Consider the following 72,089-nt stretch of genomic DNA (forward strand, 5'->3'; position numbering starts at 1 on the left):
TTTCTCACAACAACCATAATCCCCTATATTCACGCCCATAATTCCTCCCTCACATTCTTGAGGTCATATTAACCACATATCAATGAATATTTGATGCTTTCATTTTATTATGTAGAAATATTATGCATGCCAAAACCATGTGGGCCACTACAATAACTATGTTTTCTTTCTTCTACAGGTTTTTGTTTTCATTAAAGGTAATCTTTGTCTTATTATTATTATTTTTTTTACTTAGTTTTCTATGGCACTTTCAATGTGATCAAGCATACTCGGAAATCTAATAATCTTCAAGTATTCATCAGTGGAATAGTCCTTCTTCTGTACAGTCTGGACTAGACACTTTATAAGAGTTATCTCAGGATAATGTTATTCCAAGACATAGGATCTTTGAGATTGCAGCTTCCTTTTTTCCTGTTTCCTCTGTTTCTTTGATTTCATGATTTCCTCTTTACTCCCTGGTTTTCTTGAAGTTTGTCCTTCACTAGCTCTCTATGATGCCTGGGAGGTAGTATTTTTAAAGGACTACATGTTCACTTACTATTGTTAAAATTATTACATTAGATGGATATAACATTTCCCCCTTCCCTCTACCCCAGCCATCCTACTATCTGTTTCTATGAGTTCTTTTTAAAAAAAATTATTTTAATTAATTAAATAATTTATTTATTATTATCATTATTATTATTATTTTTAGATTCCACATGTAAGTGTTTTGTTTTTGCCTGGTTTATTTCATTTAACACAATGTCCTCTGGGCTCATCCATGTTGTTGCGAAAGACAGATTTCCTTCTTTTTAAAGGCTGAATAATATTCCATTGTGTGTGTTGTGCATGTGTGTGTGTGTCTATATAATAGTGTGTATACACATGCACACACAGACCCCACATTTTCTTAATCCATTCATCAAAGGATACTTTGGTTATTTCCATACTTTGGCCATTGTGAATAATGTTGCAATGAATATGGGAGTACACTTCTTTTCAAGATACTGATTCCCTTTCCTTTGGATATATAAAGTAGAATTGCTGGATCATATGGTATTTCTATTTTCAATTTTTTGAGGCACCTCCATACTGTTTTCTGTAGTGGCTATACCAAATTACATTCCTACCAGCAGTATTCAAGGGCTGTCTTTTCTCCTCATCCTTGCCAGCTCTTGTTATGCTTGTCTTTTTGACAGCGGACATTCCAATATACATGCATTGATATCTTATTGTGATTTTGATATGCATTTCCCTGACAATTAATGATGGTGAGCATTTTTTTCAGTATCTGTTGGCTATTTGCATACTTTTTGGAAAAATGTCTATTCAGGTCCTTTGCCCATTTTTAACCAGGTTATTTGTGTTTATTACTATTGAGCTGTATGGTTTCCTTATATATTTTGCATATTAACTCCTTATATGTGGTTTGAAAATATATTTTCCCATTCCACAGGTTGCCTTTCTATTTTGCTGATGGTTTCCTTTGATGCAAAATATTTTTAGTTTGATATATTTTCTTCTAGAAGTTTTATGATCTCAGGTCTTGCATTCAAGTATTTGATCCATTTTGAGTTGATTTTGTGTATGGTATAATGTAAGTTTCCAGTTTCATTCTTGTCCATGTGGTTGTCTAGTTTTCTGAACACCATTTATTAAAGACACTCTCCTTTCCCCATTGTATAATTTTGGCATCTTTTTCAAAGATGAATTGGGCATATATGTATGGATTTAATTCTGGGATTTCTGTTTTATTTATCTATATGTCTGTTATTACACCAATACCATACAAATTTGATTACTATGGTTTTGTGATATAGTTTGAAATCAGGAAGTGCATTGGCCCAGACTAGCTCTTTTTCTCTTTGACCTTCATTGAGATATAATTATATCTCAGCTTCATTGAGATATAATTAACATATAACATATAAAATTTAAGGTGTACAATGTGATGATTTGATACATATATGTATTACAAAATGATTACCACAGTAAGGTTAGTTAATACCTCCATTTCCTTCCATAATCACTGTGTTGAGAACCTTTACGATACATTTTCTTAGCTACATTCAAGTATATAATACAGTATGGTTAACTGTAGTCACCATGCTAGATCTTGGATCTCCAGAACTTATTTGTCTTATAAGTGGAAGTTTATACCCTTAAACTAGCATCTTCCCATTTCCCCCATTTCCCAGCCCCTGACAACAGCCACTTATCTTTATTACTATGAGTTGGGCCTTTTTAGATTCCATACATAAGAGAACATACAGTATTTGTCTTTCACTCTGTGAGTGTCTTTCACTTAGCATAATGTCCTCAAGGTACACGCATATTATTGCAAAAGGTAGCATTTGCTTGTTTGTTTTTTAAATGTGTGAATGGTATTCATGTGTGTGTGTGTGTGTGTGTGTGTGTGTGTGTGTGTGTGTGTGTTTGTGTATGTATACATACCACATTTTCTTTATTCATTCTTCTATCCATGGACATTTAGATTGTATCCTTGTCTTAGATATTGCAAATAATGCTGCAATCAATATGGGGGCATAGATACCTCTTCAAGATAGTGATTTCATTTTTTTTTTTTTTGACATATACTCAGAATTGCCGGGTGGTTAATGGCTCATATGGTAACTCTATTTTCAATTTTCTAAGGAGACTCCATATTGTTTTCTATAATGACTATAAATTTATTTCCATTTTAATTTCATTTTTCTGAATGGTATAAGATAGGGGCCAATTTCATTCTTTTGCATGTGAATATCCAGACCTCCCAGACTATTCTTTTCAGACAGTCCAAAAAGACTGTCTTTTTCTCATTGAATATTCTTGGCTTTCTTGTCCAATATTTGCTGACTGTAATTGTATAAGTTAATTTCTGGGCTCTCAGTTCTGTTTCATTGGTCTGTGTGTCTATTTATATGCCAGTACCATCCTATTTTGATTACTATAGCTTTGTAATAAAGTTTTAAATCAGGAAATGTAATGCCTCCAGCTTTCTTCTTCTTTCACAAGATTGGTGGCTATTCAGGGTCTTTTGGGGTTCTGTATGAAATTTAGGATTTTTTTTATATCTTTGAAAAATACCTCTGAAATTTTGATAGGGATTGCACTGAATCTATAGACAACTTTGGGTAGAAGGAATGTTTATCAAATTAATTCTTATCCATGAATATAGGGTAACTTCCCAATTTTGGGTCTTCTTTAATTTCTTTCATCATTCTCTTATAATTTTCAGTGTATACATCTTTCTCCACCTTAGTATTTTATTATTCTGTTGTCCTCATGAATGGGATTGTTTTCATTATTTCCATAGTTATTAGTATATAGAAATGCAAGTTACTTCTATATGCAACTTTACTCAATTTTTATTAGTTCTAACAGTGTGTATGTGTGTGTGGGGGTCTTTAGGGTTTTAGGGTTTTCAGTATATAAAATCATATCATCTGCAATCAGAGACAATTTTACCTTTTCCTTTCTGATTTGGATGACCTACTAGTCTAATTTCTTCTTGACCTACTAGTCTAATTTCTTCTTGTAGTTCTGGCTACAATTTTCAGTACTATATTGAACTAGAAGTGGTTAGAGTGGACACCTTTTCTTCATGGGAAATTCCTCAACTTGTTGCTATTGAGTATGACAAATGTGAGTTTGTTGTATGTGGACTTTATTATATTGAGACACATTACATCTATATATAACATTTTGGTAGTTTTTTTAAAAAAATGTTGAATCTTGTCAAATACTTTTCTTACATCTATTGAGAAGATCATACAATTTTTATCCTTCCTTTGGTTAATGAGTATCACATTGATTTGCAGACGTTGAGGCGTCATTACATCCTAAGAATAAATCTCAGCTGATGATGGTATATGATTTTTTTAAAATGTTGTTGAGTTTGGTTTGTTAATACGTTGTTGAGGATTTTTGCATCTGTGTTCATCAGGGATATTGGCCTGTGATTTTCTTTTTAAAATTTTTTAATTTAATTTCTTTTCAGTGTAACAGAATTCATTGTTTATGCACCCCACCCAGTGCTCCATGCAATATGTGCCCTCCATAATACCCACCACCAGGCTCTCCCAACCCCCCACCCCCGCTTCAAGACCCTCAGATTGTTTTTCAGAGTCCATAGTCTCTCATGGTTCATCTTCCCCTCCAATTTCCCTCAACTGCCTTCTCCTCTCCATCTACCCATGTCCTCCATGTTATTTCTTATGCTCCACAAATAAGTGAAACCATATGATAATTGACTCTTTCTGCTTGACTTATTAATTCACTCAGCATAATCTCTTCCAGTCCCATCCATGTTGATACAAAAGTTGGGTATTCATCCTTTCTGATGGAGGCATAATACTCCATAATGTATATGGACCACATCTTCCTTATCCATTCATCCGCTGAAGGACATTTTGGTTTTTCCACAGTTTGGGGACTGTGGCCATTACTGCTATGAACATTGTGGTACGGATGGCCCTTCTTTTCACTACATCTGTATCTTTTGGGGTAAATACCCAATAGTGCAATTGCAAGGTCATAGGGAAGCTCTATTTTTAATTTCTTAAGGAATCTCCACACTGTTCTCCAGATTGGTTGCACCAACTTGTATTCCCACCAACAGTGAAAGATTGTTCCCCTTTCTCCACGTCCTCTCCAACACACGTTGTTTCCTGTCTCGTTAATTTTTCTTTTCTTGTAGTTTTCTTATCTGGCTTTGGTATTAGGATAATGCTGGTCTTGTAAAATGAGTTTAGAAGTATTCCCCCCTTTGTCTTTTTTGTTTGTTTTTGTTTTTTGAAAAGTTTAAGAAAGATTGGTTTTACTTCTTTAAATGTTTGTTAGAATTCATCAGTGAGGCCATCTGGTTCTGGATCTTTTTTTTATTTTTTGTTGAGAGGTTTATGATGACTAATTAAATCTTCTTATTTCGTAATTGATCTGTTCAGATATTCTGTTTCTCCATGATTCAGTCTTTATAGATTGCATGTTTTTAGGAATTTATCCATTTCTTCTAGGTTTTATGATTTGTTGGTATATAATTGTAGTAGTTGCATATGTTCATAAGTATTTCTGTGTTATTAGTTATAGTCTCTTCTTTCATTTCTGATTTTGTTGAGCTTGTCATCCTAGTGATTCTTAAATTTACTGTGATGTTTCTTTAAATCAACAGTGAGTTTTCCATCCCTCTCCATCCCCCCAACCCCCTTATTCCCTGGCTTTTACCTAATACAGCAAGAACCCTGGAAGTGAGCAACGTGGTACAGACAGAGAAAGCTCCAGGAGAAGCCTGGCTTGAGGAGCTAAAAAAAGAATTTAAACCCTCAGAGTAAGGACCCAACCTCCTACCTTTCTCATATTTTTTCCTCTTCTGTACTAATCCTAGGCAATTGTATCCAGTTTCTTTTAAAGATTTCAGATAATAATATAGTACATGACCTATATATGACCTAGGGGACTTAAAACAGCCTCCTTAATCAAACATGAATTTTCACATTAAGAGGGATGACTAAAGACTGTAATTAATTTTACACATTTTAAGTCACTTTGGTAGCAAATTAGTTCAGATAATGTCAAGTTTTGCTGCTAATTGAGTTTTTACTTTTTTTTCCATTTTATTTATTTTTTCAGCATAACAGTATTCATTCTTTTTGCACAACACCCAGTGCTCCATGCAAAACGTGCCCTCCCCATTACCCACCACCTGTTCCCCCAACCTCCCACCCCTGACCCTTCAAAACCCTCAGGTTGTTTTTCAGAGTCCATAGTCTCTTATGGTTCGCCTCCCCCTTCGTGCTGTGAAGTGTGTAAACCTGGCGATTCACAGACCTGTACCCCTGGGGATAAAAATACATTATATGTTTATTAATTGAGTTTTTAAAAAATTCTACTTTTCAGAATTTTGTGAATTTGGAGTACAGATAAAGTATTATTGAATCTTTACCTCTCACCTGGCCTTTGAGGATAAGTAGCACCTTCAACTCCTTAGCTTTTCTGGGTTTTTTAGGTATGAATCCATATGCAAACAATTCACTTCTTGCTTTGCCAACTGAGGGTTGTCTTTCCAAACTCTGTTAAGTCAGTCATCACTTGTCCACCTGCTTTCTAGCTTTTAGAATTTGGTTGATATATCTCTTCTGCTTAGGTATCTTCTATTGCAATCTTTGACTTTGTATCTTTTACTTGTTTTTATTTCATAACTGTCTTCTTTGTGGAGTTTCAGGAATAAGCCAAGATCATTGGTTGTATCTAATCTGTCATATTTATTCAAAATCCACATGTTGTCAAGATTAACTACAACTCTGAAATTTAGATAAAAATAGTTTGGTACTGATAGAATTCTTCAGTTCTGTAACAACATTCAAGTTAAGAGAAGTGAGTTGCAGTAATTTCTTAGGCTTGTATTACCTGAAGCCCCATAGAGATGGATTATCTATATTAGAGGTATCCACAAGCTAATTAACACCGTCTGACTGTAGTGGGCTACATAATGCTCACTCCCTGTGCTTCCTCTTCACCCCCTCCCATCCTCCTTCCCTCACCCTCTGAGTATATCTACAATCTAGTCTCCAGAGTCTGTGAATATTACCTTATATGGCAAAAGATGTAATGAAGTTAAGGATTTTGAAAGGAGGATTTATTCAGAATTATCTGGATGGTCTGTAACAGAAGTTTACAGTTAGACCACCTGGAGAAGGTGACTAAAGAGGGAGCAGGGAGAGAAAAAGCCACAAACCAAGGGATGCTGATAGCTACCAGAAGCTGGAAGATGCAAGAAATGAATGTTCCCTTAGAGCTCCCGGGGATGAAGCTTTGCTTACAGCTTGATATGGACTTCTGGCTCCAGAACCAGGAGAAAATACATTCAGTTATTTTAAGCAAACCAGTTTGTGGTGATAATCTGTTATGGCAGCTCTAAGACATGAATACACTGGCAGTGAAATGTTGTGTTGTCCTCCAGGAGTGAGAGCAAGTTCTCTGTGTGAGACAACCATGCTTGTGCATTATTTTATTTATAGTTTTAGGCAAATTGGTTCTATTCTAGGGACCTCAGTTTTAAAACTGGAAAATAGGGTTCATTGTCAGTGAATTGAAATGTCTTAAATTCCTACAATACTTTTGAATTGTGCCAATCCTAATATGGTGGTGAAGAAATTGATCTATTTGCATCATTCATACAATGAATATGTAAATAAATCTCAAATGGAAAGAATAACATTATTGCTACATTGGGATGTATTTAAAAAGTAAGAATATTTCTTCTTTTTCTCTTGAAATTGCTATTTAGATGTGCTTGTATATGAATGCAATGGTAAATCTTATACAGATAACTTGCTTGATTTGTTAGAAATAACTAATCTAAGCTTAATTTTTAATATAAAATTTGATGTATGTAGACTGGTCTACAGGCATTTATATTCTTATACAGAAATTATGTGAAAATTAAATTAATAGTATTTTAAAAAATCCCTCTTATAGTGTCTAGATGGCTGTCTATCTTCTATATAAGGCTTTTTCTTAATTTAAAATTTAATGAATGACTGATTTAATCACATAATTATTTAGATGTTCATGAAGATCACATTTAACCATTGCCATAATCTGAGGACTTTTTTTCTTCTTGTATATAATCTATAACCATAATAGCCTTGGCTCTTATTCCCTTTCATGCTCCTTGGTTTTTATTATTTTTTTCTTCTTAAAAGCTATTATCAAATGAACTTTCTCATCCTTTAATAATACCTCAGAACCTAGACACTATTTTTCAATATTTCCTTCTCACATGTTTAAGTGCCAATTAAGGTATTAAAACGAAAACTCACTAAGCACTAACTGCTTCCAAATTCACACACTCCCCCAAATTCATCACTTTTATTCTTGTGAGGTAGGTACATTATTACTGTCCCCACTTTATAGATAAGAAAATGGAGGCACTGAGAGGTTAAATAATTTCCATAGTCACATAACTATTGAGTAGGAAAGATCTAGGGTTTCAAATCTGGCAGTATGGATGCAAAACCATGTTCTGAACCACTAACCCTCTTTCACTGGTTCAAGGGTTGTCTAAATTTAATGGATATTGACCTGCTGTTTTCATGTCATACACCATCAAGGCTTGAAAGTCTTTGCAGGGTTCCACTGCATGAGAGACTTGTTAAAAATTTGCTGATTGAATAACTATGCTTTCTATATATGCTAAACGTAGTATGCTCAACTTAGTTGTCCGACAACATGGAAATTCTTTTTTCTAACATGGAAATTTTTAAACAAATTAAGCACCCAAATTCTCTAGTCAAGTTCACTGATAAGATGTTTACCTGCCCTACCACTCAACCTTAAACTATGGGGTGCCCAAGGCTGTATGTGTCTTACCTGAATGCTTCCAGATCTCTATGGAGGTTCAGGTCAAGAATAGTCCATTTTTTTTTTTCATCTTTCCAGATTGCACCTTGACTGAGAGCATATGAAGTGCTATCCCCAGTACAGAGAAGAGCCTTCTTGCATGTGACATTCCCAGGGAGAGAGGTGTTTCATAGCCTGCTTAACACAGGCTGCTCTGCAGCCAGTCACCCATACAGGAAAGCACATTTTTTGCTAATGCTCTAAGTGTTTTGCTAATGGTGATTTTCAGGCTTTGGATCGTGATCATTTCGCTCTGCACTATTCAGCCGTTGCAGTCTGTTGCTTGAGCGAAGCCAGAAGCACAGTGATCCCTCCTTTGTTTACTGACCTCCTCCCACAGACTTTCTAGTTCCACATAGCGGGATAGAAAGGGATCTAAATCACAAGATGTTTCCGTGTTCCAAGTGAGAGAAACCAAGCAAAGGAGAGGTAACTAATGCAGGCAACGTTGGGATCTTACATTTTTTTTTTGTGAGACTTCTCTTTGGGGCTGAATGAAGGGGAGTGGAGGGTAATCAAGACAACCATGATCTAAGAATCATATTACTGAATCTTTCACACATTTTCTTGGCTCCTGAATCTTCCCAATGGAGATAAAAAATGAGAATGTGGACACAGCTGTAACAATGCAGTATTTAATAGTACTGGTGCTTTCCCCATGTTGATCAGAAATTCATTTCATCATTAATTAGGCTTTCATTTTCACAGCATGCCAAAACCCTCCATTATTCCTTTAGCAGTCAATCGCGTGATGACATTTGTTGAATACCTACTCTGAACACACCCCTGAATGGGACTAATAGTTTTCCATCATATCATGTTGCTCTCCAACTATGATAAACTGTCTCAGGCTAATGAGAATTTTTACATTCTTAAATATGTCTAAAATATATCTAATTTCACTTTCTTAAATATGCCTAAAATTCTAAATATGCCTAAAATTCTAAATGTGTCTAAAATTCTTAAATATGTGTTTCCTTGTGGCATTTACTCTTATCAATTTAATAAGTAAAATGAGATACACAAGTAATAAGATATGGTATAATCAATCTTGTAGCATTGTGTAGGGTGTTAAATATTTGTTTTGTACTTCATTACTTAAAGTTTCCAAGGACTAAGAAATATTCATGCTAAGGAAAACATAGACACTAGACACTTAAGGGATATTTTTTCAAAAATTCAAATTAAGAAGCAATTTCCTGGTACCCCCTGTCTACCAAAGATCATGCTAGGTTTTATACAAACACAAATGAATATGTCTCTCCCTCACAGAGTTCACCATCTAACAAAGCTTATAGGTTAGTTTTATATGAACTAATGCTAACATAATTATAGTGTTGTTATTAAAAGATATGGGTCTTATGCAAAGTTAGGGATATTATTGTACAACAATAATGAATAAAATTAAAATAAGGGGATACAAAAGTGATTGAATTCTAATCAGTTTCCCTGTGGTGTCTGCCATCTTGCTGACTCTTCTTTTGGTTGGCATGGACAGTTGACTTGTCAGCCTCCTCCTTTCACTTCCTTATGTGAGTTCCTTGCAGCTGTGCTCTTAGAGACGTTGCCCTCTGCATAGATACTGACGTTGAAAGAGAACCTTGTAAAGAGCTGCATTCCCTGATAGTGCCTCTTAACAAGCTCAAGGTCTATTTATGGAGAACAGAGAGTCCTCACTGTTACAAGTCTTACAAATGATATGGTGTTTTTTTAAATGACCACTAAAAAGCTAGATGTTCTTTAGTAGTCCTTGGTGATCCTGTAGCATTCCCTTTACTAATTTTACTCTCTTTAGTACTTTACTCTCCTATGGTAGTGAAGGAATTGGGTGATATTTACCATCTAATGTTGTTCCAAGGTTACTTCAGAGTCATACCTAGGCATGGGCCATAACCAGTTAGTTGGAACTGCAATTCTTATTCATTAAGGCAAGATCCAGAGCTCAAACCCCCTTGATGATATGTGGTGGAAAGTCAATTTACCACAGAAAATTCAGATACACACTATGTACTCTCAAATTAATAAAATGTAAAAGGGGCTACCAAGCTTCCAGAGAGGACAGTCTATGAAGGTTCCAAGTATTGAGTATCGCAGGAAAATCTATATGAATGATTGGGACAATCATGTATACATAAGCAGAAAACAATATTCTTTTGAATATACCATGAAATAACTTTGGTTTTAAGATTTGGGAGTGGCAGATGCTGTGAATAGGAAGCTGATGTATTTCAAGATACTTATTGCAAAACACGCATTAGAATTAACATTCCAGCCTTGGATTCACTGTTTATAAGCGCTCAGGTGCATTTTGCTTTTGGTGTTTAAAAGTTGGTTAAAAATTACATTGTCAAGTAGAGGTGAAATTTTATACATTTGGACTATTTTAGGACTGGCTTTTATCACAGTGTTAGTGTTAATAAGCTCCTTTAGTGTGGTAGAAATACAATTAATCCCAGAACTTTACACTTTCATTATCAAAGAAAAATTTCCTGAACTCTGCTAGTTGAAAGTACCTTGTATAGCTCCATGCATCAGAGCTTCTTCAATTACACAGCTGTAGCAGATTACACCTTAGTTCTCTGGAGATGCTCAAATACAGGTTTTGCTATACAAACAGACTTGCCACAGAGACTGCAATTACCCTGCGTTTTGAGATTTATGGCATATGGCTCAGTTTTAAGAAATACAACAAGCAATTTTCAAATGTTTAAAATATTTGTTATTTCGCATGCAATTTATAACCATGGTATCTTTACCTTAATCAAATTACAGCTTCCAGTATCATTTTCAAAGAGGGAGATTTTGTGTCTTTGTAGCTTAAGAGCAAAGGCTAGGGTGCAAGATTCTGGAATTTTATAGTAGAGTATCTCTAGCCTGCTTTACACCTTGAGTCAAGTTTCAGTTTCTTTTATTTATATAATTCATGCATTTCATCGTGACCCACTTTATATTTTTGTCCTTTTAGGTGGTAGTGTTATAACTAAGGATAATACAAAGGCCAGATTCTCTGCCCCTTTGCCTACCTGGCTGGCTGCCACTTTGTGGAAGCACATAATATTCTTACCGTTCCTAGACCTATGAAGACTCTGATACAGTTTTTCTCTTTGGGGACCCCATTGCTCTTTTCTATTAACCTCTAGGAACATCTGGCAGTGGCATGATGAATGTAATATATTCTTACAGATGGGCCCATCTTCTGGGGGGGTGATCTGTAATAAACCTAATGTTAGACTATTTATGACTTTGAAATAGAGTCAAAATTGTCTTTTCTTTATCTCTATTTGGAAATATATTGTGGACCTTTCATAAATACATATGAAATTCTCATTGCCCAAAAGACACAATTTTAATAGTCTTGCCTCTCCCATCCCTCCATCTCCCCATTTTAAAGGTATATGAAACTTGTAATGGATTCATATTCATTTTTAAGTCTTCCAGTCAAAATCATTCACATTTATGTTTCATGAGTGTTGGAACAAGCTAGGCCTGAGAGATAGTATCCTCATCATTTCAAGTTCTGAATATTACATGTAGGTTATAGATAAAGTCAGAAGGGCAAATTATGGCCATCCATCATTACCACATGTATTTACAGGATTTTCTATTGCATGGAATTAAATTTAAGTTTATGTACTTACTATAAATAAGAAAAGGGTAATAGCTAACATTTACATGGCATTTCCCAAACATTAATTAATTCAACAGCAAAATAGGTTTTATGCTTTGTGACAGAGAGCTGCCTAAATTTTATAACTAAATTACTTATTACTTAAGAAATGCTTTAGTAGCATGGTGATTAGATTAGCAGGATAAAGAAAGACTACATCACAAAGTGTTCTCATCTTTCATGTTTGTATGGGGATAACTCGATGGGCCTGACCGTTCACAGGGAGTAACTTACTACAGAGGAAGTCACACAGCTGTGGGCATAGAGTAACCAGGTCATAAATACTTTACATAAATACATAATAGATCACAAATGGCAAATAGTTAAGAAAAGTATAATGTGTAGTTAGAAGTAAACATATGTGGAATGTAGATCTGAGACCAGTGATCTGCTAAGGAAGGATAAATGCTAACTGTATATTTTTCTTCTTGCTGCTGTAATTAATTGCCACAAATTTAGTGGCTTTAAATACAAATGTATTATCTTCTAGTTCTGGATGTCAGAAGTCAGAAATGGGTCTCCCTGGGATAAAATCAAGGCATCAACCAGGCTGCATTCCTTTTTGGAAGTTCTAGAAGAAAATATGTTTTCTTGCCCTTTCCAGCTTCCATAGCTATCAGCATATCTTGGCTCCTGGCCCCCTTCCATCTCCAGAGTCAGCAATGGCTGTTAAATTTTTCTCATGTTGTGTTACTCTGGCACTGACTCTTCTTCCCTCCTCTTCCACGTTTAAGGACCCTTATGATTATATTGGGCCGATTTGGGTGATCCTGGATAATCTACCCATTTTAAGTTCAGCTGGTTAGCAACTTAATTTCACATGCAACCCTTATTCCCCTTTGCTATAGAACCTGAAATGTTCTAAGTTTAGAATACAAACGTTTGGGGGTAGGGGATCTTATTCTGTCTACACAGTAAGGTGATATGATATAGTCCTATAATACAGTGGAATGCCCACCCAGGACTGGCTGTACTTTGACAACTGTTAAGAGTCACCTTCACGCAAGCCTCAGCTCATGTCTCTGAGGTCTCTACTATAATACAGTTAGAATTACCCATGTCAGAAACCTGAGTATCATTCTCAAACAGCCTCTCTTTCCTACAACTTATGTCCATTTTTGTCATTAAGCTCTATTAATTTTTGGCTCTTAAATATCTCCTGAATTTCTTCCCCTAGTTGTATTCTTACCTTACCTTAGCTCAGATTACCATTGTCTTCCACCTGAACAATTGCATTTATCTTCCAGTAAGTTTAAAGCTAGCTAATCCTTCTTTGAGCTAGTCCTTCTTTGTTTCCCATTCAGGCACCAGGGTAGCCAGATGTCAGGCTTGATCCCATGACCTGAGCTGAAGGCAGATGCTTAAATGACTGAACCACCCAAGCGCCCCTCCAGACTTCTGTTTAAACATCCGGCTACATGTAAGGAGAAATGCTACTGATAGGTGTTGTGCATGTGGACAATGTAGAGGCAGAAGAAGGATGAAAACCCCTTTCCTCTAGGTCTTTGGTGTCCAATGCAATAGCCATAGCTACACATGAATTTAAAATTAAGATATGCAAAATAATATTGGGCTCCTGGGTGGCTTAGTGGGTTAAAGCCTCTGCCTTTGGCTCAGGTCATGACCGGAGGGTCCTGGGATGGAGCCCTGCACTGGGCTCTCTGCTCAGCAGGGAGCCTGCTTCCCCCTCTTTCTCTCTGCCTGTCTCTCTGCCTACCTGTGATCTCTGTCTGTCAAATAAATAAATAAAATCTTAAAAAAAAGATATTTAAAATAAAATTAAAACAAAATTAAATTAAAACTAAATTCCTCAGTGGCATTTGTCACATTTCAAGTACTCAGGAGCTACAGGTGCTAGTGGTTGCCACATTGCATAACACAGATAAAGAATATTTGCCTCAATGCAGGAAGTTCTGTTGGGCAGCATTGCTCTCCATTGTGTGCAAGTATATTAGAGAACATGCCAGGCCCTTCCTTCTCCTGGCCAGATCATCATCATTTTTTAGCTCACACCCTCATCCAGGCATATAGAAAAATGTGCTATTTGTATTTTGCCCCAATTGCTCTCTCTTCTTTCTTCATTTTGCTTGGTTTCTTATTCCACTGAAGTGCTTTTTACACTATGAAATTTTCTTTATTTCCAGGAAGATTGGGATATTTCCCTTGGATCTCACAAGCTTTATCTATATTTCTACTCTAACACTTATTTATTATCACATTAAATTGTTAGTGTTCATGTCTTTTCACTGGATTCTGAATTTCTTAAAGACAGAGACTGTTGCTGATATGAATGTACGGCACCTATCACGGTATCTACCATGAAGAAGACAATCATATTTTTAAATGGCTTAGTGGCAAAGATCCTCACTAGATTAAGTATACTGGATCTATCTGCACCTGGATCAACCAAGAATTTATTTATTTTTATTAACAAAAATGTGTTATTTGTTTCAGGGGTACAGGTCTGGGATTCATCAGTCTTACATACTTCACAGCACTCACCATAGCACATACCCTCCCCGGTGTCCATCACCCAGCCCCCCATCCCCACCACCCCACCCCCCAGCAGCCCTCAGTTTGTTTCCTGAGATTGAGAGTCTCTTATGGTTTTTCTTAATACAATTACTTGTAAGGTCTATGATTCTTTTTATATAATTTATGTTTTTATTTTTTAAATTCTTTCATGTAATTTAATTCATAACCTAGTGTAATGGGCTGCATTGCGTCTCCCCAAAATCCATACGTTGCAACCTTAAATCTCAGGACCTCAGAATGTGACTGTATTTGTACCTAGTTAAGTACAAAAAACTAGGGCCCACCCTAGTTTTAGGGTGGGCCCCCACCCAAAATGACTGGTGTTCTTGTAAGAAGAAGAAATTTGGACATGTAAAGAGACACCAATGATGTACACACACAGAGAAAATGTCATGTGAGGGCATAGTGAAAAGGTGGCCATCTGCAAGCCAAGGAGAAAGGCCTCAAAAGAAATAAGCCCACTGACAGCTGCAACTTCTAATACTCAGAATTATGAGGAAATGAACTTATGTCACCCAGTCTGTGGCATTTTATGGCAGACCTAGCAAATACATGTACTAGAAAGACATTCAATACATTGAAGTAATTTTTCATGGTATTACTATATATATTGGTATGTATTATTAGGAAAGAATGATTTTCTTTTTCGAAGTAGGCTCCATGCTCAGTATAAAGCCCAACATGGGTCATGAACTCACGATCCTCAGATCAAGACTCAGATGTTCAACAGACTGATCTACCCAAGTGCCCCTAGGATAGAATGATTTTAAGAAATTGGCAGTAAGTTTATGCTCAAGCTTGGGAGTATTCGACTCTACTCCTGGCATTCTGGTTTTGTTTCTCTAGATGGATGATAGTTTTGGTTTTTTTTAAAGATGCACTTTGTCAATATCATGAAAGCTTGTGCTGTTTTCCTACATTACATGTCTCCAGCTTTACATTATCTCATGTAGTGATTTTGTATTGACCTAGAATATATGCCTCCATTCTTTTAATCCCTAAGTAATACTAGATGGGTCAAACTATGATGATGCAGGAAGTAAAAAGTTTCAGGGGGCAGGATGTCAGGAGGCCAAATTCTCCTTTGTTCAGCTTGCATCTATATTTAGAAATTAGATTTGAAAAACCTCAGAGACAAGCCAACAAATCAAGTAATAAAATATGTAGAATAATAAAGCCAGACAATGATATTCCTGAATAAAAAACTTGATTTGGACAAGATTTCAGAAAGACATTTAGATCTGAGAGATGAGCCACTGATAGTAGCTAGAATGATTGAATGAATGTGTTTATTTCAGCTTTATTGATATACAGTTTATATATAAAGTCAATTTTATATATAAGATTATAGATTTAGTAGGCTTAATTTAGATTTAAGATCTAAGGTGTACAATGTAGTGATTTTATATATGTATACATTGCAAAATGATTATTGCAATAAAGGTAGTTAAAACATCTATGACTCTACGTATTTGATTTTTTTTATTTTCGTGGTAAGAACTTTTAAAATCTTTCTTAGTGGGGCATCTGGGTGGCTCAATCAGTTAAACATCTGCCTTCAGGTCAGGTTATGATCCTGGAGTCCTGGGATAGAGCCCTGCGTTGTCGGGTTCCCCACTCAGCAGGGAGTCTCTTTCTCCCTCTCCCTCTGCCCCTTCCCCTCTATCATGCTCTCTCTCTCTCTAAATATAAATAAAATCTTAAAAAAGTCTGTGAAAAGAACCAAGATGACCTTCAATGGACAAATGGATAAGGAAGATGTGGTCCGTATACACTATGGAGTATCATGCTGCCATCAGAAAGGATGAATACCCAACTTTTGTATCAACATGGATGGGACTGGAAGAGATTACGCTGAGTGAAATAAGTCAAGCAGAGAGAGTCAAGTATCATATGGTTTCACTTATTTGTGGAGCATAAGAAATAACACGGAGGACATGGGGAGATGGAGAGAAGGGAGTTGAGGGAAATTGGAGGGGGAGATGAACCATGAGAGACTATGGACTCTGAAAAACAATCTGAGGGTCTTGAAGGGGGGGTGGGGGGTTGGGGGATCCTGGTGGTGGGTATTATGGCAGGCACGTATTGCATGGCACGTATTGCACACTAGGTGTGGTGCATAAACAATGAATTCTGTTACACAGAACAGAAATTAAATAAAAAAAATCACACAGTAAAAAAAATATGTAATTATAAAAAAAGTCTTTCTTAGAAACTTTCGAATATATAATACAGTATTATTAACTATAGTCACTGTGCTGTAGGTTAAACCCCGAGAATTTATTAATCTTAAAACTTACAAGTTATAATTTATAGTATGTACCCTTTGATCACTTTCACCCATATTTCCCACTTCCATCCACTGCTCCTGACAACTACCAATCTGTTCTTAGTTTTTATGACTTTTTTTTTAAGATTCCACATATATATGAAATCATACATTATTTTTCTTTCTCTGTCTGACTTATTCAACTTAGAATAATGCTCTCGAAGTTCATCCTTGAGGTCGCAAATGGAAGGATTTCTTTCTTTTCTTTCTTTCTTTTTTTTTTTTTAAGATTTTATTTATTTATTTGACAGAGATCACAAGTAGGCGGAGAGGCAGGCAGAGAGAGAGGAGGAAGCAGGCTCCCTGCTGAGCAGAGAGCTCGATGTGGAGCTTGATCCCAGGACCCTGGGGTCTTGACCTGAGCCAAAGGCAGAGGTTTTAACCCACTGAGTCACTCAGGCACCGCTCTTTCTTTTTTTAATGGCTGAATAATATTCGTGTGTGTATGTGCATGTGTGTAAAATTCATGGCAGTTGAGAAATCCTAGCCTATTTAGGATTCCTGGTTGAGTTTCTTCAGGACCATAAAGAGATTAAGTGCTAAGGCAGATCATGACTCTGAATTTCTATTTTTCTTTTGAACCAATCTGAGCCAGTATCTATATAGCTTATACATTTAATACACTAGACTTGAACAGTAATATTATTTTTATGGATACAGCTAATTTCAAGCATGTTGTATATTTCAGTTGTTCTTCTAACTTCTAGTGAAAAACTATTTCAATCTTTCTAAAATTTTGATTCCCCCTATTTCCAACTTCTTGGTGCAAAACCCACCACTATTAGAAAGAGTTCTTCGGTTATCTAGTTCAGGTGAGTATGGTGAAACTTCTAAAAGTCCCAGAAACCTGTGTGTGTGTGTGTGTGTGTGTGTGTGTGTGTGTATTTAAATAAACATATGCCATAAAATGCTATTTTACTTTTTATATTTTTTAGCTAACAGACAAAAGTAAGTTTATAGGCTACAGACTCAAGCTCACAGAAAAATGGGGAGAGTTGCCATGCACCTAAGTTCATGGTCTCACTCCAAATCTCACAGGGTCTTTATGAAGTAGATAGTGAATGTCATCATTTTCCCAGATCCAAGGTCATTATAAATAAGGTTGACTGCTATTGAAACCATTCTCTGTGGTTTAACACAGTAAAGGTTAATTTTTTTTTTTTTTTTAGATTTTATTTATTTATTTGACAGAAAGAGAGCACAGATAGGCAGAGCAGCATGCAGAGGGAGAGGGAGAAGAAGGCTCCTGGCTGAGCAGGGAACCAGAAGCGGATTTTGATCCCAGAACCCTGGGATCATGACCTGAGCCAAAGCCAGATGCTCAACTGACAGAACCACCCAGGGGCTTTAATTCTTATCTGCAATACTGATACAGAGGTTCCTGGTTGGGTGACTTTAATCAAAGTAGCTACTGAGGGGTCTAAGTCTTCTTATTGTGTGACTTCACTGAGTCTGAGACATTCACTTCTAGATTCACAGACTGGGGACAGTGAGTTTGGAAAATTGCTCAGAATATTTTAGGAGCTTTGCCTTACATTACTTCTGTCTACATTTTATTTGTGATTTTAATCATCTGGTCAACCTAACTGAGGGATACTGGGAAGTAGAGAGGTGCACACTGATATTGATGAGCTCTAATAGTTTTGATACCTGTGAGGAGAACTCCAGAGACTCCAAAACCTAGATTAGAAAACATGTTTGGCAAAGTAACTTTGAAATCCTACAGGTGCTTTAGGACAATATGAAAGTATTTTCAAATTTATTTATAGGATTTTAAAAAATCAGTTAATAGATTTTAAGATATTTCCTAATTTTTCTAGGGCATCATCAAAAAGGGAATGTGACGTTGGTGGACACAAAATCTTCAAGAGACCCTGCTTTTGAAAATGACTTTTAATAATTGAGTCAATAATTGTGCTTTAATAAAATGTGGGTTTAATGACATAGAGAAATGAACACAAGAACATATTTATTGGTGCTCAAAGAAATTTTTTTATCACCACAAAATTTCTTGGTAAGATGTTTTGGGAAGTTGTGTGCACAAAGCTTCTTATTTGTTTTACTAAAGTAGGTAGGCCTCTCTAAGTTGCCACTAACAACTGAGTACATTTCTGTCTAGACCTCAAATAGCTGGCATTAGAATTCATGCTCAAAATATTGCCTTGTTTTGCCAGTGAATTCTATAAACATTTAATTATTGCAGTTGTCAGTCATAATTTAGAGAGGTGTACCATACTTCACGTAGCCAGTAACTTAAAAAATGGTGAGATTTATACAAGTGAAATATATCATATCTGTCTCACTAGGTATTTGTTGCCTAGTGGAAATCATTGGGGTTTTAATCTTGACCTGATCGTTTGGCTATGTGATCTTAGGCAAGTTATTCTAACTCTGTGAGCCCCAGTTTTTTCATCTATACAACAAAGTTAAAAAATATCTGACTTGGGGCACCTGGATGGCTCAGTGGGTTAAAGCCTCTGCCTTCAGCTCAGCTCATGATCCCAGGGTCCTGGGATCGAGCCCCGCATCGGGCTCTCTGCTTAGCTGGGAGCCTGCTTCCTTCTCTCTCTCTCTGCCTGCCTCTCTGCCTACTTGTAATCTCTATCTGTCAAATAAATAAATCTTTAAAAAAAAAATCTGACTTTACTGGGAAGGTTTATATAAGAAAATATATCTAAGCCCTTAGTACAGCAATTGACATAATGGTTCTCCAAATGTTAACTGTAATAGCAATTTAAAAAATCACCACAGATATTATTACTATTAGTCTCCATTATTTTCCTGTAAAATGGAGATAATAATACTTATACTGCACTGAGAAATAAGTGAGCTGTACATAAATGTCTGGTATGTAAGAGAGACTCAATTGAAATTCTTTCCTGACCCCTTGTAAATAAATCAGAACTTGAATTTATCTCTCCATTCAGTTGTAGGACCTTCGACAACTGTTCTGGATAAGTCCTTTAGACTCTATAAGTGTCCTTTAGATTCTGAATTTTAGGGAATAAGTATGTAAATTTTTATTGTTGAATGAGAGATACTTGGTGTTCAATATTTCTTCAACCAAGATCTTTTCTACAGTTGCTTCCATTTTTGGATTATTGAGTTGGCTGAACCAGTTAGAAATAATATCCATTGTAAGCAGTCTCAAGTATCCATCAGGTAGTATAGTCTTTATGTGCTTATATAGAGTTAGGTTTGTCTGACCCTAAAGCCCATGTTCTTTCAAGTTCTACACAGTAGTTTACTTCCTGTTCTTTATCACAGGTACATAGAACATCTGTTACCTGTTATGGGAGCTGTCCTAACAAATCAGTTCTGATTAGTTGAGATTCTTGTGTAATGTCCAATGCCATTTCCTAGAAGTATAATTAATAAGTGCTCAACTGTTTGGCAACAGTATTAGACGCCCAAGTCAAGAAGCTGGCTATCACTGTGGAAAAGAATACAGAGGTTCCTCAAAAATTTAAAAATAGAACCACCCTCCTATCCAGTAATGGCAATACTGGGTATTTAGCCAAAAAAATACAAAAACACTAATTCAAAGGCATACAAAATCCTTATCTTTATAGCAGCATTGTTTGCAATGGCCAAGATATGGAAGCAGCCTAAGTGTCCATTGATTGATGAATGGATAAAGAGTGGTATATATACATATATATGTATATACATATTTACACATATATATGTACATATATGTATATATCTATATACACATATATATGTATATATATATTATTCAGCCATTAAAAAAGAATGAAATTTTGCCATTTGAAGCAACATGGATGAAGCTAAAGAGTATAATGCTAAATAAAATAAGCCAGTCAGAGAAAGACAAACACCATATGAGTCCATTAACATATGGAATTTAACAAATGAAACAAATGAGCAAAGGAAAAAGAGAGAGACAAAGAGAGGCACAGAGAGAGAGACACAGAGAGGCAAGCCTGGAAACAGACTCTTAACTGCAGAGAACAAACTGATGGTTAACCGGGGGGGTGGGTTAAATAGGTGATGGGGATTAAGGAGTGCACTTGTTGTGAGCCCTGAGGAATGTATAGAATTGAATCACTGTATTGTACACCTGAAACTAATATAACACTGCATGTTAGTTATGTTGTATTTCAATAAAAACCTTAAAAAAACTTAATGGAAAAAGGGGCTGGCTATCAACTGAAGCAGGTCACAGTACTGCAGACAGTGACATTTCCTGTGTCAAGTCTTCATTTCAAGTTGAAGAGGGTTTTTTTTTTTTTGTTGTTGTTGTTATTGTTTTTTGAGAGCGAGAAGGAGGAGTAGAGGGAGAGGGAGAGAGAGAATCTTAAGCAGGATCCACGCCCAGCAAATAGCTTGACTGGCGCAGCTTGATCTCACAACCCTGAGATTATGACCTGAGCCAAAGTCAAGAGTTGGACACTCAATCAACTGAGCCACCCAAATGTCCCTCAAATTGAAGATTTTTAATTGACGATTTGAAGAAAGGAAGAAATAGTACCTATAGAAAATTGTATTCAGATCTTTCGAATTCAAGTTTAGTTCAATAGTAAAATGCATCATTTTTACTTCTTGAATACAAATCACCTTTCCTTCAGAATCTGGTGTTTTCTACTGAACTATTGGCTTTGCAGTACTAGATTAAATGGAAACTCTCAACTGAGCTGAAGAAAGAAGTCATAGTTCTGAGTAAATTAGCTGCATCCCTGCTTTAGTCTTGGAGTAGAGACTGTTCTTGAAAGCTATTCCTGCTGCCTTGACAATTTCCCTGTCTCTTTTGGGTTATGGAAATAGCTACTACAGCAGAGTTGTTATTCTTCTTGTTCTATATCGCAGTCTTTCTCCCCATTCGTGTTTCTTTCTCAATTAGGATTTTCTGCCATTTCGCACTACTTAAAGTTAGGTGAAAGCCATGATTCTCCAGGCTTCCAAGCAGCAACATGATTAGTAAGGCCAGCTTCTGGAAGGAAAATGAAATTATTTTTAATGTTAAACAAAGTAACTGCAGGATTCTACCTGCAGCCCAAGTCTGACTGGGAAATGATAAAAGAGGAAGTCAGGATATTACTCTTAGATCAAATGGATTGCCTTTAGACATGGTTTTAAAAAAAGAATCCCAACCCAAAAGTGACACAGCTGTAAGCACAAGATGTAGTAAAAAATGAGCCATTTGTAGGATTTGGAAATTAGCAGGTTCTCGTTAGGTACCCAGGTAGGGGAAGCCACAGCAGGACAACTGTTTTCCTGTGCATGGGCCTGAATCATCGGATGAATGCATGGTGGGGAAACACAATTTTTCCCCCTGCATTGCATTTGCCTAAGGAAGAAAGTGTCCCAAGAAACTCCAAAACACAATTTCAGGGAGTTCTAGTGTACTAAGCTTTCAAATTTGTTGTGCAAGATGTCTGACCCCTTCATATATTTTCATAGTTACGGAGAAATCCAGCTTGGACTTTTCTCGGAAGAATCTGGAGGAGTTGGGTGTTGACATAGTGAACTGGAGTTATTGCAGATGACTGAACAAAGAGGGCAACGGGTAGATGGTTTCATCAGGACTCATGTCTTTCAAGTGAGGCTAATACTTGCTCTCTTTAAATTGCTATAGTTCAGGAATCAGCATGGCTGTGCCCTTGCAAAATGAATGAAGACACACAGACCTATTAATCTTCAAAGGACTTTCATTTACTCAACATAAAGAGCAGCCTTGCTGGGCCAAAATTATAGTCTCCTAAACACATAAAGACCCGTGCTTTCCTAGTAGAGACAGTTTTAAGGAACATAGATGAAGTTTCTTGATATGTGTGTATTAGTGTGCGTTTATGCCTATGTGTATGCTGCAAAAATAGAGAGCAAGTTCCTTCAGTGCTTCCACAACCCATTTTTGGAGAGAGAGCTCTGAGTTAAGACATTTCCTTACATTCTTTTCCAACTTGGTTTAAAGATACTGCTACAACATTGTTGGTTGTGCACACACATAGACACACGCACACACACATACCCATACACACACGTCTGTGAGGAAGTCTATGGGTAATTTTGACCTGCAGTACACTTCTTTCTTTCCCTGTGGAGGTTGCCAGGTGATAATATAGCAGGAAGACAGTAGAATGTGTAATCCTTAGAGAAAAGCCACAGGATAATCATTAACCTCAGGTGAGCAGCAGGCCTGCCCCTTGAATTCTCTGCATGCAGTGCGGACAGAACAGGTGGTGTAAGGCAGTTACCAGGGTGTAGAAAGAGGGGAGCATGTCTTAAACCATGGTCTGTAATTATTTGGAGGCTGACAGTTGCTGAACACCTTCGTTAATGACACCTGACGCATGCCTTAATGTCTTACTTGGGCAGAAAGTAAACTTAAACTACTTTACAACCACCTTAAGCATTGTAAGTTGCTGCCAGCTTCCTGTTAAGTCATTCCAGGAGTGAGGTATGGGTGGAATTTTCTAGTACTCTGTATTTAGGGCTAACCATTTAAAATGTATTTAAACTCTTGAAATACGTCTGCATTTATAGGAGCAATCATTATTTTTTGGATTATGATATTTAGGGATAGAAAATGATGGGGAGTCTTAGATCCTTGAGGAGAATTCCAAGTTCCTCGGGAAACTGCCCTATAAATTCAAGGTATAATTACCTGGATTGTTGTCATTATTTCCAACTAAACAAGTTTCTAGATGTATGGTTAGAAATAAAAATAATCTTGTGGAATGTAATCCTCAGGGCCATGAGAAATGTGCACCCTGGCAAGGAAAAGCATCCTGCTGGTGAAGACTTCAGGGCTTACCAACTCATGACCTTTCAAAATGCAGAGCACGGCACAGTGGTGGCACCATCTGTTTCATTTTCCACAACTTCAGTCAGACCCTCCTTTGTCATGTATTCATGTCATTGATCGAATTCTCTGCTGTGACTACAGTAGACAATACTATCAGAAATGATCCATTAAACTTCAGTTGACAGAACAGAGAAACAAATCATGAGGAAAATTTGCATTATTTCACTCAGATTGCATATCTAACCAGAGGGAGAACATCTCATTCAGAAGAATAGCTGGATAAACCTCGAGGGATGAGGAAGGGTAAGGCAGGTGAGCATGTTCTAGTAATCAAAGGTGGTGCATAAATTGTATTCTCAGGCAGGCAGGAGCTGTTATAAGGGACTTTAGTTGGCTGATCGTCACTGGGACATGTTTGAATGTGCATGTTTTACAGTAGATGCTGAGGTGCAGTGGATTTGTTCCACATATAAAAGAATGGGAAATGATGGAGGGAAATCTGGGAGAGAGGAGAAAAGATCCCAGAGTCTAGGTGTTCTAGGAAGGAACGGAGAGGTAAACGGAGAAAAGAATCTTCCATGAAGTTTTCGCTAAAGAGGACATTAATGACAAAAATATCTGAAAGGTTTTAAGTTGTCTGAGTCTACATTGTTTACATACTTCATGTGTGTGTACGTGCATGTGTATTCTTTAGGACCACTTGGAGAAATAATGAGTTCTACATTAGGGTTTTCTCAGAAATAGCAAAAAAGTGCATGTGTTGATGAACACCAGAGCAAAAGGATTAGGAAAAAGCAAACCTAGAGTTTAAACATTTATTTTAGTTACTGAATAGAAATCAAATCAAGGCAACTTTGTGGGGGGCAAGGAGGACTCTAATTGTGTTTGAAATATCTGGCCTAAGAAAGAAAATACCAAAATGCAATTAAAACAAAGGAGCCTGAAGGAAAGGAAGGAGAGAACAAAATTATTTTAATCGTTATTATTGTAATTATTCATAATTATTTTTAAACAGAGTGATGTTGAATATTTCCATATTACTTAACTACTCCAATGTTGTTACTGTTTTATTTTTAAAGTTCTTTTGATTATCTGAATCCTTGATGTATCACAACCCAGAATTCTCCTTTTATCCCTCTAGGGATTTTATGTGAAGGTTGAAATAACAAGCTTGGTGCTGTCATGATATGCCAATTCAAACAAAATGAGAACAGATCAAATAAATGGTAGCCACGTAGGCTATGTGGAGATGTTTATTGAGCTGAATGATATTCTGGTTTTCTGTTGATGTTCTTCCCTCTGTTTGTCCTTGAAAACTAGGGGAACCCTTCTGCTCATTGTATATGGTGGCAGCCTGTGGATCATTAATTTTTCAGAACGTCCCGGTATTTACTAGATCCTTACTTGTGCTATGACAGTCTAGTAAGAGATCTAGCTTGTGCTTGAACTCTTTAGGTGTTCACAGGGGTGACAATCACATTTTCTGAACTGCTCTAATTATTTAACACATTTTATGGGAGCAATGAGATGTTCAGTGGTATTTTCCAAGTAGGAGAAGAAAACATTCTAAACCATGGAGCTAGACTTGAAGAGGGGGCGATCACAACCTGGGCCTGCCTACATTAGCCATTACCCACCCACCGGCATAGGTAGAAAAGATGGAAGTTGAAAAGACTTTAGGAAAGACATTTCTTTGGAGACCATTTTCTACATGTTGTTGGAATGGGGAAGAAGAATTAAGTACTTTCCTCCCCACTCTAACTAAGACAGTTTCAGAGATGGATCAGTTTAAGTTCCTGACATGTGTTGGTCAAGCTCCTGAGGTTTAAGACGAGTTATTCTTAAATAGTCTAATGATGAGTGGCTGGGATTGGAGTTGCTGCTATTTGGTGGAAAGGAAGAGAATCTCTGGGAATGAGCTGCCCTTGCTTCAGTTGTGTCCTTACCAACATCTGAATTTTAATTCTGCTGAAGGGAACTGACTGTAGGTCAGGTGTAAAGGGATTCTACCTAAAAACACTGACTAAGGTGACCAAATGACCTCAGATGGGACCACCAGAAGCACAGATGTGTTGTAAGCAGACAGCTGGGAAAGTGGTCTTGCTCAGGTTGAGTGACCACAATTGGAGATCCTCAGCAGAAGAGCTCTAGGGAGTCCGCAAAAACACCAGCCTCACTCAAAAAAATTGAAAAATCCAGAATACACCAGCTGTCTCTACACCTTAAAGAACTGGAGAATCAACAACAAATCAAACCAACTCCACACACAAGAAGGGAAATAATCAATATTATAACAGAGATCAATGAGGTAGAAACCAGAGATACAGTAGAACATATCAATGAAACTAGAAGCTGGTTTTTTGAAAGAATCAATAAGATCGATAAACCATTTGCCACCCTAATCCAAAAGAAAAGGGAGAAAGCCCAAATTATTACCAACAGTTATATGCCAATAAGCTAAGCAACCTAGATGAAATGGATGCATTCCTGGAAAGCTATAAACTCCCAAAATTGAACCATGAAGAAACTGACAACCTGAATAGACCGATATCTAGTAACGAGATTGAAGCAGTGATCAAAAACCTCCCAAAAAACAAGAGCCCAGGACCTGATGGATTCCCTGGGGAATTCTACCAAACTTTCAAAGAAGAAATAACACCAATTCTCCTGAAGCTGTTTCAAAAAATTGAAGCAGAAGGAAAACTTCCAGACTCTTTTAATGAAGCCAACATTACCCTGATCCCCAAATCAGGCAAAGACCCTACAAGAAGGAGAATTTCAGACCAATATCACTGATGAATATGGATGCTAAGATTCTCAACAAGATCCTAGCATACAGGATCCAACAGCACATTAAAAAGATTATCCACCATGACCAGGTGGGATTCATCCCTGGGTTACAAGGATGGTTCAACATTCGCAAATCAATCAATCTGATTCCCATTTTTAAAGTGTTTCTTCCTTGTGTGTAGTATTATTTAGAAATGTAAGTGTTCCTAAGGTATTATTTATCAGACATATAACACCTTCATGAAAATAAATTTGTGTCATTATCATATTGACCATCATGTTAGTACCAGAGAGCTAGAGAAAGAAGGCATTTTGTGGTCAGGGAAGGGCAGATAGGTGGGAGAAAATGATGCTTAGAAAAAGTAAATGTGGACAGACAGGAGTAAAAACTACTGTATCTCACTCCCAAATTTCCTCAGGTTGTTCATTTAGTCCCACAAAAGTAAATCCTGAATTTCTGGGAGTATTTGTTCCTTAGACACTGCATGTGTTTTGCAATTTCATTCAAAGCCTTGGAAAGTTTGGGATAATGGACCCCGAGCTAAGGTCAATTTGACAACTTTCATTCATAAAATGGAAATGAAGTAGAGCCTATTCGTAACATATTTTATGAGAGAATGGAGAGTCTCAAAGAGCCAGAGATTTGAGTGGGTGAAATAAGGAAGTGAGAGAATGTCTCAGCTAGGTTTTCCCAAGAAAATTTTGTAATTCCACGTATGTGTCACAGGAAATCACTGATGCTGGTCTAGCTTACAAAAAGGACTAAACAGGGATGATTGAATAAAGCATATACTAAGGGAAATGTGCACAAGTGCAGGGAAGTAAGAGGGGAAGAGGTATTATTGTGCATGAATAAAAAAATTTTTTATTAATACAATGCAGCTTTTTTGACTCTGATATAGTTTGGGCATTTGCAATTACATTACAAACTCAAATGAATATAAATAGGGACAGAAATTATAAAAGATGCTATGTGATGGAATCTTAGAAAAAGTACCCTCTCTCAAGTAGAGTTCACATAGCTCTTGGCACTTAGAAGAGGAATTTATGATCAGTGGAGCCATGATCTATGCAGTGGACAATAGTGCATGTTATAAGTTTGTGATCATGTACATTCCATAACTCAAGAATGATTACAAAGTTATCTAATTTTAGCTTTTGTAAGGGCCACTAACAGATTTCTTATAAGGAATAGATTCTACAAAAGACCATTGTCTTCATGGAGTCATGTGAAATAAAACCACTTTGCTTTTTACCTTTTATTATTTTAAGTGTGTTCAATAGTTCTTAAAACAGTTATTCCATTTCTTGGTCATTCCCATCCATTAAGTTTCTACCTTCAGTTTGTACTCTTTTTAGCTTGTTCTTGGCCATTTTTATTCTCATCTGAATTTTACCTACAAGCCAATTAGGTGAAATATGTCAAATTAACTAATTTTTTCTCTGTTTAACAAAGATCATTTGGAGGGAAAGATATTTAGGCCACAGGCTAAACTTAGTCTTCTGCAGGATCTATTGATTTCAGTTATTGTGCTTTGGGCTTACTCATGATCACACGACGTATTTCTAAGTCAGTAATACCACATGACTTTTAATAAAGATCATTTGGCTTCACCCATTGATAAAGCAACAGAGAAGGCAGAAACTTACTTTGGGCAATGTTTGCTTTTTATTTTAATATTTGAAAATGAAATTCTTGATCACAGATGTGGTTAGTAAGTCTCTGCTTTAATAAACAGAAATGTTGTTGAACTACTCTTATAGCTGTGTATTAAATATTGAGCTATTTCTGCTTCACTTGGATTGAAGTCCTAATTAATAGGTGCTAATTGTATCCATATTCCAGAAGGAAATACTGAGCGGTCTATGTGGGCTTCAAAGGAAGTGATTATTGGGTGGGAAGGAGAGGTTTTCCTCTCTTCTTAGATGTCATGAGTGGAACTCTGAAGCAAGCATTCAGAGAACTGCAAGTAAACTGAGGACTGATGCTTCTCTCATGCCTGAGAAATCCTATCAGCTTAGGGATCTGATAGAAGCAGAGTATAGGGCTTCCTTGGGAATAGTTTGTATGTATTATGAGTTGAATTGCTTTCCCTCCAAAAGCTATGTTGAAGTTCCAACCTCAATACCTGTGAGTATAATAGGGTCTTTATAGATGTAATCAGTCAACATGAAGTAATACTGAATTAGGGTGTCTTTATAAACAGAAGAGAAGAGGCAGAGACACAGAGATAAAATAGCCATGTGATGATACAGGGAGAGGTTGGAGTAGTGTATTTACAAGCCAGTAAATGCCAAGGGTTACTGGAAAATACCAGAAGGTAGAAGAGACAAGGAATGATCCTTCCCTACAGGTTTCTGAGGGAACATGGCCCAGTAAACATCCTCATTTTGTAGTTCTAGTCTCCAGAATTGTGAAACAATAAATTTCTATTGTTTTAATCCACACAGTTTGTGGTACTTTGTTATGGCAGCCCTGGAAAACTAATACAGCATGTAACTGCACTCCTGAAGGGCAACAAAGTTTAAGCAGTTGTCCTTGGACAGATTGTGAATCATCTGAGAGAAAGAGTGGTAGAAAGTCATTTAAATTTTATTCACGTGGTGTATTTGAAAGGGCAAGAAAAACTCAGAAGAAAGATGTTTGAAGTTTACAGCCAAATGTCCAAAAGCTTAGAGAAGAGAGTTCTGAGCAATTATGAAGGAGTATTTGTGTGAACTGCTAGTAAAATATTTTCTCTAATGAGGGTCTCCCAAGAACCCATGAATGCTCCCATAAAGGAAAGGGTCTGCTTGCAACTCTAACACAGCTATATTAGGGCTTGTTATATAGGAACTCTTCTGCCCCTTTTTCCTATTCTACCTCTTCTGTTTAGATCCTAAGTAGGTAACAAGTCTGTGATAGCAAGCTGAGGGAAGAGATACTGAAGCACAAAGAGAAGAAAAAGGGAAGAAGACAGGCGCTCCTCACAAAGGCCTTGGAGTTAAGTGGGGCAGATTAAGTGATAAATAAGTTAGAGAAATGAACAGATTGTCCACACCTTGACATAGAAATATTCTTCCTCTCTGTTTGGTTTCACTAATAGTTATTACAGATATTCTCTTTCCATTAGGAAACACAAGACTTTTGAAAATATTAGATTTTTTTCTTGTACTAGATATTGAAATAATCACATATGAACCAAAGAAGACAAAGGATACTTCTAGAAGATCTAAGATGTCATTAAACTTGAAGTATTTAGAGTCTGGTTGGAAGCTCTCTTTTGGACCACATATCACCATTTATCAAGATTGGAATTGTATGTTTCTGATAGTTAATTTTTTGTGTTCCCCTGAGTGAATAGGCTGCCAACGATCACAACTTTACTAAATGCAATCAGAATTTTTTGCATTATGTTTTTAATCAGCTTCGTTAACATACAATAGACTGCACATACATAAAATGTTGATAAGTTTTGACATGTGTCTTCACCTTTGATACCATAAGTACAATAAAGTTAATGAACATATCCATAAATTTCCAAAAATATCCTAATGCCCTTTGGTAATCTTTCCCTACCACCTTTCTTTATGGGAAGACTTTTATTTCAATTTTAATTTCTTTAGTATATGTAAGGCTATTCAGGCTATTTCTTTTTTTAAATTTAAATTCAAGTTAGTTAACGTATAGTGTATTATTAGTTTCAGGGTAGAATTTAGTGATTCATCCGTTGCATATAAGACCCAGTGCCCATCACACCAAGTGCCCTCCTTAAAGCCCATCACCCAGTTACCCCACCCTCCCACCCACCACCTTTCAGCAACCTCAGTTTGTTCCCTATAGTCAAGTCTCTTATGGTTTGCCTCCCTCTCTGTTTTTATCTTACTTTATTTTTCCTCCCTTCTCCTATGTTCACCAGTTTTGTTTCTTAAATTCCACATATGAGTGAAATCCTGTGGTATTTGTCTTTCTCTGCATGACTTATTTTGCTTAGCATAATACCCACTAGTTCCATCCACATCATTGCAAATGGCAAGATTTCATTCTTTATGATGGCTGAGTAATATTCCATTGTGTATATATACCACATCTTCGCTATCCATTCATCCACTGTAGGACAACTGGGCTCTTACCATATTTTGGCTATTGTGGACATTGTTGCTATAAACACAGGGATACATATGCCCCTTCAAATCACTATTTTTGTATCCTTTGAATAAATACTTAGTAGTATAATTGCTGGGTCAAAAGGTATTTCTACTATTGAAATTTTTGAGACACCCATACAGTTTTCCACAGTGGCTGGACCAGTTTGCATTCCCACCAACAGTGTAAGGGGGTTCCCCTTTCTCCACATCTTTGCCAACATTTATTGTTTCCTGAGCCATTAATTTTCAAACTATTTCTTCTTGAGTAAGTCCTGGCAGTTTGTGTCTTCAAAGAATTTGTCCATGTTATCTAAGTTGTCAAATATATTATCAAAAAGTTGTTTACAATATTGCCTTATGATTATTTTAATATCTGTAAAATCTGTACTGATACCATCTGTCCCGATTCTGCTATTGATAAATTATGTCTCCCCTGACCCAATCAGTAGGGTTAGTGATTTGCAGTGATTTAAAGATAATATAATCAGATCTTCATCTTAGCAATTGATTTTTCTCCTTTGCTTTTCTGATTTCTAGTTCATTGATTTCCACCTGATCTCTTGTTCTTTTCTCTTTTCTGAGTACTTCAGCTTTAATTTGCTCTTTTTTTCTTCATGTGGAAACTGAGACTTTCTTTTTTTCTAATATAAGCATCTTAGTACTATATGCTTAGTGCTCATGTATTTGGTTTGGCTGCACTGAATAAATTTTGATATGTGTGTTTTCATTTAGTTCAAAACACTCTCTAATTTCACTTTTGATTTTTTCTTTGATGCATGACTTGTTTAGTAGAGTGCTATTAATTTCCATATATTTGGAGATGGTCTACAGATCTGTCGTTGATTTCTAATTCAATTCTGTTGTGGTCAGAGAAATATTTTGTATGACTTGAGCTCTTTTTAGCTTGTCCTGGATTTCCTCTCCCTATGCTGTGGCCTGGAAACTCTCTTTGGGAGAGTAAGATGGGCATTGTAAGCATTATCTTACTAATTTATGATTTTGCAGGGATAGCAGTCATTTGTTGTAAAAGTAGGTAAAATTTTTCTTTTATCCTCTTAGGATCTCCAGCGGGGCCTGAGAATTAAGTGACGTAAGACATCAATGGGAGGAAAGCGTACCAGTTTTAGCTTTATGTGTAATTGTGAGTCTTCAATAGGAAAATGGAGATCAAAAAAGTGGTTGGACCTACATGCTTATATACTATAGGTTTAACAAAGAGTAGTAATTGTGAAAAAGTAACCAATATACATGGGAAGTCTACAGGAAGAGCAGGGTCATTTTAAGAATGTTTGTCTGTACAGAGTGCTCTTTGCCTTGACTTCCTGTCTCTCATGATAAGAATATTCTTTTTCTCCTGTTATAGGGAAGGCATTTTCCCCTTGGGATTTTTAGCTTTTGGGAAGAAACTGTGAGGTCAGCATGCCTTTCTTGTATCTGCTTTTTTTCATATGCCTTTAGCTCAAAATATTCACTATGCCAAACCAAGATATTTGGGGTAACATATTCCAAACCTCTTTAATTCAGACCCCCTGATGTCCAACGTCTTAATTGTTTTTATAGATTCTGTCCAGATTTTCAGTTGTTTCAGACAGCAAGATACATAAGGTCCCTGTTACTCTATCTTTTTTAAAAGTATAAGTTTATATTTGAGTTAAATATTCTTTTTATGTGCTTTCATTGAAGCTATTATATCTGAGTTCCGGATTTAACTCTGTCTCTATAGACAAAACAATGACAAAATAACAGGAAGAATCTATAGGAAGTAGACAAAATATCTGCTTGGTGTTGTCTACCTGGAAGACTTTGGAGTTTAGAAAAAAGGATCATGGGATTTACCATGTTTATAGAATCAAACCACGAAATGTTAAAGACAGAAAGGCTAATCAGACTTCTAAGGACACCATGAGTTTTACACTGTAGTTAACCATAGAGGTATAGTGTATGACAGACAAGCTGAAGCTGAAGCATAGGACCTGCAGGGTTCAGTTTTTGTGTTGCCACTGTGAGATATTGTCAAGTGACTCTTCTAAGTGTCATTAATAAAAATAATATGTTGGGTTAGAAATAGATATCTGGACAGCATTCACAGAGGTTCTGATCTAATACATTGAAGAAAGAGCCCTGAAATCTCTATTTTTATAAAGCTCTGTACAGATTAGGGTGACGCAAAAGTAATTGTGGGAACCACTAGCCTACATGATCTCTGAAATTACACTTCAGCTTAGTCTTTATCATTTAATAATGACAGTAACAGCTGTTTGCTGGACCCTTGATACACATTGTCTTGGCTACCTTACATACATATTCTCTAATCAAAGAATCTCTCATTTGGATGGAGAATTCTTATTAAGGATCTTATTACCTCATTTTGTGAAGGTTGAAATTTCTTTCTTTGGAAGGCCTACGAATTTGCCTTCTTCCTTTGCCCAAGGCCACATGTAAATTCCACCTAGAAAATTATTAAATTAGATTTTACTTGTCACCTAGTATCAAATCTGTGCTTTTTCTTTTTTATCATGGTGTCTACAAAAATACTGTAATGCATATATCTTTAATTGTTTTAATATTATTGGTTGGTTTCAGTCAAGTCAAATGTACCAAAGGTAAAATACTATTCTTTAAAAAAGTTTTACAAACTTTATAGAAGAGAAGCATGAATAGAAGTGGTCTATAGATTATGAATACAAGCGGTCAAGTAATTTTAAGTAATTTTAAGAAGCATGAATAGAAGTGGTCTATAGATGATGAATACAAGTGGTCAAGAAATTTCAATAGTGCTTTATTAAATTCTTATTTATATTAAACTAAGAGCTGTACTACATTATGTATTTTAGTGGTTTTACATATTTTATCATTTATGAGTGAAAATTTGTCCATTATTTAGTGATACTATAAATTGAATGTAAATGTATTGACTTATACCCATCACAACACCTTAAAACAATATTTTAAGTCCTTAGGTAACCTGTATGCACTTTTCCTTTCAACTCTCTTTTGCGTTCAAGTGTCTTTCATTTATGATCCCTTTATTTTAGGAGATGGGTAGATAGTCAATGACATGCAGATTTGAAGAGACTGAATGAGTATTATACAGAACAGTTATAAACAAGTAGCCTTTAACCTTGTGATTCAGGTAAAGTAGAAAATATTCGTATTTCAGAAGTTCTACCAAGGTTCTAAAGGAGGTTAAAATTAATAAACATAAGAAAAAATAAAAACTCACTTTTTTAACCCTGGCTAGATTTTAAAAAAATATGTGTCCTCTTCCTGTGTGAAGTGCTTTGAGTATTTTAGGGAAACGCTTTGAGTTGAGGTCATTAATTTAAATTCTCTCCATTCCCTTCCTTTCCTCCCCATTTGCCTTTGTTTCCCCTCTCCCTCTATTTAATTGGAGCTTATCTCAAATTTGAGCTTATTTGAATGGAGTTACGAAGTGAAATTAAGCAATTCCCTGGAAAGAAGAAGGGGTAGCAGTATTTCAGAAAAGCTTGTTAATTTCTCTTTTCACTATGCCTCCCTGCTCTGCTCTCAGGCCTCACTTGGAACCCCTGGAGAAGAGAAATTAACAAGCCCCCTGAAGCTGAACCACTACAGTCTTTCAAGGGAATTGGTTAATTTCACTTTGCTGCTCCATTTGGAGCAGCTGGGGGTGCTGGTCTTAAGGGAAATAATAGGGGCTAGTGTTTGAAATCCCTTTACATTTTTAAGTAAAATTCTACTAAGTTTGCTTATCAAAGTAAAAAATGGTATTCACTATATGTCTGCAATACTAGCACAAATTAATTATATTTTTTATTCAATTTTTGTGTTTTAAGCCAGTTTGAACTGACCTTCCAAATTCTTTTTGATTCCTAATATTACTGTATAGATTATATTTATGTAAGCAGCAATACTTTAGATGCTTCTGTTTTCTAGTGTAGTTCTGACAGGAGAGCCCTTAACCCCTTTTCCTTTAACAAATCTAAAGTACTTTTTTTGGTCCTGTTGTAGAAAATCCAGTCATGGTCTCTTAATGCTATAGCATTCCCCATCAGGCCTGTCTCTATAGGCTTCACCCAGAGGGCATAACAAAAAGGAATCAGATGACCCCTGGTATCTCTTAAAATGCTCTCTTTCCTGAATTCTCTTAATACCTTTCTAACACTAGCAAACTTTTAAATTCACAATCCATTCTTTTCCCAGGTTAATACATTCATTGAATGTTAACAGTTTTAAAGTATACTCTCGGGGCATCGCACCGCTAACCTCTTTGCATCCTGAGTCTTAGTCTTTGAACTCTTCTCAGTTCCTCTCAAAGATGTTTTAATGATGGAGCTTCCTCCTTTGCCATATGGTTACTAAATTGTTTTAGTTTCCACCTGTGAAGAAGTTCCATAAAAAATCCTGCTAAGAGTCTCAAGGGAATTTCTTTCTCTTTCTATGTAGGGCCCTTCAATTAGTTCCAAAGTAATGAGAGCAAACTTGAAATAGGCTTTCAAAAGTCAACATTCAAAAATATTGGAGTATTTAAAGTAACTTTCATATTACTCACAGGCATCCCTGACAATCAGAAGAAGGTGCTTCTTTCTGATGCTCATTTACATACATTTCTGTGATCATCAATTGCCATTGAGTGCTGTGGTGTTGTGAATGTATTAAAAAGTATTCCTTCTGAAAATCATAGAAAAGTCTAGTTTTGACACCGGAACCTCTGACAAGTAAATCTGTTCTCATTATCTCAACATCTACCTTGGCTTGTAAAAATCCCGCTGGTTTATGAAGCATCGCGGTATCCTTCGCTACTTCCTCTTGTTCTTCAACATAAAGCTGCCACTAACACTAAAACAAGCTTGATAAGATGGTCTTATAGATCCAATTCATTTAAACAGAACACTGCTGCAGACACTAATGTGCTTTTGCTGGAGCTCTTTTCTGTCTGAGTGAGGGTATTATGCTTGAGAGTTACGAGGATGAGGTACAGATGTACTATATGCACAAAATTATCATTCATTCCTAAAGGGTTAGAGCCTTAAATATCAAGATATTCATTCTAACGTGAATGGAAGAAAAATGCTGTTTTTGCACTTTCTCAAATGAGGCCATCGTCTTCAACCACCTACTATACTATCCTTACTAAGTGGACAATAAGAGGAATAATAAACCATGGTTCATTTTCGATGTTAACCCACACCCAAATACCTGAATGACCTTCTCTCAAAGCTGTTTTAAATAAATGGTGTATAAAATACACACCAGGAGAGTCATAAATGGCCAAGGTGATATTTGAGGCCTTATGGGAGGTACTCATTTCAAAAATTCCATGCTCTGTCACCTCTAATGATCTTTGGCTCTTCATTTAGCTGAGAGTTGGCTTTTTAATGAGCAAATGCCTAACCAGTCTAGATGGCATTCTTATTATGGTCATATATTTTGGAGGGGGATAGGGAAGAAAATGATAAAAGAAGAAGTTGTAAGGGAAGTAAAAGAATCTCTGGGAAATGGAGGGCATCCTTGTCCCCATCAAAGTAATGATACATTTGGTGGGATGAAGGTGCCTGTGGCAATGGCTGCCAGTTTGATGAATGAAGCTCGACATTTTGTACCCCTAAACTTTGGGGAGACTGGATTTATCTGAGTATTTGTTTGACTATAAATCTGACCTAATGGGCCCATTGTCCAGCCCATAGTCAGTGTGTGTGTATCCTTTTCTGTCAGTACCAGAAATCTGGATGTTCCCTGGGGTTATAAAACAATAATGGGGCCATCTGAGGTATTCCCGGAAGTGCTAGACCAAGTAAATGGCTTCCAGACCTTTTGGAATGTCTTGGATTCTTGCAGTCAGGGAAGGAAAGGGAAAGAATCTAAATAATTTGTCAGGTTTCCACTAGTTATCTTGGCCCAGAATGTCCCCATGGAGGCATCTTGTGGCGTCCAGGACACCTTTATTTTCCAATCTTGCCTCAGCCTCAGAAACTCTTGGACCATACTGGGATCCTGGTAAAACTTAAACATAAATAGTGCAGAAGCATCAGGGGCTTCTAAGCTAAGTAACAAGAGGGATTTTCACTATTATTGCCTCTGCTGTGATTGGCTTGAATTGTGGAGCAATGGGACCTTCATTCTCTTTGGTGATTGATAGTGACTCCTTAACAGCCGTGTTCTTTAAGAAAACATCTCTTCTTTACATTTGAAATAACAGTCTACGGCCATACCACCCTGAACGCGCCCGATCTCGTCTGATCTCGGAAGCTAAGCAGGGTCGGGCCTGGTTAGTACTTGGATGGGAGACATTTGAAACAACATATTGGGAACTAAGACTTCTAGTTTATGTTAGCAACTTTAAGCTATATTTGATAAGTCTTTGGGCTTTGAAGGTAGTTACAAACTATTTTAAAACACATTGTGCCAAATGACATGACTCTCATTACACTTGCAAGAATTACTACTTCTTTATTAACAGAGACATTTGATTTTATACTATACAATGATGCCAGACTAATCATGAAGCACAAATGGTATGTGATAATTGCTTTAGTAAAATTCCATGTGACTTATTTGTCACCTAAATACAGAGTAGATCTGCATGTATATTTTCAGTATATCAATTATACTTGTCCCCAGCATCTTTCAGAATTCTCCTTTTTAAAAATTTGTATAATGTTTTAATTTATATTAAAGGACAAGAAGTTAAAGAAAGGTAGCTTCTGGAAATTATTTTCCATGGTTAGGACCCCAGATCCAAATAGTATTTTTCAAGCTAATGTTATATATCTATTTCAGAATCCTGCCATTTTGTTGATTTATAGAAAGAAATGAATAGATAGCAAATAGCTTAGCCGCACACTTTATTTTTCATCCTGATTTGTGCTTGTAGCCCATGCTGTCAGGAAGATGAAATCAGGGGTCTGGCAAAGGTATTGGACAGGGTATCTTTAATTCACAAGTGATGAGAAGGAAAGTTAAAGGAATTTTTTGTATGCTGAATAGGGTTTTTCTGCCGAACAGCACTACATTGTCTGGAAGCAACAGCTCTTGAATACTAAAACAGAACCATTCTGTCTTGTCCTGTTTCCATGGAAGATGAGAAGGTGAATTTGGAAAAGCAAACAGGAAAAGCCTTGAAGAAATTAGATAGATTGTGTATTTGAAGGCAATTTGCCTGGTGGTATCCTTCGTTGCCCAAATTCTGTGTGTGTGTGTGTGTGTGTGTGTGTGTGTAGGAGAGGAGCAGGGCAAATAAGCCCTCTTTGCAGTGTTTTAAAGACAGATTAGAATTGTCATTGTTGTCCTTGAGACAGTGCAGGCCAGGGAGCTACGGCAGGGTGAGACTAGTATGTGACTTTGTACGCATTGGGTCTGTCCTCTCATTGGGGATTGGCTGGTACCCTGATTGCACCATCTTGGGGGTAGTGCAAGTCATCTTTTGCATTTATGTGGCCATACATTCCATTATTTTTTCCTAGGGAAGGAAATTTTTAAAAAATATCTTTTATCTCCTTGGATCAGAAATCTTTCTCTGTATTATACTCTGATAAAAAATCTCAGTAGTTTACAAAGATAACTGTTTATTTCTCACTCTGTCCACGTAGGTTCAGGAAGAGTTCTGGCTCTGCATCACTTACCTTTTTCATCTGGGGATCCAGATCAAAGCAAAAGGCCTATATTAGTCTTGTTGCGGGGGAAAGAGCAATGCAGAGTTCTGCAGTGGCACTTGAAACAGCTGCCCAGGTGTTGCATAGATTACATTTCCTTACATTGTACTGGCCATAGCAAGTTACATGGTCAAGTGTGATATAAATGAGGTGGCAGTGGACTATTTTTTTTTTTTTCCCCAAAGAGAAGCCCTGCAGGTCACATGGCAAAAATAGGGACAAATGTAATCCTCTTTCAGGAAGGGGAATGGAAATTTGTAATTGGGAAGAATAATGTCATTTTCACCAATCCTGTTCTGTTTTGGAGGCTTATGGAGGTAATATGTGATACCTTGAAGATTGTGGGTCATTCTTCTTAGGACTGGAAGAAAACAGGTAAGCAGAGATGCCCAAATTTTAGAGTTCATATGGATCACCTGGATAACTTCTTAAAAATACAGAATCTCACTATCACCTCACCTCCACTTCATCCCTACTCTCATGTCTAAAAGGTAGATTAGCCATGGGCCCCAGATATCTGCATTTTAAGAAGCACCTTATTGATCTGACACTGGCCCAGATAACATCGGTCCCTTTGTCTTCAATCATGTGTTTACTGTAAAGCGTGTGGTTATGAGGTAAGAAAAACAGTATTCTGAGAACAAAGAATTTATAGAAATTTCCAGTTCTCAGTTTTAAGTAGAAGACTTTAACCTTGCCCCCCAATACATATATTGTAACATCACTGTCTCAAGGAGGTAGGATAATTATAGAAAAGTAACATGTACCTGGTAGTTATAAGAGAAGATTAATATTATCAAGAGGAAGGTTGATTTATCTTCTTGTAGAGATTGTACTCTGAAGACTTGGAAACACTAGGAAGAAGATTCCCTCAGGACCATAGGATCATTGGGTCCACTTTGGTCATTTCAGGGTGGAAGGCTGCCAGAAAAGATAATCTTCTTGGCCTGATCAGGTTGGAGGTGTGATTGTGCAGAAAGAACAGATAAATATAAAAGGGGAAAAGAAGAAGAAAAAGATGGAGGAGAAGAAGAAAAAGGATGGAGGAGGAGAAAAACAAGGGGAGAAGGAATTCCAGGCACATTGCCCCTCCATTTCTCTTAGTATAAATATAGTCCATGATTAAAGAGTATCATATCCTTTCTCAAAATGGACCTCGTTGTTACACTATTATGGATACCAAAGGGTAGGGGGTAGGCTTAGAGACTTAGAGTGGAACATAATACTACCTTTACATTAGGAATCAGGATGGATTTTTGTCTACTATTTTGATTCTATTAATGTCAGGAACCTGGATATAACAGGAACTTGTCATGCCAGTAGTATTTTTCTTTCTCTCTGTTTAAGATTTTATTTATTTATTTGTTAGACAGAGAGAGCTGGAGTGAGCATACAAGCAGGGGAGTGGCAAGCAAAGGAAGAAGTAGGCAGAGGGAAAAGCAGCTCCCTGCCGGGTAAGGAGCCTAATGCTGGACTTGATCCCAGGACCCTGGGATCATGACATGAGCTGCAGGCAGAGGCTTAATTGACTGAGCTATCTAGGCATCCCTCTCTTTCTCTCTTTTTAAAGATTTATTTATTTACTTGGGTGGAGGGAGAAAGAGAGAGATAGAGAGAGGAAGGGCAGAGGGAGAAGAAAGAAAATCTTAAGCAGACTTCACACTGAGCACAGAGCTGGATGTGGGACTCAATCTCCCTCAATCTTACCCATATTGTAGTTCAACTACCAAAATCTGAGTATTCTCATTGCAACAGTTCTCATAGGAACATACGTTTTACTGGTTAAAGAAAGATTAAGAACTTTTCTCTCAAAGGATAAAATTTAAAATACTGGCATCCTTTGCTTTATGTATATATACATGTATGTATGAACTTTAGTTACCATGGTTTAATTAAATAACACCAATCCCTCAATAACACAATTCAAATTTCATTTGCTCCAGTATATTAACTGCCGTTGCACGAAGTACGAACTGCTGAGGGTGCTCTGGTTCAGAAATCTGTGTATGAGTAACAGACGAGCATCATGACCAGCGATTGACCACCTCAGCATGGTTACCATACAGATGTTGCTCAGTTAACACCCAGACAGCCAAGCATGTAGCAGTGTTGCCTCCTTGTCTCCTGGTGATAAAATTATGTGACATTTTACAAAAATGACTTCTTGAAAGAGGGAATTGTGTAACAGATGAAAGTGCAGCCAAGAGATGGCAGAAACTGGATGTTAGATAAGAAGAGAGGTATCATAGCAATGTTGACAGCACCGTTGTTTGAGGACCCCTAGATGAGAGATTGGGGGGACTTACTGCAACAGAACTTGTCAATAGAAATGACAGCTTTGGTGAACAGGATAGAGATATCTGGGAAAGAATTTCAGATTAAAAAAAATCTGGGAGATATTTTGCAGGTACTGAAAACACAAGGAATAAGATGTTGGAAGCTGACTGAGAAAGGAGTATGCCAATTAGCCCGTGCACAAAAGAGATGCTTCTTCCCTATCATTAGTTTTATGGCAAGAAGGCAAGCATTATTCAACACCATTATATTACTTATACTCTTGGTACCTCTTTTAAAAACAAGTAAAACACTTAAATTTTAAATGTCTTAATGTTTTTAAATCAAAATATACTAAATAAATATGTTTTATTGTTACTTTCCTATAAATTTATAAATGACAGTGGGAAATTTAATGTTTTGACAAAAAATATTTAAAGGCCAAGGTAATCATAATCTTTCCTATTGACTGTTAGGATTGCCTTGTACCATGTCAGTTTACATGGTGATCTTGTTGGTTGCACATCACTGTGCCTATTCAGAGGACTGCCGGTACCTTATTTATCAGTCGTGTAAGAATTCCAAGTGCTGTCTCATTTAATCTTCACAGCAATTTTCTGAAGTGTGCATTATTACTCCCATTTAACAGAATAAAGAGATGTGGAGACATTTAAGGTATATGTTTAAATCTACACTTATTCTTGTTGTAGCTGAGGTTCCATAGCTGCTATTTTGTGTTCTCTCCATTACAACACTGCAGAAAATTGTTCCCCTGAATGGTCTTCTGCTAGATAACACATTGCCTTACAACAGTTCCATAATTCCAGTTACATCCTCTCCCAATGCTCCTCTGTTGCTAGGTCTCCATCCGGACCTTCCCTTCTGGGATTAGTCACTCTTCTGTTTCTGTGCTATTCAGGGCTCATAATCATTATTGCTTTTCAAACATCTGACTCACTCTTTTCCAGTGAAACTGATTGTGTGTCATCCTTGAAGGCAAGATTCTTCTTGCTTTTCTAGGTGATGAGATGATTAGAAGTAATAAACTAATGGGAGAAGACTGTCTACCCCTTTCAGTGACTTGTGGTACAATTCTGAGAGTTATTCCAACTTGGTGATCAAGTTTTACCAGTTCTCTCTCCTTACGTCCTGTGTATTTGTATCTGCTTTTTTGCCACTGGAACTAGCTCTACATTTGAGCACTCGTCACCTCTACTTTATTTTACAAACCCATATAACACTATGGGCCAGACACTCTTAAGTGCTTTACAAATATTAACTCATTTAAAACCTCTTAATTCCAGGGGTGCCTGGGTGACTCAGTGGGTTAAAACCTCTTAATTCCATAAGGCAGGTGCTATACTTATCTCCATTTTATAATTGGGAAATCAAGATGCAGTGACATAAAGTAACTTTCCCAAATTCATTCAGCTAGTGTTAGAGAGAGGATTTGAAACCAGGTGGTTTAACTCCAAAATCCATGCTTTTAAGCACTATACTTACTATATTGGATCTCATCCATTTATCCAGTCATGCACTCAGCAAGCATTCATTGAGTGTGTATTATATCAAATGCTGTAGAAGAGGAAAAAGAAATGTTTTTTGAGAAGTAACCACAGAAATGTTTTATAGATTATGTGACAAGTAAGGGCTACCTTAAGGATACTTGAGGAAAAAGTGGTCACATTTAAACAAGGGAGGCGTAGGGGAAACTTAAAGGAGATGACTCTTGAACTGTGTGTGTGCAGTTATATAGTCAATAAGGAACAGAAAAGCATGGCTCAGGGAAAACATTTCAAGATAGAGTATTGATGACAGAGGCATGGAGGCATGAAACAAACTAATCCATTAGGACCAATTCTGTATGGTGAAAGCAAGGAGAGAGAGAAGGTCTAAAGCAAGACAAAAAGTTGGAAACATAGGAAAGAACTAATGGAAGGGACATGAACTTGGTTCTGTCAACCCAACTTGAGTGTACATTAGATTCTTGGGCTTCTACTGGAGCAACATGATCAGCTAATACAGAGCAGAAATCAAGGAATCTGTATTTTTTAAAAAATTACCAAGTTTATGTTTAGCTAGTTTGGGAACCACTGCTGGAAGTATGTCAGGTTCCTGTAATGTAACTTCTGTCTTAAGTGTTCGTCCGAGCAGTGAAGAGTTTCACCTCTCCCATTAAAAAGTCAAGTCCGTCCTTATTCATATCTCCATTGTAAAAGCCCATCCTGATTATGCAACTCCATCTTAAATTCCTCCTTGAGACAGAGTTATCTCTCGGCTTACTCATTATAATTTCACAGTGGCAGACAACCTGAGTCATTGGTGAAGAAAGAGAGATTTAACTTTTAGAAGGTAATATGTAATAATCCACAATTCCTTCCACATCTCATTATAAGTATATACCAGGATCTTTTAAAATTTTTTGCATAAAAGATCTTAAATAATGTGCCAACCTTAAAGCTGGCTGAGTACACCTGCATTTATGAATGGGAGTTAGGGCTACTACTACTTAATGCCCAGGTCACGTCTTCTGACTATTGGCTCAGTGCAATTTTCCACCACCCATGTTTCTTCTCACTCCAGGTAAATTCCAGAGTTGCTCCTATGACGCAGTACTTTTGGTGACTCTAAACAGTCACATACACTTTTTTCTTTTCTAGAATTCCTATATCCCCCTCCTTTTCACTTATGAACTACTAACACTGTAGGTCCAAGCCTTGAAACATTTCCATTGTCAGGATGTGTGGGTGGCTCAGTTAGTTAAACAACTGCCCTCAGCTCAGGTCATGATCCCAGGGTCCTGGGATCAAGTCCAACATCAAATTCCTTGCTCAGTGGGGAATCTGCTTCTCCCTCTGCCTGCCACTCTACCCTGCTCGTGTCCTCTCTCTCTCTTTATCACTCATAAATAAATAAATTAATTAAAGTATTAAAAAAAAAGGAACACTTCCATTAACAAGTTCTTCCTGACCATCAAAATTGTGGTTAGGTACCTATATTATCAAAGCTTAATCGAAGTATAATTTATATTTCACTATCATAACCTCACTACTTTGCTAATTGAATGCCTACATAGATGTTTTTACTGCTAACCTGAAAACTCCTGAAAGTGAGAATACCTATTTTCTTACTTTTGTATTCCTAGTGCCCACTACTGTCTGTGGGCACATAACAGGGTACCAAAGTGTATTTTGGTGACTTAGGAATTAACAAATGAATGAATGATGCATTGTCTCTATATAATTGCATGAGGAGGAGCACCTGGGTGGCTCAGTGGGTTAAAGCTTCCGCCTTTGGCTCAGGTCATGATCCCAGGGTCTTGGGATCGAGCCCCACATCGGGCTGTCTGTTCAGCAGGGAGCCTGCTTCCTCCTCTCTCTCTCTCTGCCTGCCTCTCTGCCTACTTGTGATCTCTGTCTGCCAAATAAATAAATAAAATCTTTAAAAAAAAAAGAGTAAGTACTAATTAACACTGTCCTCATGCAATTATTATTTTTTTAAAGATTTTATTTATTTATTTGGCAGACAAAGATCACAAGTAGGCAGAGAGGCAGGCAGAGAGAGAGAGAGAGGAGGAAGCAGGCTCCCTGCTGAGCAGACAGCCTGATGTGGGGCTCGATCCCAGGACCCTGGGATCATGACCTGAGCCGAAGGCAGAAGCTTTAACCCACTGAGCCACCCAGGCGCTCCTAATTGGTACTTATTCTAATAAACCCACAATATACTTGCATTTAGGGGCACTCATTCAGTCCCAGGAAACTATATCAGTAGAATACTCAGCGCTGCTTTTTTTTGTTTGTTTGTTTTTTGTTTTTTTTTTGTTTTTTTTTGTCAGTACTGCTTTTTGTGATCGTTTTTTGACATTGTAGACTACATTAAAATTGATGTTGATGTTTGTACAGATATTTTTTAACATTAATCAAACACATGACAGGGGAAAACATTGCTACAAATTGTGAAATTAAGCAGTTGAGGAATGCTACAACCAAAGTAAGCAGTAGCCACTCTGGTTTTTGTTCCAGGGGTGGTAGGGGGAGAGGTGAGGTAAAATTGGGGCTGCTGAAACTACTTCCAACTTACTGTCTACCTTCTAGAATTATAAAATATTAATTTACAAGTGACCTTAAAAATCCTCTATCCAACTTCCAAATAGTGTAAGAATTCCTGTGATAATATCTGTGAAAAGTGTCCCTCCAGCCACAATTTTAATTCTTTAGAATGATCTCATCACCTTATAATCATTGGAAAACTCCAAATAGTAATAATAATGAAATTCATATCCACCTTACCGGAGGTTCTAATCTGTGCTGAGCACTGTGTTGGATGTTGAATATATACATCATATCATTTAGCTTTCACAGCAACCATATGAAGTCGGTGTTATTATCTCCGTTTTACCAAAGGGTAATAACCATGGCAGAGAGAAATTAAAAAACAGTCCAAGGACTATAGCTAACAGTTACTAGTGATGAGATTTTCCATTCTTGTATCAATGGCTGCAAGATCTAAAGCCTTTCCCATAGGATATTATGCAGTCTCTCAAAGAATGTATTTCCTTATATTTAATTGAAATTTCTTATTTCCCTAACTTTATATATTCATTTGAGTTTTGTGTTTTGGAGTAGTCCAGAAAAGTCTCTATCTTCTTTTTCAATCCAGTCCTTCAGAAATGTGAAAATAGTTATTATATGCCCCCTAGTACTTTCTTTACTAAGACATCTGTTATGGATTAAATTTTGTCTGTCCAAAATTTGTATGTTGAAGTCCTAACCACCAGTACCTAAGAAAATAATTTTATTTAGTGATAAGGTGTTGACAGAAGGGATCGAGTTAATGTGAGGCCATTCATGTGTGCCATAATTGGGTGTAATTGATGTCCTTATAAAAAGGGGAGTTGAGCACAGAAAAGTGCACAGAGGGAAGGTGATGTGAAGAATGGGGAGGATGCCATCTGCAAGCCGAGAAGAGAAGCATGGTATAACCAACCAATCCTAACAACCTGGATTTCAGATAAATAGCCTCCAAATTTGAGATGATACATTTCTCTTGTTTAAGCCTCCCGATTTGTGGCAGCAGTTTGTTCCAGCAGCCCCAGGAAACTTCTTCAACATCTGCAGAGTTTCCAGCTGTCTTTTCTAGCATTAATATTCTGGTGGCTTTGACCACAGTTATTCTAATATATCAATATCCCACTTGAAATTTGATGCTATGACTGAACACTTAATTTCAGATATGGTCTGACATGTGAACAGAAGTCAGGAATGATTATTTTTCTCTTTTTTCCAGTTACTGTTCTTCAGTGAACACAATCTATGTTTCACTGAGTTTGAACAGCTAAAATTGAGTCACAGTGAGCTTCTGCTTTCCAGACTCAGAAATGACGCTTTGAAATGCTTGGGGGAGGGAATCTCTTTCCAGAAAGTCAGAAGCCGATTCATCATAGATACAAAGTTAGGGTAAAATAAATTCCTATAAAAAAACCCATCTTTTCTCTTTGATGACAAAGAAATGATACATGTCTTTTGTGGTATATCTGGGGTCACTAAATTGAGGATAATCTAATAACCATGTGCTTGGAAATAACAATATAAGACATTTCAGAATAAACGAAGACATTTTTGTAGAAGGAGTGGCTAATAAGCAATAGTGTATACAGTAGGTATATTAAAAGTAACATTTCTAATTAAATATGTATTCAAAAATAGAGTGAAAGTTTAATGGGTGTTCTTAACAAAGTATTATCTTTTCAAGCAAATAATTATTGTTGAGAAAGAATATATAAATCATGATACCCTCTCTTTATAGATAATGTTCCTTGAGTGGTTTTCATAAGAGCAGTAATACCTTCTTTTTGCTGATCTGTCCATATTATTTATACACCCTCAAATATAGGTTACAGAAATTTTTATATGTATGTTTCTATCCACTAATATGGAGATAAGATAACATTTCAGTGACATTTTTCTTCTTTTATAAACCTAGGTAACTTACATGAATATCAAGCATATGACTTTGAATTAACATCATGGTCCAAATGACCTAATGGATCAGATTTCAGAAACATTCCATATAAAAATATTTATAGGAAATAGGTTTTATTTTCACATTCACACACAGAGACATAGAGTAGGGACATATTTAAATTTGAAAAACTGTGGCCATGGCATGTTATGGAAGTCTCAATTATGGGCATAGACTAATGCAAATCTAAGCTTTTTTATTTTCCTATTCTAAAGAATTGGATTATTTGAGAGCCCTTATTTGAAAGAGTATTTGAATTAGTCTTAAACTGAATTGATGTTATTGTCACAAAGCAATGTCACTTTATTCCTCACACAGATCCCTTGCCGTCTATGTTGGCCTTCCGTGATACATGCTATTGGCTATACGTCAGGGTTCCTGTACTTCCCTGAATGATTTGGAGGACTTTGTATTGTGATTTTCACATTCAGCCTGACACTTTATTTTTTATTTTTATTTTTTTAAAGATTTTATTTATTTATTTGACAGACAGAGATCACAAGTAGGCAGAGAAGCAGGGAGAGAGAGAGAGGAGGAAGTAGGCTCCCTGCTGAGCAGAGAGCCCGATGCGGGGCTCAATCCCAGGACCCTGGGATCATGACCCCAGCCAAAGACAGAGGCTTTAACCCACTGAGCCATCCAGGTGCCCCCAGTCTGACACTTTAAAAGAGCTTTTACATCTTATAATAATGTCATACAAGTATTTACTAAGTATAAAATCTCATGCTAACACTGAAAAACACTCATGAATATCAATAACATTGGAAGGGAAATTAGATGTAATATAAGGTGTGCAGAAGACTGGGGCAGGTAGCCTAAAATGATGTCCAGGGGCACCTGGGTGGATTGGTTGATTAAGCGACTGCCTTCAGCTCAGGTCACAATCCCAGAGTCCTGGGATCGAGCCCTGCATCGGGCTTTCTGCTCAGCAGGGAGTCTGCTTCTCCCTCTTCCTCTGCTACACTGCCTACTTGTGCTCTCTCTTGCTCTTTCTGTCAAATAAATAAATAAAATCTTAAAAAAATGATGTCCAGTGATCCCTACCTGCTAATATTCGTAGCCTCTGTAATCTCCTGCCATTGAATGTAGACTGGACCTAGCAACTCACTGTTGATTAATATAACATGGAAAAAAGATGAGGTGTCACTATGAAAATTGTTACAGAAGACTGACTTCAGTCTTGCTGGCTCTGTCTTTCTCCAGCTCTTCTTGCTTGTTTTTTTGTTTTGTTTTGTTTAAGATTTTATTTATTTATTTGACAGACAGAGATCACAAGGAGGCAGAGAGGCAGGCAAAGAGAGAGGAAGGGAAGCAGGCTCCCTGCTGAGCAGAGACCCCCTAATGTGGGGCTCCATCCCAGGGCCCTGGGATCGTGACCTGATCCGAAGGCAGAGGCTTTAACCCATTGAGCCACCCCAGGTGCCCCTTGCTTGCTTGTTTTGATGAAGCAAGCTGCTGTTACAAGTTGTTCTGTGGAGAGACCCTTGTGGCAGGGAACTGGGTAGATTTTGGCCAAAGGCCAGGGAGGAATTGAGGCCCTCAGTCCAATAGCCCACAAAATGAATCCTGCCAACAACCAGGTTCTAAGTGAGTATAGAAGTAGGTCCTTCGCCATTTGAGTCTTGAGAGAATTTCAATTCCTCTTGATACCTTGGATGCATTTTGATTGTGAGAGACCCTATTCCAGAGGCTCATGTTAAACCATACCCAGATTCCCAACCAACAGAAACTGTAAGATAATAAATATTGGTATTTTAAGCCACTAACTTTGGGGTTAATTTGTTATGCTGCACTAAATAACTAATTCAGTGGACAAATAACAACCATGTTCTATTGTGTTGTGAATGTAGGGGAGCAGACTCTGTAGGATATGAGAAATAGCCTGAGAAGAAAAAGCAGCAAGAAATTAAATAGTTATATTAACTTTAGTTAACCTTTCCCCTCTTTTACATTTATCCCAATGGGAAAATTACTGGGGTTTTTCTTGGGAAATTAATCTTGAATTGAGTGAATTTGCCATCATTTACAATGTTCTAGAACATGCTCCCTCTTTAAGTGACTTGATTCTATATATTTTAATTATATTGCTATGATTATGGAATCTAACTGTTCTGCAGAATCTAAAATGGCACTTTTGATAGAACCTCCAGGTATTGAAAATTCTCGTCCTTCAACCGTTAGTGATTATAATTTCGATCATTTTTCAAGAAGATATATCTGTAAACCACTGACATAGACAACAAAATATACTCGTAAGACATAGTTTGTAGGAAGTGCTCGGGAAGGCCAACTACCTTTAGGCTCAAATGCTATCTTAATTCTTTGATAGAAAAGCATGGTGGTTATGGTGAAGTCAATATATATATTTTTGTTTTTATTTTATTTTTGTTTTCAGCTTCCAGCCTCATGTTTCATTCGTTTGGCCTCCTTTAGAGGTGGCATCAACACTTTCAGGATAGCAGATATCAGAATCAGCCATCTTTTGCCCCTTTAACAGAAATAGTTCTTGGTGACTTGAAGTGAAAGAGTTACTTTATCTGTAAGGAATGAGATGTTTCATTCTGCCTGTCTTTAAAATCAGTCCTCTCAGATGTTTAATTCATACATTAGCCTTCTGAGGTCAGGATTATTATCCCTATTTAGAAGATCTGGAAACCAAGGGGAAAAGGTTGAGTAATTTATCCTAGATCGCAGGAGGGATCAGTGTCTGAGCTAGGATTACAGTTCAGAAAGCTTTGGATTCCAAGACCTGTGCTCAGACTGCACTTATTTCAAGCTGACTTGGCCTACTTAAATAAGTCCTGTCTCCCTCACTCCTACCCCCAGAGCCCTCTGTTGGGTATTTGAACTCTGTCAGCAAATGTGAAAGAGGTCTACACTCTAGAAAATATACCAGACATTGGGCTTCGTTATCATTTAACAGAAAGTTCCTCTGGCAAAATTGGTTTTGTATTAGGATATTTCAAAAGTTTTTCTTTTTCCACAAAAGGGTATTAAAACAATGTAGTCAGCCTTCATTAGTCGTAATCTTGTGCATCAGAACTCTAATTTAAGAGTAGGAAACACCAAAAAAGGAAGTTGTGTAATAATGGCAGATAGTATCAACAGAACTTTTCCTAGCTTGAGGGCTATATGCTGATGCCTGGCTTTCCATTCAGAATACTTCCAAGCAAAGGCCTCTATATTTACCACTTATATTCATTTGGGTTTCCAGAGTTATTTGAGATTTATATTTTACAGGAAGATACAAAGGGCAATGCATATGTGTTGGTGGGGGTGGAGAGAGGGGGTGATGGCATTATGTTAATATTATTAAAAGTAGTAAAGTCCCTGAGCAGGTGGAAGAGAAAGGCAAGCTCAGAAGAAACACTTTTAGAGTATTGGATTTGCAAGCAGAAAGCTGGATTTGCCTCTGATTTTTGCCAGCTCTATGAACTTGAGCAAGCCTCTTAATTTCTCTGACTGTACAAAGAGAGCCAAACAGGTTTTTCTCCTTAAAGAGGCCAGCATGATAGGAAAGACAGATATATTACTGCTATACTACTATGTAATTTGTGCTATATTAGTATGATGAACAAAGTGCCCAGGGAGCATTGAGGTAAGAATATTTGGGCCCAGTCTTGATTTTCACTGCATACTGTACAGAAAATATTTTAGTAGACTATTACAGGTGTGTGGTGTCAAATTGCTTAGCTTACGTGGAAAAGGATTAGTTTTAGATGACTGGACCATTTCAATGTCCAGACAATTTGAGGAAAGTTTTAGGAGGTCAAGAGGGAAAGGAAGAAGGGGGCCAGTATGGGACCAGGCTAACAAGTCTAGATTATCCTTTGAGAAGAAGGGAGATATTTATGAATATAGCTATTCATTTATTCACGAGACTTAGGATTAAGGCATTATGATAGATATCTGGCGGAGACACAGAGTACTTCCAGACAAGAGAACCAACTTTGAGGGAATTCAGCATGGGTGGCCCAATGGTTTGAAAGATGGACTAGGACAGAGTAGCAGTGAATATCATGAAAGATTGATGCACAGGAAAACAGAGGAAGAGAGATAGAATATTTAATTTGGCCTAGGATGGTAAGCAAAGATTTCTTGGGAAGGTGGGTTAGTTGAGTCCCATTGGAGAAGTAGAAGAAAGAGAGAAAACAAGAGGGGAGGGAAGGAAGACTAAGGCAGGGAACAAATTTGGGGCATAAAAAACTGTGTGTATAGAGCCAAGAGACATGGAAATGAGATTCCATCTTTAGATTTTTCATAGAACTTTGTGGAAATATTATTTTTCTAACTAAGCTCAGTGTCGTGGAAAACATAAGACACCACAGGCCTGTGTTGCACAATAAGGAATGCCAGGAAAGGACAGAGTCAAACAGGGCAATAAGCAGCAGTCCTTCCTGAATTACAGAGAGATGCCCTCAGAATTCAGACAGTGTGTTGTTATGTGTAGGAGTTTTCATTGCTAAGTATCAAAACCATTGAACATTAATTTATTAGATTTTGTTCTGATGATGTTTGCTCCTTTTGATTGCTTTACTGGTCAGGAAATAATTTTATTACTGTCATCAGATTAAATTTAAATTGAGAAACTAAGAGATAAGAAGTTGAGGAAGGGGCTCAGAGAGCTGACACTGAAGGGAAGAGGTGACTGGGAAGAGAAGAGGATGGGGTGGCAGCTGAAATGCAGGCAGACATGTTTACCTATTATAGTGTAGTCTCTCTCTCTCCACATAGAGGCAACTCCATTTTTAAAAAAAATAAATGAAGGTACTCAAAGAAGCTTTTGATTCATATTTCATAGTTAATTATGAGAACTGTATTTTATTTGCAACATTTATTCCTCTCAACATTATCTTCTGTTTCTCAAAATTCCCTACTCTATATTTTTAAAATAACATACTTTTTTCTTTCACAGTAATAATTACTTTGAAGAAAGCATCTATTATTTGTAAGACAAGTACCATCGTAATGGGAAGAAGCTTATAATCTATAAATCACTGTTATTGAGAGTAAAAAACGTGTTGTTTTAACTACTAAAGCAATTGGAAGAGGTATTTGTTTATGATCAAGTCTTAAACAAAAATAAAAGTTCAATTGTCTAGATTGAGTATGTGTGTGTATGTATTATCCAAATTCCTTATTGAAGATCATAAAATATTAAATAATGATATTTCTATGGCAGATGATAGTAAATGTACATATCCATCCCAATAAAATTCATACCCACTAACATTTATACATACTCTATTTTTTCTTCCTTTACTTTATACATGAAGATTAAGTATTTTTGTCTAACATATTTTAGGGGCCTCTTTAAGCTAAAAAAATAAATTTTTTAACTATTTCCCCAGTTTTAATAATTTTAGGAAGTTCAAGATAGTTTATTCTTTTCCATATAAGCACATAGTTAACAATAAAAATGTATTCACTGTAATAATTTATTTATGGAACTTTAAAATATCACCTTTTTTAAAAATAAGTGTTCTGTGATTTCATGATCTAATGAGAGGGCTACTTCTTTGGATAACCTTTCAGAATCCACAGGACAAATAAAGTCAGTGTATATAAGTACCAGAAAGAAAATGATAGAGTAATTTATGGCAAATGCCTTTATTGTAATTATCACAACATAATTAAATGTATCTAAATATTCTGGCTATAATGGGAGAAAAGTATATCATTTGGTTGCTTGATTTTAGAAAAGGAACTGTCACCATAGACTTGGAAAAATTGAAATGAGAAATTAAAAAAAAAACCCAACTTTAAAATCTTTAGGAATTAGGAGGTTCTTAAAAAACACTCTATTGGAAATTTAACAGAAATGGGTGACACGTATTAAAAAGTCTGAGCTTTTTAATAAAATCCCTTTTCTGGCTAAGTTGTAAAGTGAAAGACAATCACTCTTTGGAGGAAAAAAAAAGGTGTATGATGGATCAGATAATTGAGGATAGAAGAGACCACAAAATGTGACAGAGCATATAAATCAGAAACCAGATCAATCTGTATTTCCTTAGATTTCATGTGCTTATTTTTGTGGAGGATACAAAAAATGTAGAAAGCATATCCCCTGAGCTAAGGGAGTTTATTATGTACTTGGGAAAATAAGATGTACAATGGAAAACACTGAAGAATAACATGAGGTAATAGGGAGTTAAGAACATGATAGCAATATTTAAAGATTTTATTTATCTATTTGACAGAGAGAGAGAGAGACAGTGAGAGGGGGAACTCAACCAGGGGGAGTGGGAGAGGGAAAAGCAGTCCCCCCGCAGAGCAGGGAGCTTGATGCGGGACTTGATCCCAGGTCCCTGGGTTCATGACCTGAGCCCAAGGCAGCCGGTTAACAATTGAGGCACCCAGGTGTCCTCATGATAGCAATATTTAACTTAAAGCTCCTAAAAGAAAGATGGCTGCTCACAGAGGGATCAGATGGACTTCCTGGAAGAGGCAAGATTTAAGGATAGATTTTGATGTGAAACATTTAGATTGATGAAAAGGTAAGGAAGTAACATTTGAATGTCAGGATCTGAAAATAAGTCAAAGGAGGGGGAAAAAAAAGAGAGACAAACCAAGAAACAGTTGCTTAACTATAGAAAACAAACTGATGGTTATCAGAGGGGAGAGGGAGGAGGAATGGGTGAAATAGTTCATGGGGGTTAAGGAGTACACTTGTCATGATGAGCACAGTATGATGTATTTAAGTGTTGAATCATTATACTGTATACCTGAAACTAATATTATACTGTATGCTAAGTAACTGGAATTTGAATAAAATCTTAAAAAAGGAAATAAAGAACTTATGACCCAATAAAGATGAAAACATGTCCCCAAACAGGACATTATATAGTATGTACCCAGCTCATTGGTAGCAATGGTGAAGAAGTACAGGAACAATTTCTGTATTTAAGAGGTTCAGTTTCTTGTGTAAGAGATGAGAATAATCTGTGAAGATATTGTGTCATCTTACAATATATTATAAACTCGGGCTGTATGTTAGTTTGTATGGCACAACCCTACATTTAAAAGAGTTTAGGAGATGGAGAAAGAACCAGAGTAAGAGCCAATAGCTTTAGGAAGGAAATGCAATGACTTGAGCTTTGAAAGATGGCTAGAATTTGAATAGATTACATAGCAGTGAGTACATTTCCTGAAATTAGGTAAATTTGCTATTTTTCAGCTCTTCTTAAGAGAGATTGCATATATAGTAGATCTGGAGTCAATTCTGTTTGAATAGATAGCTTCTTTCTGACAAGCTGATACCAAGTTTGTGTGTCCTGTGGTAATTGAGTTTGTATTTTATTTTCCTTCTAATAATAGGTGATGCTAATTGCCTTTTTGAACATTGTGATAAGGGTATTTCTAAATTGACTCATGACTCAATTGTATTGTTGAACTCAGCCTGAGAGAAATCATTGACGATAATAAACATGGGATCCTTTTTCTAATATGTAAATATTAAAACTTTTTAAGTTAAAAAAACTTGTTTAAGATCATTTATTTTGCTATTATTAATTATTATTATTATTGTCATCACCATCATCATTATAACCTTAAAATGTGTTTTTTGAGCTTAGGTAAGGGGAGATTTGGAACTCTAAATACTCTTTAAATAGGTAGTTAGTTGGTCCTTCAGTTTTTATCTTTACCTTCACACCCATTTTCAGAAATACTACCAATTCTTAAAAATTTAGGGTCTTCTCTAGGATAACTAGGCTGCTGCTCATCTAGTTCTTATAGATAATAACAATATTCCTCAGAATTTATCTTTTTTTCTTAAAGATTTTGTTTATTTGAAAGAGTGAGACAGAGATAACAAGAGAAAGCATGAGCAGGGAAGAGAGGGAGAAGCAGGCACTTCGATGAGCAAGGAGCCCAATGCAGAGCTCAATCCCAGGACCTAGGATCATGACATGAACAGAAGGCAGATGCCTAACTGACTGAGCCACCCAGGCATGTCAGAACTCATCTTTTATATGCAATGCAAGCAACCCCAAGTCTGTAGCTCTACCCACCTTCTTATCAAATGCTCACACACCAAGACCAATATTTGCCTGGCCCAAAATCAACTCAGGGCCTCTGAGGAAGTAGGAAAGGTTAAATGAAGCCACAATGGTAGAGACCTGATCCAGTAGAATTTGTGTCCTTATAAGAAGACACCCCAGAGAGTTTAATCCCTCTCTCTTCACACCCAAGAATGAAGCAAGCCATGTGAGAACATGGAAGGCAGTTGTCTGCAAACCCGGGAAGAGATCTCCTACCAGGAAGTGTACTGGCTGATACCTTTGCAGCCTCATAATTGTGAGAAATAAATTCCTAATCTTTAAGCTAAAAAAATATATTTTCAGCAATATTTGACTGCAAGATTTAGGCACTGTGAACAGAAATTAATGAATATTTTCAACAATATCTGAAAAGCACATGTCTTTATTCAATTTCAAAAGCATGGAATACCTTCTTTGTTCACAGCACCCCAGCTCTTTGAGAGAAAGTGTGATTGGGGTCACTGAAACCATAGATGATAAAGCTACTGACTCATGACTAAACTAACATTCCATTCCTAAGAAATTCTCAGATCCTAGGAAGTATTTGGTCTTCTAGCACAAGGCAGTGAAAAAAAGAAATACATTACATTTGGATAACATATCTTGTTATCCTGTATCCTGTAACATATCCTGTAACATATCCTGAGGCTCCTCTGATTTCATTTGTTCTAGGGCAAAATGAACATATTTCATGACCAGGGTTAAAATTACTTGTGCTAGGTTAAAAGTTATGGAAAGAAATTGTAACCTTCACCTCCAACCCTGGTAGGGCTGGGGCAGGGGGCCAGGGTGGTGAGATGGCTGGGTTTAGGAGTGATGGTGAAAGGTTGTTTTTCTCTCTCCATCACCACTTGATTGGGTAGGAGTGCTGGACAATGACTGACTGTCTTTCTGAATCAGGACTTGGACTTGAAAAGTGCTATGATCCTTTGTTCTCCCAGCTGTTGACAAACTGCTACTGCTAAATATTATGGGGCACTAATAAAATGTTGTATAAATACCCATAACATTACTTTAAATATAGTCAGTCACAAAGCCTCCAGGAAGCTTCATATTCTATTTATAGATATATTTAGGATCCATAAATGAAAAAAATGACAGGCTTTGGGATTGGAAAGATCAAGAGCCAAATTCCCAATCTAGCACTTTTAATCTTGAGTTGGTGGTTTAGCCTCTCTTAGTCTGAAACTTCTGGACCATTCGTTGGTATGAATAAGCCTGATCTCATAGGCTTGTTTAGAGAATTATATCAGATAACCAATGTGATAGTCCATCTACCTTGGTGAATGCTGAGTAATTATTAGTTCCCTTCCCTTACTCAACAAAGTATAGGCCATCAAAAATTGGGGTTGTCAGCAGAAACCAGAGGTTACTGCCAACAAAATCTAGCCTAAGAATGTTATATAATAAGAATGACTTGTGAAAGAGATTGTATTTAACTACTTTTGCCGCTCATTTTGATAAATCACATACTTCCACCAAAACCTTTCGATACTTCAATGAAGGTGAAATGTTGTAATTAAATGGGAGGAGTTGTATTTGTGGAATTAAGCATGGGTAAGCTTGTGAGAGCACAGATGGATAAGTGTTAGGAAGCCTATTTTCTAAGTGGCTCACTACGTGAGCTTTGGGGAGGCGGCTCTTTCATAATTTTAAACAGTTTGTGATTTCCCCTTCAAAGCAGGATCTTCAAGGGGAACTGAATATAACCTCTGTCTAATTCTACTCGGTATTTCATTTCTCTTTTGTTTGCAAGGTATTAATTATTAAATGTGGTTCATATTGATAATTATACCACATCTTATTTATTAATGACTCACTATTAAGCTTAAACTTAATATCTCCAGAGGTTCTCAGGTCTCTATTTTTGCAGGTCATTGCTCTTTTTCTCTTTGCAGGACTGAGTACTGGGAAGGTTTCAAGCTTTGGGGCTTAAGGTAAATGGGTCTTGATGGTGTGATTACCCACGACACAGTTCATTACCACTAATAGAGTCACCCATGCAGCCAAAGAGAGAAAAGAGGACCTGAAAAATAGTGAACTAATAGGCAATAAATTATTACACCAGGGGAAGGCAATCATACGTAAGGGCAATAAGTAACCAGAGCCCAGTAAAAGGGTACATGCTTTCTATTTTTCTTGAACCATGTGTCTCCCTTAGGTTCTTTTTCAGGACAGACCTCATTTTCAAACCAAAAAAATTGTTTTCATTTCTTCTTTAATCAGGGTAGATATGACAAGAGATACAAAATAATCAAAGCAAAAATTGAATTTACTCCTTGTAAATTCACTCCTTTACTGCTTCCTCATTGTCCTCATTTCCTTGTGGGGGTTCTTCTAAGTTGAGGATTATACTTGATTTCTTATATTAAAGATTTCAATGACACAGATTGAAATTTACATTATGAGATGATGTGAATTCCCAGGCTTGTTCCACCTGGGAAAAAATATATATCCTAACTTGCATACCTTCTTAATATGGGTTTGAGAGAGCAATCTAATTAACAACAACAAATCCTCATAAACTATAATGTGTTTGAGACCTTGGTCTCTCTCAATCAGGAATCTCTTCCTTAGAGCACTCAGAGCCACATTCCCTTGAGCAGACAAGATTTTCTGCCCCTAGATCCCGAGAGCTCTCTAGCACTTGTCTTCCAGCTCCCAGAGCTACCCTCTTTTGGATTCTATTCCCAACAACTCCAAAGTAACCCCTTCTTGATTTTTACTTCAAGTAGAAAAATTCTTAATGGGCCTTTTCTGATTCATAAGAAGAGAGCTTCCCTGTTGTTCCAGACCAAGCTGAGATGCTGAGGCTCCTATCCATCCCTGAAATTAGATAAACCAGTATCTTTCATCCAAGTAATTACATTTCCAACTTCTCACTTATGTTCAGCCAAGAGTCATCCCCACTCATCCAAAGCAAACCACAATCCATGATGGTTCCAGTTTGAATATCTTGGGCTACATACACATCACTTTGTTGTTGGGGGATGGTAAATGGCTTGGTCAGGAATGGGAGTATGTATGTCCTTTTGCATTTTTGTTTGAGATTTTGAATATATAAATATATACATTTTAAAACTTTTTATTTTAGATTACTTTCAGAGTTACAGAAAAGTTGTAAAAATGGCACACAGAGTTCCTATTAATCTCTTCCCCAGTTTTCCCTATTGTTGACATTTTACATTGCTGTGGCACATTTGTCACAGCTAAGGGGCCAATATTAATATATTATTATTATTAACTCAACTCCACACTTTATTTAAATTTGACCACTTTTCCCCTAATGTTTGTTTTCTGTTTCAGGAGGCATTTTATACTTAGTTGTCATGCCTCGCTAGCATTCTGTGATAGTTTCTCTGACTTTCTCTGCTTGTGAGGACCCTAGACATTTTTGAGGAGTAGTTTTCCTATATTCTGTATACTCTTTATCAATTTAGATGTGTCTGAGGTTTGTCTTATGATTAGACGAGGGTTGTATATTTTGGGAGGAAGACTGCAGAGGTGAAGTGGCATTATCATCTCATCATATCAGGTATATATGCTATCAGCATGCCTTAGTGATGGTGTTCACCTTGATCACCTCGCTGAGAAAGTGTTGCCAGGTTTCTCCCCTATAAGGTTACTCTTCCTCCTCTCTGCTTTTTCTATACCCTTGGAAGAAAGTAAGTGTAGCCCATCTTCAAGGTTAGGGACTTAAGCTCTACATAAGTTATTCTGACTTCCATAAGAAAGATTTTTCACACCCCCTTTCCATTTATTTATTTACTCAATAATTTGTTTTTATCAGCATCATTGTGTTTTATTCACTCTTTAGTGTCTACGCAATGTCTGCATGCATTAATATATCTTTTTTCCTCTTTCTTTTTCCAAGTTTTTATTTAAATTCCAGCTAGGTAACAGTGAAATATTTGTTTCAGGTGTACAGTTTAGTGATTCATATAACAATTTAGTGATACATATAACACCCAGTGCTCATCACAGCAACACAGGGTGGGTAGAAATCCAAATGTTCTCTGACAACTTCAACATTAAATCAGTGCAAAAATCCTAGTCCCTCTGTTTTTTGTTTTGTTTTGTTTGTAGTTTGTTTTTACATCTATAAAAATGGGAAAGAAAAGTTTACCCTGTGAAACTCTAGGATAGTGGTTAATGCAAGAACAGGTCTTGAAACATACAAAGTGTTCTGGAAATCGTGGTTAATCTTATCCTGTAGAGATGTTTATTATCACCTTCAGAAGTTAATCTATGAGAACAAAACTTTCGACCACCATTGTGGGCTCCATGTATAATTTAGGTGCCCTTCATTTTAAGAAACTGGGAATCAAACTATAAATTGATGTTCAATTTATACTTGTAAAATACTAGAAGTTTTCTCTAATGGAAAAATAAATTCACTCTTTATAAGGTTCTGTTGATTTATTTAATTTTTCCACTTTGTAAAGGTTTGACCCATAGAATCTTTTTGTTCTCCTACAGTCTGATTGCTAAAAAGAGTAAAATTGTAAGTAGCTTTCTTTCAGTGATATTCAAAAACCTTTTCATCCTTATAGTAGAATAATAAATTTGTAAAGATTCAATAAAAATGTTGTGCAGAAATAGTATTTACTATGTTTAGACTCAAGGTTTTTTGTTTGTCTGCAGGAATTCTAGTTGTAGTTTTGCAATGAATTAATGTTGAAGCTATCGGAGAATATTTGGGTTCCTTCTGATCCTGTGTTTTTTTTTTTCATTTGTTGAAGATTTATTAATTAAGCTATCACTAACATGTGGACATTGTTTCAGGTGCTCAGAATATAACAGTGAATGAAACAAATAATGATCCTGTTCTCATGACAATAAATAGGAAAAAATGTTAAAACTATGTATATCCTATATTGGCAATGGTAAGGGCTATGGAGGAAGGCTAAGGGAAGCAAGAAATGTTGGGTAGAGGAGGGGAATGTAATTTGTTCTCTTATATTGGAAGGGTATGCTCACAGGGTGGTATTCAAGCAAAGGCTTGAAGGCAATGAGAGACGGAGCCATCCTGATCTCAGGGAGAAAAGCATTCCACATAGAAGAAGCAAATGCAAAGGCTCTGACATGGAAGAGATAATGAAATATTTCAGGAACAGCCAGAAATCTAGTATACATTAGAGCAGACCTTTGGCTATGGATATTTAGTATTCATGGCCAATATAAGACAGTTAAATTTAAAAACTCATGGTTTAAAAATAAGTCATAGTTAAAAAGAAAATTGAAGTAGACATAGGTCATCCAGTTACTTTAACCTTTAAGACCTTTACTTATTCTGTAAATATGCCTCCTTTCCTAATAAAATAGGTGTACTGGAGTATTTGAGTTCCCTGTGAGAAGGCATTCTCATTGCCTTTGCTTAGGAATGAGATTTTGTTTAATGTTGCTGCTAAGATTTGATTACAGTCTTGAAGCTTTATAAAGGGTTTATAAGGGATTTTTCTTTCTTATATTTTATTTATGTGATATCATCGGCCATGACCTTCTTCCAATATGGCACACAGATCGCCTTACCTTAATCAGATTAACTGAGACCAGGTCAATTCTCAATATCAGAAACAATTATAGGAGTACTGATATGCACTCAAGAAATATATTCTTCAGTATTTAGGAAAATAATAAAAAAAGACTGAGAGTCATGACTCCTACTTGGAATAAATTTAATGCTTTAAGTGTTTTGGTTTAAAAAAACTTAATTTTTTTTCTCAAAACATACAAAAAGTATAAGAATGTTAGATAAAATCAGACATGTTATCCTTTATCTCCAATTCAGTGTTCATAGACGCCTATGTTTTCATTGGAACAGGCAGCCAGATTTCAACTGTGAGGGAATATTATTTTGTACTTTGTGGAATCTACAGGGAGACAATGTTTAGATGGGTTATGCGTGCTGGGAGCCCTGCTGTTTTCCCTGAGGATTTCAGACACCCAGAGGGAGTCGTCTTTGTAGGATAATAACCCTGTTTGGATTGGAGCAGTATGGCCCATGTCAGAATGTGTGTGTGTGTGTGTGTGTGTGTATAATTGAATTTTAATTTAGGTCAATAGCTTTTGTTGGCTTTAGGGTAAGACAACTTCTCATGTCTCTGGAAATATTGACAATCAAATAATTTAAAATGGCATTGGGTTGCTGAGGCTGGTGAGAACTAGGTCAATTTGTTTTTTTATCTAAAATATTGCTTTTCAAGATAATTCTGTCTCATCAATAGAGTTTCATATGTTTTTCAGATAATTTCTAAAAATGGAAACATAAAAAGCTAATAAATTTTGAAAAGAGAAACTATTGTCCTAAATCAAATATGGTTTTTTTGATTAAATCTATATAGTTCTCTTTATTGTTTTTTTTCCATTTTATTTATTTTTTCAGCGCAACAGTATTCATTGTTTTTGCACAACACCCAGTGCTCCATGCAAAACGTGCCCTCCCCATTACCCACCACCTGTTCCCCCTAGTAAAAGAGATAGTTTTTACTTTTTCCTAAAATGCAAAAATTCTATAGCATGTTTTTGTTTGTGCTTTGCAGGCAAATTGGCTCTCTGGGGGAACAAAAATCTCTGACTTGTAGCATTTACTGATTTCCATGTTGAAGATACTCCTACTATGGCCAGTTTCAAACTACCAACAATATATCAACTGGCTCACAAAATTCCTGAAAATTTAGAATCGGCTTTAGGGAGTCCATAAGGGTAGGTTCCAGGACACACATAAAATACTTGTTCTTTCTCCCTGGAAAAATGAATATAGGATCTACCTTGGTTAATTTTAGAATTGCTCAAATTTTCTTCTTTTAACTTATATGTATTACTTTTTGGTCTTGGTCAGTTTTTGTTAATATAGCAAGGAAGGGCAATATTCTTCTGACTGGGAACTGAATGAAGGAATGAAACCGTTGTGACCTTCAGATTGTCCAGTAACTTGTTAAATTAATTGCTGTAGGTTTAAGTGCACAGGTGATAGCATCTTGACTTTTCCTCTAGTTTTTCTCTTGACTTCCAAGAAATTTCCTCTTTCACTAGGCTGAGGTTCATGGCATCAGTAGAGTACAGTTTCAATTAAACAGAAAAAACAAACATTAACCAAATTTGGAACTCAGATACAGTATGTTTTCAATCCTAATATCTTCATTTCCAAAAAGCATCTTTGACTTATTAATATTTTCTGTGGAAAATAAACTACACTAAATATACCTATCATTTATAAAATGCATAATCTCTCAGGTGTGTGTGTGTGTGTGTGTGTGTATGAAAGAGAAAGAGAGAATTAAAAGTGTGTATCTTGGAATTAAGGAAATGTGGGTGGTGATGTTTTATGAATACTTTTGAAAGCTTTGGTGTGGTGTGAATGGAACTATCCATGGACTATGCTTTTTTAATTGGGGGAGATAGACTCTCATGAAAACTCTTATGTCACAACAGTTGGGGGTAACATGTGGACTCTGTACTTTTCTGCTATCTCCTGTAGGAAAATGACCTTTGCAGCAACTTTCCTGTTCTTACCTGTCTTTAAAAATGTCTTGTACTCTTTCGGTTTAAATCAGTAAACAAAGCCGATGCTCTAACTTAGAAGCTCAAGAAAGCACTGACACCACCTTGATTATATTATCATCTGAACCAGAACCACACAATTATGTGCCAGGAATTGGCATTATTACCTTTAAGGTAAAGCAGCAGATGAAGAATTTACACTGGAAAATCTGTATTCCTCTCCCTCTTATTTATGGTAATTGGATTTTTGAGTGACATGTTTTACATTTCAAGGTTTTTTTTTTTTTTACTAACTCTGTCTCAACATTTATCTTTTAATATCTATCTTTCTATCTCTATTGATTGAACAATTAATCAGTTGATCTATTATAGTATGTAAGGTCAATAAAAGAACAGACTTATAAACTGAAAGTCCAAAGCCTAGAAACAATATTCTCTTTCTTATATGTGCTGCTGTTATTAATAGCTTGTCCATTAATGACATAATAAGCAATTACTTATATGGCATTCTTCTTCTTTTTTCTTTCTTTTTTTTTTTGCTACTGCTGAGAGCCTTATTTGGCCATTTTCTAAGTCTCCGTTTATTGGGTGGGATGAGGAGTGTATTAGATATATGTAATATATATGTGATATATTATTACATATATATTAATACATATATACACATACATATGTGTGTACATATATACATACATATGCATGTATATATGTGTATATATGTAATAATATATCACATATATATTACATATATGATATATGTAATACTCGCATAGTGAGGATTTATTTAAAGGAAAACAAGGTGAAAATTAAACTATTTTTATTGATAAAATTCAAATTTATGAAGATACGAGATAGATATTACTTGGTGAACACATCACTAATTAATGCAGTAAGCATGCCAGACCTGGGGTTAGAGAGATCAATAGGAGGAGAAACTTTCCTCTAAGATCTTAATGTGTTGTGGGAAATGTACTAAAAATATAGATTTTATAGTTCTACTCAGACCAAGAATATCAGAATCTCCAGAAGGTTAACCTGAGCATATTTTTCAATAAACCCACACTTTTTTTTTTAGTGATTTTATTGTACAGTCATGTTTAGAACTCTCTGGTTCATACCATTATATAATCCACAGAATAAGTCAAATTAGCATTAGGGATATCTATCTTCTCTTTATCCAAAAGGCAAATGTATTGCCTCCTTTAAAGTATTTTTTCTCCCAAATAGAGGTTTTGCCACAAAAAAAGTTCTTTCCATTCTTAACTCTATTCACAACTACTCTGAGCATCCATTCCATAATACACTTCCCATCGTTCCCCAGTCCCAACTGTGGGAAAACTGTTTTTAGTTGGAGAAACACGACTAGACAAAAGTAATATATTTAGCCCTCAGTCAATTCTATATTGTTTCCTTTTTTTAAAAAAAGATTTTATTTATTTTATTTGACAGACAGAGTTTACAAGTAGATAGAGAGGCAGGCAGAGAGAGAGAGGAGGAAGCAGGCTCCCTGCTGAGCAGAGAGCCCAATGCGGGGCTCGATCCCAAGGACCCTGGGATCATGACCTGAGCTGAAGGCAGAGGCTTTAACCCACTGAGCCACCCAGGCACCCTCTATATTGCTTCTTATGGTGAAACAAAGATCTTCATTTTTATTCAGTCTTCCTGCTGCTCTGAAATTCTTTTTCTCCTTAATTTAATGAGCCCCTGCTCTACAATATACTACGCGTAGTGTAGGAGAAATATTAAGATGAATGCATGTGCCTACATTCCACTGGGGGAAACCAGTGTGATTTACATAAGTGTGACATGAGGCAAAAATCAGATTTGTCAGAAGCTGAACATTCCCAAATCCTCAAGGCTTCTTAGGTGCCTTTTCTTTTATGTCCAAATAAAAAAATTCAAGACCCTGCCCACACTCCATGAGGAGTTCAGTGTCATTTCTAGTGTTTCTAAGGATTCCTGCCTGCTGGCACCTGTCCTCTTCTATCTTCTTGCAAATGCCCTCCTGCCTCTTCAACAACTCTAATTAGTATCACTTTTCCTGTTTCTTCCTTATTCTCAGGGCTTTTCTCTAAGAGTGGATATTTTTCATTTGTTCTTCAAAAGAATTACTAACATAAGGTTGTTTTGTTGGGTGGCTAAAAATCTAGAAACAATGGAAGCTCATTATAGTACAAACAAGAGTCTATCTAAAATTGAATACTAGATGTGATTCTAAAATTATTTATTTTGGTCAGACATTCCTGGTGTATGGATATTACTCCCTCATTAGGTATTTCTTTGCCTCCCGACTTCTCACACATTGCTGGATTCACCCTCATACTAACCAAAATCCACCGTCTACCTCTATTTCCTAAACATTAAGCGTTTCCAAGTCCCCAGGTAGAATCAGAAGTTGATGATATTAGTTATAGAGAATAAAGTTGCCCCTTTTAATTTCAACCTCTCTCCTCCACTTCATCCTGAGAGTCATCCTGGGTACAACCAATAAGCTCATAGAAATGTTTTACAAATCAAGCCGTCTTCCTTCTACATCACTTGTGACAGTAGTGACCTTCCTTCCATTTCCATTTTATTATAGAAATATAAACTAAAGATGAAACTAGAGACGTGTAGCTCTTGGAATGATACCTAAAACATATGTGTGTGTGTGAGAGCGAGAGAGAGAGATTGAGGAAAGGGAAAGGGAGGGAGGGAGAGAGAGCTTTTTGGTGGTTCCTCATCATCTTTGTTCACTATATTCTTAAATGCAAACATACTTCTGGCCCCAAATTGTCATTTATTATATGCTGGCAGAATGAATAGATAATTGAATGATAAAAAATGTGTCTTGTTCTTCCAGTCATTAAATGTGAATGCCAAATCATTTTTGAAGTCTAGGAGACACGGAACACCTGTATGGGCTGAGAAAGGATATGTGGTGGGGTGTGGTCATCTACTTAAGTAGGCAATTAATTTTTCAACACAATTAGTTATTTAATTGACCATTCATGTACTGTTAATGTATTTGAATTCCTAATTAATATTCATTTTAGTTAAAGCATTTTATATCTATACCCTCAGTTCTAATTTAACAATAAGAGGTCTTGAATTTTGAAGTATATTTGCCAATAAACACACACACACACACACACACACACACAAACTCTTACATGAAGGACTAGGGAAATTAGACAAGTAAAGTCAGCCTTTTTAGAAGACTTAAAAAGATTAGGAGAATCTCATTCCACAGCAATTTCTTAAAAAACACGGATTATTCAAATTTTTAACTTCTTTTTCTAGATCAAGGGTCACCAAACTTTTTCTTTAAAGGACCAGAAAGAAATTCATTTATTCTCTGTAGGCCTTACTGTCTCTGTTCCAACAGCTTGATATGTAAATTAAGGAACTATGCTGTGTTCCACTAACAATGTACTGAACAAAAGTAGGCAGTGGGATAAATTTGTCCTGTGGGCTGTAGTTTGCCAGCCCCAGCGCTTGGCCCATTTATATGATTTATATTTGTCTGTTGTCAAATCATGAGGGCTCTTGCTTTTAACTTTGCCTTCCTGTATGCACATGTTCTTTTCTTCTGTCTTTAAATATGTATGGTCTTTTGATCTTGAAAAACAATTTTTGTTTTTCTTTTTTTTTTTTTCGTTTGTTTTCGTTTTGATTGAGAAAATGTTATTCCAACTAAGAGATCATCTTGCCTATCTCCTTCCATATCTGAAACTTTCTTCTTCTTCCAAAATCTGTCATTCCCTCATTGTTTCAGATGTTAGTTACCTAGAATCCACTGGAAGCCAGCAGCCTTGTTTTTTTGCTTTACTTTGTTTTTTAAGATTTATTTATTTATTTGAGAGAGAGTGTGTGTGTGTGTGTAAGCAGGGAGGGGGCATAGGAAGAGGGAAAGAGAGAATCTCAAGCAGACTCCCTGCTGAGCACGGAGCATGATACAGGGCTCAATCCTAGGACCTTGAGATCATGACCTGAGCTGACACCAAGAGTTGGAGGGTTAACCATCTGAACCACCCAGAAGCCCCAACATCATTGCTTGTATATTCTTCTTGTATCTAACACAATAAAAATTCTCATACTTCTTCCTTTAAGTAGATTTTTAAAGTTAATTTTTAAACTGAGGTATAATATACATATAGAAATATGTACAAATAATAAATACACAGCTTGAAGAATTTGCACAAAATTTTTTTGTTTGTTTTTAAATTTTTGTTATCCAAATATTCTAGAAATAGTCATAGTGGTTAGGAGCACAGACTTGGGAGCCAGATTGTTGGGTTCAAAATCCAGACCTAACTACCACTCACTAAGTTGAGGACTTGTGGCAAATTATTTGATCTCTCTGTTCCTTGTTTTTCTCATTTGTATTATCTATTTCAGATGGTTCCCCCCAGCTTTATTGAGATGTAACTGACATATGACATTGTATAAATGTAAGGTGCACAACATGTTGATTTGATACTCCTTTATTGCCAAATGATTATCAGAGTAGCGTCAGGTTGATGCACCCATCACCTCACATAATTACCATTTTTGTGTGTGTGTGTGTGGTGAGAGTATTTAAGGTCTACTCTCTTAACAACTTTCAAATATATTATACAGTATAATTAACTATAGTCACTATGCTGTGTATTAGATACCCAGAACTTATTTGTCTTATAACTGCAAGTTTTTACCTCTTGATCAACATCTCTTCATTTCCTCTACCCCAAAGTCCCTGGAAAACACCCTTCTACTCTCTGTTTCTAGGAGTTTGGCTTTTTCAGGTTCCACATACAAGTGAGACCACACAATATTTGTCTTTCTCTGTCTGGCTTCTTTCACTTAGCATAATGCCTCCAGGTGTATCAATGTTGTTGAAATGGCAAAATTACCTTTATTTGTCTTGGCTGAATTATATTCCATTGTGTATGTATGTGTGTATATATATATATACATATACATATACATATATATACACATATATGTATGTATGTATGTGTGTGTATATATATACATATATATACACATATATATATGTATATATATACACACACATACATACATACATATATCTACATATCCCATATCTTCTTTATCCGTCATTCATAGAAGGATACATTGGTTGTTTCTATATCTAAGTTATTATGAATGATACTGTGATGAACATGGGTATTCAGATATCTCTTTAAGATATTGATTTTATTCCACTTGGAATATAGACCCAGAAGTAGAAATGCTGGATTATATGGTACCTCTGTTTTTAATCTTTGGAGGAATCTTAATACTATTTTCCATCATGGCTGTGCCAGTTCACTTGCTCATCAGCAGTTCAAAAGTAATCCTTTTTCTCCACATCCTTATCAACAACTTGTTACCTCTTTTATTTATATTACCCATTCTAATGGGTATGAGGTGATATCTCATTGTGGTTTCAAAGTGCATTTCCCTGATAATTAGTAAATTTGAGCACCTTCTCTTGTACCTATATTTGTGTATCTTCTTTAGAAAAATGTCCATTCAGTTCCTCCACCTTGTTTTTTCCCCCTCTATACCCATTTTTAAATCAGATTGTTTGGCTTTTTGCTATTGAGTTGTATGAGTTCCTTATATGATTTGGACATTAACTGCTTATCAGATAAGTGATTTGAAAATATATTCTACCAGTCTGTTGATTTCCTTTTCATTTTGTTGATTGTTTCTTTTGCTGTGCAAAAGTAAACTTTTTCTTTTTCTTTTTTCTTTTATTTATTTTTTTCTAGTTTGATGTAACCCATATACTTACTTTTGCTTTCATTGCTTATACTTTTGGTATAATATCCAATAATTTATTTCCAAGACTAATGTTAAGGAGTTTTCCTCCTGTGTCTTCTTCTAGAAATTTTATAGTTTCAGGTCTTATGTTTTAAGTTTTTAATTAATTTCAAGGTAATTTTTTTTAAGTAATGTAAGGTAGGGGTCAATTTCATTCTTCTACATGTTATTATCTAGTTTTCCTAACACCGTTTATTAACGGTAGCTTTTCCTCAATGAGTGAGGCTCCCTTGTCAAATACTAGTTTATCTATATGTGTGGGTTTATCTCTGGGCTCTAAGTTCTGTTCAGTTGGTCTATGTGCCTATTTTTATGCTAGTACCATATTATTTTGATATATAGGTTTAAAATACAGCTTGAAATCAGGGAAGTATGATGCTTCCATTGTTGTTTTTCTTTTTCAAGATTGCTTTGGCTATTTGGGTTTTCTGTGTTCCATACAAAATGTCATTGGAATTTGAATAAGGATTGTATTGACTTTGTAGATTGCTTTGGGTCATATGGACATTTTAACAATGTTAATTCTTCAAATCCATGAGTATGGAATACCTTTCCATTTATTTGTGTCTTCAATTTCCTTCATCAAAATCTAGTTTTCAGTATGCAGAACTTCCACCTCATTGATTAAATTTATTCCTAATTATTTCATTTTGTTTTTCTATGCTATTATATGTGGGTTTGTTTTCTTTATTTCTTTTCCAGATATTCCACTGTTAGTGTATATAAATAAAACTGTTTTTTTGTATGTTGATTTTGTTTCCAGCAACTTTACTGACTTTGTTGCTTAGTTCCAATAGGTTAAGTGGAATCTGTGGGATTTTCTGAATATATAATCATATCATCTGCAATCAGAGATAATTTTACTTCTTTCTTTCTAATTTTGGATGCTTATTATTTATTTTCTTGCCTACTGGCTCTGGCTAAGGTGTACAATACTATGTCGAATAGAAGTAGTGAAAGTGGACATTCTTGCCTCATTACTGATCCTAGAGAAAAAGCTTTCAATATTTCACTGTTGAGTATGTTGTTAGCTGTGGCCTTGTCATGAATCACTTTTATTATGTTGAGGTACATTTCTTCTATATCCAATTTGTTGAAAGTTCTTATCATGAAAGGATGTTATATTTTTCAACTGCTTCTTCTGCATATATTGAGATAATCATGATTGCTATCTTCATTCTGTTAAATGTGGCATATAACGATTTTACTGACTTGCCTATGTTGAAACATCCTTGCATCCTAGGGATAAATCCCACTTGACCTTTTCCATTTGTTGTTTAATTCGGTTGCTAATATTTTGTTGGGAAGTTTTGAATCTATATTTTTCAAGAATATTGTCCTGTGGTTGTCTTTTCTTGTAGTGAGGTTATCTTCTTTAAGTATCAGGGTAATTCTGTCCTCTTAAAATGAGTTGGGAGTGTTCCTTCCTCTCCAACCTTTGGAAGAGTTTGAGTAGGATTGGTCCTGAGCTTTTCTTTGTTAGGAACTTTTTTTTTTTTTTTTTTTTTTTTTTTTTTAAGACAGAGTGTGAGCATAGGGAGTGAGTGTGGGGAGAGGCAGAAGGAGAAGGAGAGAGAGAATCTTAAGCAGATCCCATGCCCAGTATGGAGCCTGATGCAGCTCTTGATCTTATGACCCTGAGATCATGACCTAAGCAGAAATCAAGAGGTGGATGCTTAACCAACTAAGCCACCCAGGCACACTCTTTGTTAGGAAAGTTTTAATATCTGTGTCTGTAACAGTCTATTTTATGCTAATGTCAAACTAAATTTGATCACATATGAAAACTCTACACTTTGACTCCTTCCTTTCTTTTCTTTTCTTTCTTTCTTTCTTGAATTATTGCCTTAGTTTTAATTTTTCTATTTTTTAAAATATAATTAACATACAATGGGTTATGTTTTTGATATCACAATTTACCTCCTTTAATGTTGTGTATTCGTTAACAAATTATTGTAGCTATGGTTACAATAGCTTGTCCTTTTATTCTTATGCATAGTTAGCTGATTAATGCACTACCACATTGTGGTATTAGAGTATTCAGAATTTGACAATATATTTACTTTTATCATGTATGTTTCATATTTTATTTTTAAAGATTATTTTCTTTATTATTAAATAAATAAAAATATTAAAAATATTTTTATATTTTAATATATAATTTGTTCACTTACCTTCTCTTTTTGAAGGAACTCATTGCCTGAAAGACTATGCTCATGTGACCATACTAAGCTGTAAGGGAAGCAGAAAAATGTCTTTTTATTGAGTGGTAAATGCACAGCTAAACAATTGAATTTTTATTCATTAAGAAGAGTTAATGAATTTTGAGAATCAGATAGCAGTCTCTGTCAATAGGCCTTATTTCTCTGCTTCCTATTTTATTTTATTTAAAAATTTTGGATTAATAATTATAATTATTATTTTTTATTTAAATTCAGTTAACCAACATGTAGTACAGCATTAGTTTCAGATATAGAGTTCAATAATTCATCAGTGTGTATAACACCCAGTACTCATTACATCATATGCCCTCCTTAATGTCTATCACCCAATTACCCCTCCCCCCATCTACCTTCCCTCCAGTAACCCTCAATTTGTTTCCTATAGTTAAAAGACTCCCATGGTTTTTCTCCCTCTCTGATGACTTCCCACTCAGTTTTCCCTCCTTTCCCCTATGATCCTCTCCACTGTTTCTTATATTCCACATGAGTGAAACCATGTGATAATTGTCTTTCTCTGATTGACTTATTTCGCTCAGCATAATACCTTCCACTTCTATTCACTTCAATGTAAATGGTTAAGTGTTCATCCTTTCTGATGTCTGAGTAATATTCCATTGTATAAATATATACCACATCGTCTTTATACATTCATCTGTTGATGGACATCTCAGCTTTTTCCACAGTTTTGTTATTGTGGACATTGCTGCTATAAACTTTGGCGAGCAGCTGCCCCTTCGTATCAAGACACTTGTATCTTTGGAGTAAATACCTAGTAGTGCAATTGCTGGGTTGTAGGGTAGCTCAATTTTAACTCTGCTCTTTATTTTAAATAACACAATGGGACACTAGTGTTAATTTTTCTTATTATAACTTTTGGGAGGAGATTGTAGAAATAGACTACTTTTTGAGGCTCAGTTTAGTACAAGTGTTTATTGAGTATCATATGTAAGATCCTAGAGTTGTAGACATGATATTGTCTCCTGCCTATGGGGTGTTTACAGTGCACTGGGGGAATAAATAAATATACAGTTTTAGGAGGATGTGTTAAATGCAATGTGTTAAATGCAACAAATGGATCTCTATGTATCTGCTGACTCATGGATTGACTTATATAAAAAAAAATTTTCAGTAACGTACATTTAAATTTTGTTACTCTTTTGTAAGTTGACCTCTTTAAAAGGATAAAGCTACATTAAGTTTAAAAAAGGATGCAGAGGTATATAGATTAGTTTTTGTAACATTTCTCTTGACATTTCAACATTTGTTTATTACTGAAGTTGATAGCTATTGCTTTTGTTACACTTAATTGAAGAAATGTCTTTTCACATGTCTCTTGGCAAGTCTCAGAGTAATTCATGTTTTAGATTACCAACAGTAATCATTGTAAATGATTAAGTTTACTCTTCCTAGGAATTTGTGAAACAACGAAATGACCTCTCAGTTTTAGCATTCACACCTAATAATGAGAAGATTTCTCACATTTGTTTTCCCTTTGGCATATTGATTGATGTTTTCTTGCTAAAATCACTAAATAGTTTCAACTATTGATGATTATATATACTTTCTTCAAGTCTTATTAAAATATGATTTAAGGTCACAGATTTCATCAGAAAAATTTTTGTACAACAGTGAGTCTGTATCAAGTAAGCAATCAAGATTTGCTCGGTCAACTTAATCAGATAATTTAACAAGGACACCTCTTCTTCCTTGCTGCCTTAGATCCAAACCAGAATGGATATTATGCCTAGCAAGTTCCTTGTGCATATCTTACTTAGTATATAGAAGAAAGTCATGATTCTGAAGAAAGAAAGACATATACATGCAGCTTTCAGTATTAACATATTCTATCTGACCATTATGGAAGTCAGAAAAATGACAAACACAGGAAAAAATATATAAGTACCATTATAAGGTTTCTTTTTGCTAGAATGAGATTTACTATACCTTTTTTTCATCATAGGAATGCTAAATTACAGAAACTGTGGAATAATCTATACTCTTAC

This window comes from Meles meles, chromosome 2 (genome assembly GCF_922984935.1).
Source record: "Meles meles chromosome 2, mMelMel3.1 paternal haplotype, whole genome shotgun sequence".
In the NCBI taxonomy this organism is placed as follows: Eukaryota; Metazoa; Chordata; class Mammalia; order Carnivora; family Mustelidae; genus Meles; species Meles meles.